At 40.1% G+C, this 72,089-nt stretch overlaps 3 protein-coding genes across 7 annotated transcripts in view; 2 read left to right on the top strand and 1 right to left on the bottom strand.

The window, feature by feature from the left end:
* jade2 (jade family PHD finger 2) overlaps nucleotides 1-10,150 on the top strand; it is a 212,373-nt gene extending 202,223 nt beyond the window's left edge. For both annotated transcript variants that reach the window (XM_075486640.1, XM_075486639.1), the window contains one exon: nucleotides 157-10,150. In XM_075486640.1, coding sequence (XP_075342755.1) covers nucleotides 157-930 — 774 coding nt within the window. In that variant the 3' untranslated portion in view covers nucleotides 931-10,150. The remainder of the gene's footprint in view (nucleotides 1-156) is intronic.
* A 24,769-nt stretch (nucleotides 10,151-34,919) lies between these two features.
* On the bottom strand, nucleotides 34,920-43,655 carry sar1b (secretion associated, Ras related GTPase 1B). Its single transcript, XM_075486638.1, has 7 exons — nucleotides 43,482-43,655; nucleotides 39,659-39,734; nucleotides 38,241-38,360; nucleotides 38,001-38,066; nucleotides 37,760-37,863; nucleotides 37,256-37,387; nucleotides 34,920-36,613 (listed from the first exon to the last, which is right to left on the bottom strand). The coding sequence occupies exons 2-7, from the start codon at nucleotides 39,714-39,716 to the stop codon at nucleotides 36,497-36,499; spliced, it is 597 nt and encodes a 198-aa protein (XP_075342753.1). The 5' UTR covers nucleotides 39,717-39,734; nucleotides 43,482-43,655; the 3' UTR covers nucleotides 34,920-36,496.
* Nucleotides 43,656-45,109: 1,454 nt separating this feature from the next.
* Nucleotides 45,110-71,269, top strand: sec24a (SEC24 homolog A, COPII coat complex component). Of its 4 annotated transcripts, none has more exons than XM_075486635.1 (24): nucleotides 45,110-45,466; nucleotides 48,134-48,733; nucleotides 50,553-50,717; nucleotides 55,348-55,425; nucleotides 55,996-56,058; nucleotides 56,661-56,824; nucleotides 57,138-57,325; nucleotides 57,534-57,636; nucleotides 61,128-61,254; nucleotides 61,579-61,688; nucleotides 62,566-62,678; nucleotides 62,862-62,980; nucleotides 63,150-63,205; nucleotides 63,448-63,654; nucleotides 64,060-64,183; nucleotides 64,711-64,869; nucleotides 65,324-65,497; nucleotides 65,580-65,690; nucleotides 67,561-67,736; nucleotides 67,981-68,118; nucleotides 68,396-68,500; nucleotides 68,858-68,950; nucleotides 69,182-69,285; nucleotides 69,998-71,269. In XM_075486635.1, the coding sequence occupies exons 1-24, from the start codon at nucleotides 45,406-45,408 to the stop codon at nucleotides 70,110-70,112; spliced, it is 3,453 nt and encodes a 1,150-aa protein (XP_075342750.1). In that variant the 5' UTR covers nucleotides 45,110-45,405; the 3' UTR covers nucleotides 70,113-71,269. The 4 variants fall into 4 exon arrangements, with proteins under 4 accessions (XP_075342750.1, XP_075342749.1, XP_075342752.1 ...); XM_075486634.1 differs by having other exon boundaries at nucleotides 57,534-57,648; XM_075486637.1 differs by lacking the exon at nucleotides 55,348-55,425.
* Nucleotides 71,270-72,089: the final 820 nt, after the last annotated feature.

Raw genomic sequence — 72,089 nt, 5'->3', positions numbered from 1 at the left:
ACAATTAAACAAAGAACATTGTGCACTGTTACTAATGCAGCAATAGATTTAATTCAGATGTGGGTCTTGCTGGTTGAGCAGTCCCCAGTTCTGGCCTCATGTCTGTGGTATCTTCACTTTCACTGCAGACCTGTTTTTTTTCCTCTCTTCACTCAGCTCCTGCAGGGCGAGGAGAGTCTGCTAAACCTCATGATGGAGAACTCTATGCAGTCTGCCTGGAAAACACCCCAGCTGGGCCGCAAATCCCGAGGGGGCAACAAGCCCCGCGCCCTAGGACAAGCCGTTGCTCCCGCCCAGCCTCAGACGCTCCTGCCTGGAGCAGCTGCATCTGCCACCAGCAGCCCCTCCACTGCAAAAAGCCTCTGGGCGAGTGTGACAGAGGAAAAGTCCAGTCCTATAGGCCGTAAAGGGGAAAGGTCTAGGGGCTCCTCCAAGAACCACCACGTTCATTACCACCAGACCAGGGGCTCTGACCTTCACAGGGACCCACCACCACAGCCTCCAATCTCCAAAATGGATTCCTGTCACATCTCTGAGGACCGCGGCCCATGGGACAGCATGCACACGGGGAACGGTGTTGCATTAGGGCCTGGACCTGGTTTCACAGCAAGCTCATCTCCATCCCTAGCCTCCAGTCTGGGTATCATGGCACCTGACGCTGGGGTGATTCTCCGTGGTGGGACCCCGCGGACACGTCTTGCTCGCCAGGGTAAGTCGAGAGCGAGAGGGTCCGTAGGGGGGCTAGAGTCCACGGACCTGCCTCTTACAGGGAGGGACACATCCCTGTTGGACGCTGCTGAGACTGATGGGTACTTCACTGATGGTGAGCAGAGTGATTCAGACACACGCTCTGGCGGACGCAAACTCCGACTGCCACAGTTGCATTCTGGGAACGAGGACCTGCTGAGGAGAAGCGTGCTGGCATCCTAAAGAATAGAGACAAATGGACATTACACACAGAAAGGCAGTAATCCAAGCAGAGTACTGCGGGCTAGTTGTCTTTTTTTTCCCCATCTGTGCCCAGTATAAAGTCTACAATCCACGGCTGGATGGCTTTGTTCAACCAAATCCCTGTCAAATCCACAAGTGGAGAATTTCTTCAGCTCTTAAACTGCTTTGTTTTGGGGGGACTTTGAATGTAGCTGTATATTATACAGTAACGCTTCTCCACTGGACCGCAGTTTATTGTTAGCTCATCATATGACCAGATACATTTAACGAATAGGAAACAAACATTACCTATAGTCTATTCTGTTTTTGTATATTTCAAATTCAATTTGTTTCTGGGCATTGAAGTCCCCAGTTCTGGCCTCATGTCTGTGGTATCTGCCAGACTTGGGAACAAACACTTTGGGGCATTATTATTATTATTATTATTACTCAAGCTGGTTTCAGGGTATGCTACATTTGTAGTCTTTATGGCCCAAGTTGCATCCAATGATTCTTTGTTTTCTTGAATATGTTCGATGGAAAGATTTCACACCAGAGTTGGTCTGAATATGTGCAGAGGGTGGCATGGGACAGCATGTATTCAGCCTTCAAAAGCACAACTAGCTAGCCATAAGAGCTGTAATGTAAGCATTCGAGTGTATAATAGATGCTCGATCGGGGTTGGGGTCAATTTCCTTTTGATTTACTCTGTTGAAAAAATGTACACTGAAACCTTCATTCTCAAATCTGTTTTCATGTCCTAAAAAACAGATCTCCAGCTTGTTCGTGTTTTTTAAATTGGCAAACAGATTGACCCCAACCCTGGCGCTCTGTCAGTCACACAGTCATGAACACAGACATACTCACATACAAATTAGCCTAGAAAATCCCTTTGCTTACATCTAAGCTGTTGTAGAAATTTTCGATCTGACCCTAAATACACTCCCTCCCCCCCACACATACACACAAATCTTTGAAGAAAAATCATTGCAAAAACTTTGTGCCTTCTGTCGTTTGCCCTTCCTACCTGGTAACCCCTCCCCAGACTACTAAATCAGCCAAACAATCAATGAGTATATCAATCAGTCGTTTCTCAATCGGATTTGTTACAATCAAAGCAAAAGGAAACCCTGGTGGATCGGTTACAAAGCGTAGCCAGCACTGGGCTCCTTGTCACCTTAACAATTGAATAGTGCCTAAAACATGGATGTAAATGCAGCATTTGCCATTTATCAACAAAGCATCTGCAGCATTTTGCGAAGCAGAGCTACACCATGCTATCAGTGCTAAGAGCTGCCTACTGTTCTGAGTCCCCCGCCCCCCCCAATTGCATCACTGCAGTCCAGAGCCATCAAAACAGAGTTTGGCCAGGTTACACTGTGAGCACTATGTTGTTGCCTCTTTGACGGAGTGACCCCAACAAAAGATTAATTATACAAGTTTCATGTGTAAAATAAAAAACACAACTCCCCACCAAAAACCGAATTTCTGATCAGTGTGTTAATGCACCTTCTTCCTGAAGGTGTGTGAAGCGTTATCCTCTATAGCGTCGAGGAGATTTTAGCCTTTTTTGTTGGTTTTTTTTGTTTGTTTGTTTATGACAACCAAACACATTTGGTTTTCTGAGGGAAATATCCCAAAAATCTGATTGGGAGTTTATGAGTCAAAATTTGATCTACGTGAAAGACTAATGGCAATACCCAGCCCCTAACTGATGCAAGTTCACACAGGTGCCTCTTTACAATTGTTGCACCTTGTTAACATTCTGTGAGCTGTTGAGACAAACGATTTCAACTTCAGAGCTCAGCAGCTCATTTTCTGATCGTTCACACACAGACCTAACCGGCTAGCTCAGACGTCATCGCATGAACTAGAAAGACATCTTTTTATGAGCCTCTTAAAAATGACTCACTTTAAAGGTCCTTAAAACCATAGCCCTAACCCCCCCTAAAAAAGCATTTGTCCCTTTAATATGAAGCAGTCACCGTCTTGTTTCCATTTGCATCCTTTGTGCAGCTGATCCACATCAGTGGATGATTTCTCCAAACATAAGTCTTCAACAGTAAAGTTTTTTCTGATTACAGTACAAGTCGTCGCTTTCAGGCAACAAGTGTCAAGAGAATTGGGTTACCTCAGATCGTCCAGGTGTATCTATGCAGTTTGTAGTGTTGGTGCAATAAGATATGTTGAAGCGGGTTTCATGGCACCAGCATGGCTGCCACTCAAGTCTGACGTGACCAAGCTCCTGTAACCGATGGCTCACTGCATGCAACCTTCACAAACAAACGAAGGAAGACGGTGAATAACCCGTTTCTGAGGCCTGCACTTTTGAGTTGTCTAATTGAAATTTGTTTATTTGTTTGTTTGTTTTTAAAAACAGATTTACAGACTTCTTGTTGCTCTCTCATAGAGTTGTATTTTGTAAGCAGTCGTGGTATTCTCAGGGGTAAAAAAAGAAGAAAAAAAAGAAAAACTTTTAAAAAGAATGAATAAGTTAAAAAGTTTATGGAAAGAGCAACATAAGACATATATATACACATATTTTATAGCATACACAGTATACATGAATATATATATATATATATATATATATATATATATATATATATATATATATAAATATTAAATGAGGTGTGTATGTGTGGAAAATTTCCTATTTGGCGAGCTTCATTGTTTGAACTCCAACATGACTACTACTGAGCATGCTTCTTCTCTCAGTGTGCCCATCAGCCCTGGGTTCAACAGTCCCAACAAAGTGTGTCAGTTACCAGATGAGATGGGACCGTTCATATATTCTTAGCTGGGTGGTCAAACACAAAATCAAGATTCTCTTTACCCTCGCCCCACACATCTGGACTCAAAGTGGGGTGAAATAAAGCATCACAACTTAAAGGGCTGCTTGACCCAGCACTGATGAACAGACAGTTAAAGTAGAGGTACAAGTTCACCCTTCTTTCTCTGTGTTGTCTGTATGGACAGCCTCTAACTGGTCTTTCAGGAGTGACCACCAAAGAACAGATCTTCGTATCAAGGCAGCATATTTACATCTGACCTACACAAACACACATACACGTACTCTGTCTCTTGATTTTTAAGATGAAGAATGTTAGAGAATGTGTCAGACGACTCGATGTTCAGGTCAGCTTGGATGAATCCAATTCAGTCAAATGTGGTAAGCTCAGGCTCGGTGCCGTGGTGTTATGTGCCCCTCTCTGATATAGGGAGTGTTATCTCTACCACAACACCAACAATACCCCCAACCTGGATTCTCACAGATTCCCACACACACACAGGGATTCACACAGGAAATGCCTGCTGTCACAGCAACGAGCTGGTGATGGTTACTAAACACAGATTCACACATATTTACCCCCTTCACAAAAAGCCAAATGCTGCTTAAATGAACTCACAACACAGCTTGTCTCTCTTATACACACACACACACACACACACACACAGATACAGTACACCAGAGCTGGTATAACAGGGTTATAATGTACAAGATGACTAGTTTTTTTTATGTATATGTGGTTCTGACTGCATCAGGAAGCATGAGCTCACTCAGAGTGCAACAGCAGGAAAGTATTATCACAGGTGACAGTGGCTGCATCTGTCTCCGTTGTCCTTCAGGTGTAGCCACCGTAGAAGATTCACATTGTTTTCTTAGACTGTGCAAAGCATTGTCTTAAGCAGTTGCAGAGTTGATTCGACAGCCTGGAAACAGAGCAGGTGGAGGATTTTTTGACTTCTACGTTGGCTATTACAACTGACCATACCGACATACACAACAACAACAAAACTGTTTCAAAGCGAGGATGTGGCGAAATATCAGTACGACCCACAAGATCCTCCTCCGGGTGGTTGTTACTGTTCATGTGTTGCTAAGACAGAAAAATGTTATCTTGGTTTCAATATTCAATGTTCAGAGTAGCCTGACGTAGTAGACAGTGATATTAGAAAAGGCCTCACATGTACGGCCTTAACATGTAGTAGCAAATGCTAAGGCTTCACAGTGGTGACGGAAAAAAGTTTTTTTTTTTTTAAAGGACCTCTTTTGGCCTCATCCTCCCTCTGAAGGAAATTGTAGATGTAGTTTTGTTTTGTTTTTTCCCCAGATTCAGTCAAATGTGAAATCAAGAGCAACATCATAGAGACTTATAAGGCAAACGACCATGCTGGTAATAGCAGTTTGGATCTTTTTTCCTATATGCCGTGCAGCCTTAGCAAACACAAACTTCTTATATTCTATATTTACAGTGTGGCTTCAATGCCCTCTCCTTCCGCTTACTGTAGACTGGAGTCTTTTGCTTTTGCTTTTTTTTTTTAAATCAATATCCTCTAGAACACAACTTCAAAGTCCTCTGTGTGGTATGTTGGTGTGGGTGTTGGCTCGCAGCCCAAATTGTGCTCTGATGGTCTTCGAATTTTGCAAATCTGTCAGGTCCTATTTTTTACATGATGCGAGGTCCAGATTGGAAGATTTTTTTGTGGGTTCTATCTATGATACTAGTCATAGTTTTGACATTTTTAACCGCAGAAAGGACCATAAGTGTCAGCAAAAGATCTGCTGGAATAGTACTCTTTTCAAACGTAACATTTAAAGTGCATAGTTACAGCAATCTGTGCAGTGGATACTGTGCAGTACTGTATTACAGCACACTGAACAGGAGCATGTGTGTGTGGAAAAATTCTCCTCCAGGTGTTGTCATGAAAACCAAACCACAGAAATAAGCTGCCAGGCATGAGGCACATAATGGTAGGTCAGAAACACACCTACACACAACGATGCATTCCACGAGACATTTACAAGATAAAAAAGCTGTAGGTAATTGGAAACTGGTCCGCAATTCAGAAAGCTGCCATTTACTGTGCTGGCTGTTGTAAAACCCAAAGAAAGACATCGCTGCACTAGCGGGGCTGAGTTCCTCAGAGCCCCCTCAGCTGGACAAAGGTCATGATTCTAATTTCTTATTAGCAAGTGAATTTGTGCTCGACCTGAGGAAAAGAAATGGCGAGCTTTATATTTCAGGAACTGCACCAGGACAAGATACGATCATTGTGCTGAGGTGGGAACGAGAGAAGCATTGGGATGCTGTGATACAATGTCTCTCTTCCATTTGCTGTTGCTCCTTTAGTGATTGAGAAAGGGCTTTTAGGCTGACTTGGGATCAGTGAAAACAGGATTAATGATTGATTTGCACTGGAAGAAAAATAAATAACCTGATTGGCTCAACTGAACGCATTGTTGCTGTAACAAAGGTCAGTGTAAATGTAAATGAAAGATTTGTTGCAGATGATGCATCAAGGATTCTTGAGATTTTTTTTCTAGGACTGAAATCTCAACCAAAAAGTGATGCTGGTCTGAAAATGAAACCAAATGACAGGAACTGTTGCCTGTTCCTGTTTACCTGTCCTCTGTCAGCCATACAACCCACCAACCTACCACTGGACTTCATACACATCTACAATAATGTATTATACTGTTCAACAACTACTACTACTAGTCATTTTCAGTGTTTTTAAAAAGCATTTGCAAGCTGTTTTTTTTTTCTTTTGTAAGGCTTAGCTGGCCGCTGTGGCTCGTATCAAACTAGAAGGTTGACTCATTATCTGCTTCCACTGTTTTTACTAGCACTTTGCTTTCTTCTCTGTTACAGCAAAGTTATGACTTGCAAGATTTTAACATCCACAAACCAGGCACACTGCACAGATGGGAGGCTTAGTCGGACAAACAGAGCTGCCATGGTAGAGCAAATTGGGTTATGAAGTAAAACCCAAACCAATGGAGTCAATGGTTTGATTCGACAAAAATTACTCGACTTATCAGAAGTCATATAGTCAGCGACTCGTCATTCTCTCGTATGGGAAAAAAAAACTCCAGATGAATTATTTCACTTTATATCTAAAATGGTAAACAATCCCAAGTTCCAGTTTATCTGCAGGGAGGGTTCATTGCCTTTTTTCTTATGGCACTGAACTGAACACTATCGGTGCGATAGACATATCACCAACACACGTGTAATGAATCAGAGGAGTTGGGATTCACGTCACAAAAAGGCTGCAACTGATTATTTTTGTCATTCATGAATGTGTTGGCAACTTTTGAGATTTTTCTTGCGATCATTTGACATGTGAAATGTCAGAAAATTACAAAAATCGTAAACAAACCTGAATTACAGTACAAGTTCGTCATCTCATTAGTTTGCATGACTAATTGCATCGCTCTGTTTAGCATGCAAGGGTTTCTCAAAGAAGGGGGAGATCCTTCTTTGATTTGTCTCTGACACTTGGGGGACATTTAACTCTATCTCCAGTACAGCATAACTTGAAGGAGAAGCCAAACCAATTCTGCTTCCAGGGTAGCTCAAAGTGTTTATCGGCTAAATCTCCCTTCTGCCAAAAAAAAAAAAAAAAAAGTGGGGGGGGGGGACTATCAAAAAACAGTGCACCTTACTCTGCATCCACCATCCAATCTTCCTCCTCCCACCACATGAAAAATCCACTCTTCTGCTTCTTCCTGACTCCCTATACCCCCCAATCCGCACCCCCAGCTCTCCCCTCTCCCTGTCCGGTTATGAGCCTTCTCAGCAGGCACGTGGCTTTTTCAAATCGCTTTTGAAGCACATGATGATCAAGAAAGGGGGGAAAAAAAAAAAAAAAAAGGACCTCTGTAGCTTCAAGGACAAATAATGACAGATGTGAGGAGGAAAAGACATACCACTCAGCTCTGCTTTACTTACTCTCAAGGAGAGAAAAAGTGAGAGAAGAGATGTTAAACAAAAATGCAGAGGGGAAGAGAGAGATAGATTTGCTGAACTGGAGCCAGAAAGAGTACAACTTGTTCTTTCCTCTGCATTCTGTTTTCAGCCTGTCCACACAGTCAGGTTAACAGGCAGCTAAGATAAACATCACAGGCCCTCCTCTTCCCTATCTCTGTCTATTTCTTTGTACCTTCTCTGCTCTAACATTCTCCTCATACAGCCAGGTCTCTATCCAAGGTTTCTCCTTACAAAGTATAACAATCACATCAGGAAAGCAGAATGGAAACTGGAAAATCACACATTAAATGGCAGAAACAGCCTGGGAAACAATTCGGCTTTATTACAGGACATTTTAGTACTGACCACGATGTCCAAGAAACATTTGGTTTGCTTGGACGGTTGTAGAGTTGTTGGACTTCTATAACCCTGGTATATTATTTATCTATTTAAACTCAGACTTAGTTTTGAGAATTAAAACATATGGCCAACACTGGCCAATAAAAATCTACTTCTTCATACATCTTATCTGATACCGGGATGGAAAGTTCCTTAAGGGTTTCTGAGAATGAACCATTTATTCAACTTCCGTTAACATCTGGCATCTGGTTTTACCATTCTGCTCCTGGGAGGTTCAGCTTCTGCTCAAACATGCATCACTGCAGACAAATGGAGGTGTAAATACAAGCAGCGCTCACTGAATATCCATTTGGCTAAAGTTACAGTCTCCCACGGCGACACCGGGTCGCATTAATTATAGGTTTAGCCTGGAACCTCACACAAAGTGAAAATTTCACAGGAGCGTTAGTGATTTCAGCACTACTTCCAGGTGTAAATGTAATCTGAATAAATCACGTCCAGACACAAACTTGATTTCCAGTGTAGGTTGACATCATTTGTCTGGCCCTCTGGGCTGTTTCTGTCATTGCTTCTCTCACTTGGTCTGCTTTATTTCTTTCCCTGATTTCTTATTTAGTACATTTCCTCACAGTTGTCCATTTTTATTTTATGCTACTTGACTTCTTTAATTCTGTAGCTAACACCAGAGGACAGGTGGACTATTTTTTTTCTGCGTCTCAGCAGCTGGTACCTCTTCCTCTGCGCCCTTTGTCCCTTCTTTCTGCTCTTTAACATTTAAACTGAATTGATCAATACACACAGTTTAACAACATGAGTGTATATTGTGTGTGAATGAATATACCAACATTTAAAACAACAATTGCATAGAATTAATGGCAGGACAAAGCCATCCCTTTAACACCTGACCAGAGTTGTTTTCAAAAGGCTCATTAACAGTAAAACAAACTGACATTCATCCACTTTATCACTGCTGCTGGGAACTTTAGTTTTGCTTTAGTTAGAATGATGTGCAGTCAGTCTCTCATTTTATTGCCGTCTTTAACTTTATTTTCTTCCTCCTCCTCCTGCATCCCTTCATTTATTTCCCCAGCCTCTACCATTCTCTCTTGGTATCTCTTCACAGTAAAGAACGCTTTCTGACTCAGTCACAGAAACACTCTCCTTAACTCTAAATTCAAATACTCTTTTCCTTGGGTAAACACAAAATTATTTTTAAAAAAAAAACGTTTTTGCAAACTTTCGACACCTTTTAAGCACTTCTGAATATCTAATTGTTTTGTGATGATCTGTTAATGTAAGCACTTATTATGTCCTTGTTTGCTGAAGTAAGGTTAATTGTTTATCTGATACTTGTTCAATTAGTTTCACTCCTTTCTTTCTTTCTCTGTTCTCCTGGGATTTTTAGACATGGTCATTCTGCACCTTATCGGTTGTCTTTAGACACTATGAATGCCAGTCATCTATTCAAAGCAGAGCTCGACACGGCCTGTTCCTCCTCCTACTGTCTTATTTGTCCTTATAAAGATGTTAAAAATATCTGCTGTCGCCCAGTTTCTCCTCCATTCTACATCGGTTCTTCAATACAATAATATGAATGTTGCAGGAGTTTATCCTTCTGTATTCTTTGTTTCAAAGAATGTTGTGCCATTTGTTAATAGCAAAGAGAACTATTGAACATATATGAAAAAGAAGAGCTATTTTAAATTATTTTTTGGCTTTTTTTTGCTATATTTATTTTCTTGTATTAGAATCTTCTTTGTAGGAGGGGAAAAAAATCAAAAAATGTATTTTTCATTAGTGCGAAAAACCTATTTTCTTCCTTTTTGTACAATTTCGATGTTTTAAGCGAGACTTTGAAAAGCAATATGATGATCACGATGTTTTCTGTGACTGTATCTGCATGCTGTTTGTGTTGCCTTAATGATGGCTGCATCCCACTTAGCCCCACCCAGCCCCAACCTGTGTGGTAGCTTCCTCCCCCTTTACCCCCAAAGGCCCACTTCATCTAATGGAGTTCCAATCCCGTCTGATCCAGTCCAGAACAATCCAATCCAGTCCAGTCCAGTGCAGTCAATAAAGCAGTGCTTTCTGTGTACACAAAACTCTCTGCCTCTCAGTTCATCACACACACACTCACAAACAGAGGTCTCGTCCTACAACTCATTCAAAGTGTAATACACTCATCACCATTGTCTTTGTAACTATAGGAACAGTGTTTAGCCATGTTGTCACAAAGTACCGGTTTGTGCTAAACACTTTTATCCAAACAAAACTATGAAAACTATTTTCTAAAGATTTCTATTAGAAATACAATTTCTATTTCTAAAGAAAGGCTAGATGCGTCAGGGATGCTTATTAAAATCTCGTTGGGAGTGAAAACAATTTGCATCGGCTTAGCTGCTGCAGTTTTTGCAGTCGTACCGGCGCAGCGTACTGTGTAATGAAACACTGGATTTAACGGACGATATTTTGTGGATGTAACTTCATTTTAACCAAGCTGTTATCAACATTCATCTTCCGTAAATCATGTCGGATTTGGGGCAAGACAGGTTGAAATAATTAATGCACTTAAAGCGATACAATGTAACTTCTCAAAAAGCCCATTATGGAGCTCCCCCTACAGGCTTGGAGGTAATGTACGGTTACACTGTCGTAAATACAACACCCTTTCGCTTTCACGTTTCACGTTTGTTGACGAACCGGCGAGGAGTCAGAAGGGGCAAGCTATGTCGACCGAGAAGGTAAGAGTAATCAAATGTACCTGGGAGCGTGAGAGGGGTCTATTTGTTTTTGCGGTAGGTGTGCCAGAAAGCAAGTCGAAGTACTTCCGCTCAGCTCCCGGGCCGCTCCAGCAAAGTTACATAGCGCAGTTTTTCCAACTCAGACCCCCGAAGGGCATAGGAGACAGGCCAATCGTAATATTAAAACTCATTCTAGCGGCACAATTTTTTTCAAGCTGTTATTTTAAGGTAGAAATGTTACATAGTATTGCTTTAAGTTGAATCAATGTAAAAAAAAAAGATGAGTTTGAAAATGAGGGTGGTGGGGATGAGGGGGTCAGGCTACTATTTTAAGACGACAAATTAGAGATTATTCATTTTATGTCAACGCGTCTTTTTAGATAGATAGATAGATAGATAGATACATTATTCATCACAATTTGGGAAATTATTGTGTTGCAACAGCGTACAGTATAAAAGATATGTAAACAATTAAAGGAAAAACAAGAAAATAAAATAGAATAAAAATAGCTATAAACAAATCTACAGTATGAAGAGTAGGGTAAATAATAATAATAGTAATAATAATAAACATCAGTAAACTTAATAAAAACAGATTTGTACATTTAACAATAAAGGTAAAAATAAATTTAACTGAGCAGACTGAACCAACTACTTTGGTTCAGTAGCTTACTTACACTTGAATTTTTTTTAAAAGTACAGTTTTGTTGATTGGTCCATCTCCCATTAGATCAGACAGTGGAAAAAACATTTCGAACCATTTCAGTAAGAACTGAAAAAGAATAAATAATAATGATGTCAAGACAGCTTTCCAACCATAACAACTCAAATGTCCCTAAAGTTATCTCTGTTTGACTTTTTTGTCTTCTGAAGAAAAACAAATGCATGAGACATCACCTCTGATGATCTCTGCAGCTGCGTTCCCTCTGGAGTTGCAGCGCGGTGGCTAATTTTCAAGTATGAGGAAACCGATTCTTAGCAAAATGGACTGGACAAACATTATTTGGTCATCGTATTGGATGGATCAGTAATATTACACCTTACACTGATATTTCAGTGTAAAAGCAACATGTCACATACCTTAAAAATACAATTTACCTCTTATGACTGATAATGAATGATTATCAGTTTATTTTAGCAGCTGCATGTTGCTGCTCTAAAGTTACAGCTGGGCAACTTTCGTGTCATGGATTACACAAAACTGTACTTATGATCATTACAAAAAGCATCTCCGTGTTTAAAAACAATTGTGCAGGCAGTTGCTACACCACAACAGTGATGTTGGTAGTGTGGATACAAACGTACAGCCATGACACAGCAGTTCAGTAAATTGAAAACAACACTGCAGTTGAGGTAGCAGCTTTACCGTGCCATCAAATGCCCGGTGGCAGAGTTAACATTTGCTTGTTTGCTCTAACATCAATGTACAGCTGGTGAGAATGCCGTCAGTGTTGCAGGTACTTGGTAATAAACCAAAGTCCTGGTCTTGTTGAAATTTGGATCCATGATGGCACCAAAGGGAAGAAAAGTCCTTTTCCATTTTCTTTACATGCTTAACGCTATTCAGGATCGCAGGGGGACAGACAACCATGCACGCTCACTCTGAAAGTCAATTAAAACTCTACACAGAGATACCCCAGCCAAGATTCGAACTGGAAACCTTGCTGGGAACTGACACTGTTAACCACCCTAAAACCATGCAGCCGCAGGCTTTACAAAGATTGTTTTTTAGAACTTTCACACAAAACCACAAATGTGAATGTAAAAATGTGTGACCACTGACTTAGTATTAAACATAGAGATGCAAGAATGTCTCTACACAGTCTAGGACAAATCAAACACTCAGAAACTGATTCCATGGTGTACGCAGAATTGATTTAATTGATGATTATTTGTTATATAAATGATCATTTATTTTATATTTTTCTCTGTTCACTGTTATCCAACATATATAGTAAAAACCTAGTAATAACATAATTTACACATTGCTTATAAGATATATCAGACTGGAAATGAATAGACAAAAAATATACAGCTGATTGCAGTTTACGCTTGCTAAATTAAATTTAAGACATGTTCACAGCAGACAGAGGCACAAGAATATATCAGTCAACTTAACCAAAGGGTGTGAAACAATGTGGGAATATGACCTTTCTGTTAGTTTCATCCAGCTGTCACACCTGTTATACTTACACGTTACAAAAGATGCTTGTAATATTTAAACAGACATGATATCTCATCATTTAGATTATAAAACTGGTCATTGTGACAGGTCTTGTTGCAAATCGATCAGCCACCACATAAACTACAGGCAGATGAATAAAACTAATCATTTCGTTACAATCAAACTTTGGGTCGTGGCAGTCCTGAGGGTGTTATTTAGGCATGTACCACCCAACTACACACCCACTGATAAGTGCAGCTATCCGCGCAGGACAAAACGCACCATACTGCAAAAACTGCTCTGGAACGACTTGAGGAACACAACAGAAACCAAGGTGTCAATGTATCCTCTAAACTCCCCAGGTCCAAATCAATCAAGCACAAGATGCTTTGGTACCCAACTCATTCTAGTCATAAAATGGTTAAAAACATGGGAAAATTCTACTATTTTATTTCCCTGATTCTAAGGTGATATCTCAGGCTTAATTGGTACAGTCAAAAACTCAAAAATATTCCACTCACTTGCATGAAGGACTATGAAAACCCCTGAATATTTCAGTTTAATACTTCCGCTCGAACCTGTGAACTTTTGGCACTTTCACTTAAAATAAAATTTTGCTTGATCATTTTTACAACATTGCATGATGTTTTCGTGCCAAATTTAGGTTTAGAGCAGATCATAAATTTAAAGGATTTGTTAACAGGCAAACAGCAAAAAAAAAAAAGAGACATTAAATCAAAAGCACCAAATTCAATCAGGCTGGAATAAATTGCAAAAGAGAAAAAAATTGAATAAAAAATTAGGGCCTTTAATAAATTCTGAAGCTAACATGGTAGCAGTTGGGAGTTAAAAAGCTTTTGAAAAACTTGTGACATAAAGTTTCTTCAATGATTCAGCATAAAAATGATGTTATGCAGTTAAGTACATAATAAAATACTTTAACTGTAGTACAAAGCTTTAACCCTCAGACCATCAATACCTCCCTGCACAATAGTGCATCGTCAAACATGCCAGAGGACGGGAAGACTTGGCGCGAGGTCCAAAGGAACAATGCATGGATCCAAAAACAGCAAAATCTCAAGAGCAGCATGTGTCTGACTGCCAGGGGCCTCCAGTTAGGGGCAGCAAATTCTCCTCCAACAGGACTGAAACATGCTGCCAATTCACTGAAGTGGCTTTATAAGAAAAATTTGAAAGTGCTACAATGGCCTGAAAGCCAAGACTTGAATCCCACTGAAAATCTGTGGAATGGCTAAGAAAGAGCCAAATAAATCAAAATTTGCCAAGAACTCATGAAGGCATTTCCAAGAGGGAGTGAAGGGGAAATGATGGAACAACAAGTATCATCCCAAGGCTAAACATTAATGCTACGTTATAAGTTCTCTTTATTTTAACGAAAGCTCAAATTATTCCATGCAATATGAGAGGGAGTGCGTTTAGTGAAGAACAAGGATAAAAGTGTTGTGTTTGGTGGTCAAAAATGAAAGGGAATCCACCGCATCTCAGACCCAGATCAAAGTATAACTGTTCAAGTCAAGCAAGCCAAAGAGAGGCTGCACACGAGACTGAAGCCATAAAGGCGAGAAGTTACCTTAAACTGAGGTTAGAGATTGCAGATATTTAAAGCACATATTAGTGAATTGTAAATCCCACTTAGGTATCCTCTTGTGCTGCATTCAAAATATTTTTTTATACTCCAAGATATTCAAATTAGGTAAATGCGTTTTAAATCACTTCTGAACTCGAGCTGCTGCAAATGCAGCTGCCAACGCTTTCTGTTTTCCACTGAGTCTTTCACAAATGATCAGAATATTTGTCTGCAAGCACAAAACACTGTTTAACGGCTGCTTTGACATTTTGAATTTTCATGTTATTTTTCGTGGCCAGACACTTTTCAAGTCGCAGAGAAAACTATGTGCTCCGTTGTATCATTTGGAATAGGGCAACGCAGACCGTGTGTTTTCATAGAGAAGCTAATGAGCTGATTTCCTCAAATACTTTGCATTCCTCACTGATACATGGGAAGACCAGTAGCTAAAAGAATATAGGAAATATAGGTGCTGGGTTTTACTGTTAGCTTTCAATAGTCCAAAGGCAACGTGAGCTACCGTTTGTGGGCAGTCTGAATTTAAACCCTAAACAGAGCTCCAACGATCAGTCAAAATAAATCATTTGTTTTTATTATTCAGCCACATTCACACATTTCTACATCTCTGTTGTGGTCATTAGATGTTTGTTTTAATCTTACATCGCTGTAAACTGACAACATCTGGACTGAATCATTTTCATGATGGCACAAGCTATTATCAAAAGGTAATTGTGTGCTCTGAGAATTTGTGACAAGCCATTTTCTTACATTGGGCACATTGATTATTGCCTTAGTAATAGTATAAATGGCAGATTCATGAATACAAACATTCACTTTTAGCTGAGTCTTAAATCCAAGCATCCATCAATTCAGAGCCTGTTTTTTCATCTGTCTTTTGCTATCAGCCAGTAACCCCGGTGGATTTCTGTTGTGTTTTCAGTCTATCAGGCTTAGATTCTAGCTCTGTGCGAATAAGGAATCAGTCAGCAGACTGTGTGAGAGCTGCCCTTAGCTAGATTAACATTTCTAATATATTACCTTTTGTTGCCATATATTCCCATCTCATAAATCGTATTGATCAAACTACAAACAACTAAAAATCAGCAGAAAACATTCAGTTCAGACTGAAAGTAACTTTGTATCATACAGATTTGGGTTTCATTACAGATGTGTCATATTTTGAATCCACCCAAAAGGAATGAAATTACATTTGTGGTGCTTACAAGACTGGAAAGAAATCCCTCTGACTTTACAGTTACAGCAACCCTAAGATCTACTTTTTTTTAAAATTAAAGTATACTTTGTAATTTTAATCTTCCATAGATAAACTAACAGGATAATTCGCAGACTCACAAGGATAAATATTTCAGTAGTTGTAGTTGTTCTCCCTGAAGATGCTATGTTAAAAACAGATTTTCTTTCATTAAAACTTTTGGGCGTGTTAGGATCTGGGTTTTTAGTTATGTTTTTTGGACTGAGTTATTGGTGTTATATTTATTCAGAACGTAGTGTTTTCTGTATTTAGATCAGTCTTTGTTTCACCTTAGTTAGTATCAGTATTCGGTTATGTTTTATTTTCTCCTTGTGTATTCTTTGTTAGTTTGCCCTCTCGCCCCCTGTGCCATCTCTCTCTCTCTCTTTCCTCAGTCTGTCTCCTGCCCTCTGCTCTCTTCACTCTCGCCTGCAACCCGTTACCAATCAGCCACCAGTTCCTACTCCAGCAATCACCTCTCCAGTATATATGTCTTTCTAGGTCAACCACTCCTTGCCGGATCCTCGTCTTACACTTTGGTCTTGTATTGTCCCCTGATCTGAAATCCTAGTCTGCATTCCTCGCCTTTATGTTCTCACTCCTGTCCCTGGTCCCTGGTTTTTCCTCGTCAGTCCTTCCGCAAGTATTTAAGTCTGTTTTGTTATTTTCTTAGTTTCATATTCAGTTTAGTTTTTTATAACTCCAGCTTTGCTGCGCCTTTTGTTTATATTTTTTGAAAATAAATCCTTTACCTTTAATTTGCCTCCTGTCCCTGTCTGCACCTGTGTCCTCCCTAAACGCACCATGACAGGGTGAACTGAAAATGTAGTTTTGTAAGTGGTGATTGCTCTATGATTGATTATTTCAAATATAGTCATGCAACTGATAGATGAACTGTATTTTTTTTTAGTGCTTTTCTAGTCTAGTTTACCTGAAAGCACTTTTACACCCATTCACACTCACTTTCCCCCCCTCTCTGTTCCTTCTATCAGACACTTGCTAGATGCATTGAAGGAATTCTGGGGTTCAGGGTCCAGGGGACACTGACATGTAGTCTGGGATAGCCGGTCATCGAACCACCAACCTTCTGACGGTCAGATGACGCTCTTTCTCCTGAACTACAGATTCCCCTAATAAAACCAGAGAGGGACATCAGTAGTGGTTTAGAGACTGCTCACATTTCTCCTCAAACCATCAAAGTTATATTAACCCCCATCACTGGGTTTCTCTAGCTGCTGAAAGTGAAAGCTAAAGATACACACTCCACCAAACTGTCCACTTCTTTGAATAGACTTGCTGAGTCAGAGCGGACCAACAAAAGAAAGTCCGTCCCACAGACCTGCCTGGCTCATAACAATGTCATGGTGAGTCACTGTGATCTCCCCCCGTTTTGAGAGTTACTGTAGCTCCTGAATTCAGCCAGATGTACACTTTGGGACTGTTCCAAAAGAAAAATGACCATCATAAAGCAAAATATGGCAGTGATTTTGGTTCTGCCCCCAAAATGGTGGTCCTGCATTGTACTGTGGACAGCCGGGAACAGAATTCGGATACTCATGATGACCCTAGTGCAACATAGCTACAGTCTATGCACTTACTATCTCTGTTAATTGTTAATTTTTTTGGTGAAAATTGATCAGTCAAACTATCAGTCGTCCTTAACTGACCTGTGTGGACTGTCTGTGCCTACAGAGCCTACAGGTGCAGGTAGCATCTGTTCATAAAAGACATGAGAACATATTAAATCGCAAATAAAAGGGATGCCACGATATTCGTTTATGCTGTTCCATTTTGATTTATACCAAACATGTGCTTTTTCATATAAAAACTTGTCTTCCACAGCTTGATTTAGTGAATCTAGTAAAAACGTCAAGCTTTGTGGCAGGTGCATGCCCATGATTGTCCAGCTCTGCCAAACACCACCTGAAGATAATGAACTGGATGGTAGAAACAGGGATACAGTCCCAATTTGAATGCAAAGCCCTCTTTCAAGGTCCCTTAAGTTACTGTGGAATCAAAGGTTAGTTATGTAACTATACAGCCGATTGAGATAGCCCTCACAATAGCTTTGGATAATAACATTTAGATTCCAAAACAAAATTATTTTAAAAAGCTTCCCAGAGGAAAATAATGAAAATGAGAGCTTTGTGATGAAAGCAATGTGCATGACATCTCTCCAAGTCTCTTTGCTTTGAGCACCTAAATTCATTTCCGTTATTATGAATATGTTGGTATGTTTTGCTTGCTTCCAAGTTGTGTTTATGTGAGACAGATGCAAGAGCTGGAGTCCTTTCAATCCCTAAGGATGAGCTCAGATTGGATGGCAGATAGAAGTGAGATGGAAAACAGCTGGAGGAGGTGGTCTGATCGTGACAGAGGAAAAATAGACGAGGCTATGCAAAATAAGACATCACAAATAGAAAGAATGAGTGGTAGATTAGTTAACTCTTGTTTCTTGCTGCAAGCCTCTGAAATAAACCCACGTTTACAATCTTCTGATTTTACTATGTGCGTTCCAGCTTGTGAAAAATAAAACGGCAAAAGTTTCAGTAAATCCAACAAACATTAGATGAAAGAGGAGGGCTTCTGTGTAAAGTTTAAGAAATTCTGTTACAATCTGGGGTCCGTTTCACAAAGCAGGTTCAACATACTCTGAGTCTATTCCTGAACTCTGAGCTGATCTACTCTGAGATAGAAAACTCTGAGTTTTTGGTTCCAGAAACGCTGATTTGAGTGAGTTTAATTAACTCTGAGTAGGTTCACCTTGAGTTTTGCGTGTGCGCCACAACTTTAAAAAGCCAGCATCAATGGAGCCCCGATTCGACGAGTCACCATGGCAACGGGGAAGAGGAGGGGCTACGTTTTTCACCAACCTCGAATTGGAAATCTTAATGCGCTCATACGGCGAGTTTCAATACGTTTTTAGAAATAAGTGCAACACCGCTGCAGCAGCAAAAGTGTAAGTTTAACTGTAGTCCTTTGCAATCACAATAATATTACAGGGAAACTGCTTGAATGGTAGCCCATTCATTTATTTCATTTAGGTGCAATCTCGCGGGGGAGAAACGCACTTGGCAGCAGCTTAAGATGAAATCTAAAAACATTGTTCAAACAGGTGAGACCTCGGCATTGAGGCTCATTTTGATCATGTTTTACACTGTAAAGTAAATATTAAGTGGCTATTTGACTGTGCAGTTATTTTATTCCCAACATAATGCTGTTTTCACACACATAAACTATGTCTTCTCATCTATATCATGTTCTGTTAAATACTTGTGCCCATTTAAACTAACACAGACTTCTACTGAGCCAACAAAAAGAAGGCGGATGCCCGTATAACGGGTGGTGCCCAGCACCGCCACCTCTAACGGAAGGCCAGTGGCTGAGGGAGTCCACCACCAAGACACGAGTGCCTTTATAAAATATAATAGGCCTATACATGTCTTTTTTAAGCCTATTCATACAAATATTTATTTGTCTTTTATGTCTTTTTTTTCTTTTGTCCCAACAAAATTCTGATGGTGCCGCTCAAAAAGATAATTGTCTGTAAATGCTAAAACATCTATGCGCGGTCTGATAACCGTCTCCGACGAATATTTACAGTTTTTCTCGAATGTCAGAACACATTTCAGGAAACTGCCCTCCGTTTTCTCTGAACTCTAAACACAAAACACTTTTCTCAAGCTAGCTCCACAAAAACTCGCAGTCTCTTTGCAAAACGAAACTCTCACTCCAAAACCCAAACTTTCAACCACAAAACTGTTGCTCCTATGGCCAAAACCAAACTTTGACAACAAAATGGTCCTCACAGCTTGCAAAAATGTAAACACTATTGGATATCTATCACACACTTCAATAAAAATTGAAAACACAATGTTCAGGGTGTGATGTTCTAAGTACCCCATCATTTGTATAGTAATCACATCTGTATAGTAATCAATAGTAAGTCACAGATTATTTTTAGGGGAATTGAACAACCTGTACAAACGTACTTTTCCCAAAACAAATTTCAAAAGAGAACAAAAGCATACATGGGGATACATGATACATGCCTGTGGGGGGGGCTGTGCGGGGGACTGTGCACGGGCCTGCGCATCACGTCGTCGGGTGGGGTCAGGCCACAGGACCTCGTCCACATCGCCCTCCTTGGCCTGCTCCTCGCCCTCCTCTGACACGAACTCTGCCTCTGTCCATTCTGTTGGGGGGGGTGACATGAAAGATTGATTGTTTTTGGTTTTGCTCCAAGCTCCATTGCAGCGAGTGACGCAGGGATTCCCATACAAGAGCCTTTCTACATTTTTAGAGAAGAAGTCTGAGAGGTGCTGTCATAAGTTTTGTTTAAGGTAACAATATCAATGTCCTTTTAGGCAAGGCAGGGCAAGTTTATTTGTACAGCACAATTCAACGACAAGGCGATTCAAAGTGCTTTACAGTTACATCAAAACAGTAGAAATAAAAAGCACGATTTAAATTTTAAACAAAAAAAGAAAGAAATAAGAACAATAGATAAAATCCGTAGTTGAAATATGATTAAGTTTTGAAACTCAAGCTTCAGATTTGGAGCTTTGTTCAAAGCTAATATGATACAAACAACTAATATGATACAACCTTGTTTCAAAAAAAGATGGGACACTGTAGAATATACAGAAAATTAGAGTGCAGTGATTTGCAAAATTATACCATGAAAACACAGATGTCAAAATGACAAAAACAAACCCTAACTCGTAAATTCTGTTTTGCTCCACAAAGTAGGCATAAATAAAAGCTTCACCACAGAAAGTTCCTTTAAAATACTTGGATTAATTACATGGTTGAATTAGCAGCTTCTCAGCTGCACGATGGCAGGCTTGGGTGAGGTTTGCTATCCATCCACAGGAGTAAAGTTACAACATGGTTGTGCTTGTGTACTTAGGAATTTCTGGGGATGGAGTCTGCAGAGAAATGCACCATCACATATGTCTAGAGGGTTGGTAAGACGTGACTGACAAGACTTGGATAGTAGTATTGATTCTGCTTGCAGTTGATTAGCTCATCTCAGATTAGCACAAATAGTTCAGAACGATTCTTAATCATTATGTCATTCACTGACGACGACATGCAAATTTTTGACAGTTAATGACTCTTTATTTTTGACTATGTACAGTTATTTGAGGGCGAACTATTAAAAAAATTAACCTTTGACTTAAAAAGCACATCCCTAATCTTCACTTCCATGAAATTTCTGTAATTTCATTTAGAACATTAGATTTGTGACATGTTTCAAGGTCACATTATTTAATAGCCACTTATTGGGCTGTATTATATCTAATTCTGGTCGGAAGATAGTAAATAGGGAGTGCAGAATAGAACCAGTTGATCCTTTGCATTGAAAACCAGGCAAATCCTCTTCAAACACACATACAGTACAAGTAAACCCTCACAGAAAACACGAGCAAACACAGAAATGTGCTTGCTTGAGCTTCATTGTGTTGGTATTTGTGGCATAAAAGCAAAAAAAGCCATGAGTATATTCCTGTCTATGATTGTGGCTGCACAAAGCCAGCCTGAACAAGCCGAGATGTGATAACAGACAAAATGCCTTCGTTTTCTCCCCATGTTGTCACATTTTTAAACAAAGACAATATGATCCCATGCTCATATGATGTGTGTTGTTCCTCACCTTTCTCCAACAGGAATAATGCTGACTGAAGAATCTAAATCCACACTGCTTTCACAAAGCCCATTCCAGCAATCCTGATAAAAGAGAACAAACGCAGCACTATCAAACAATTAGGATCGAATCCGGAAAACTACTTTTTTCTTAAGAGAGTCAAGAGCTCTGTAGTGTGATTATATTACTATGATGTTGCATTAAATCAACAGAAGGACTGACATAACCAAATCAAAAACCCAATAGATTTTCTTGAAGGAGATCCAAGTGACTACAGTACAAGGAGTGTGTGGGCAACAGATTGTCTGGCCAAGGTAACTGATCTGCAAAAAACACAGAAATCATTTTAGTTTGAAACCAATAAGGAAATGACCAAGATAGTAAAGTAGATCTTAATATAAAAAAATCACTTTAGAATATGACAAGAAAAGAAATTCTGACTGTGAAAACTATTCAACAGACTGATCATCAGAAAGGTTCTCATTAAATTGTTCGAGTTAAGAGTTGAATACAGAGAAGAACAATTCTGGCTGGAAATCATCGAATCACAACTTTATCTTTCCACCATAATGTTTCCCAACTAAAGCTTTTACATATTTCCATACTTATGCCTTTAAAGAGCTGAAGACATATTCCATTCCAGATATATCGTTCCAGAATGTGTCACATGAATGAAAACACACATTCAGTTTAGCAGCTCAGCACAGACGATCCTGCCCTGTATAAATGTTAATTAATTAATAATTAGGTTTATATAACTTTGTAACAAGGAGAAGCAGTCGGACGACTGCTTAGTAAAATATCTATTTCTTATTTATATACCACATCATATAAATATCATGACACAAGTAATTACAAGTTGGGAACAAATAGCCAGTCTGTCAAAGTATTTGTGTGACAGAAGCCTACAACGACTCAAACTCAGCCTTAAAGCGGGACTATGCAACTTTCAGTAATACGGGGTTTGTTTACCATGCAATACACACCCCAAAGCTGTAGGGGGAGCTCCGTAGAAAATAAGGCGACAGTCTAGCCATATTATATATTACCACAGCCATTATAACGAACAGCCTTGCCACTCTCTATTAAAGGATAAGACCGGTTTTTTGACATTGGGCCCTTGATCTCACATTATAACATGATGTTCTACTCACCCCTGCTTGTTGTTGAACATTTGGAGCTGTTCCGAAGATATTCGCGAGGCGTCTGGCTGCTCTCTTGAGATATTCGGCCATGAAACGGTTTCCTATGGGCAAGCTTATACAGGCACAAACTATGCTGTTTATAATTTATTAATTACTCTACACTAGCACTGATAACGTGGAGGTGCGTCGCTTACTTAAAAAAATCCGGGTTACTAATTTTGAATTTTAGCCGAATGAATAAATAGGCAGCAGGTCTGTGGGCTGTCTGTGGCAGTAGCACCACAGGACGTCAGTAACACCCACTTTACGACAAAAAAAATCAAAATTACAATAACCCGGATTTTTTTAAGTAAGCGACGCACCTCCACGTTATCAGTGCTAGTGTAGAGTAATTAATAAATTATAAACAGCATAGTTTGTGCCTGTATAAGCTTGCCCATAGGAAACCGTTTCATGGCCGAATATCTCAAGAGAGCAGCCAGACGCCTCGCGAATATCTTCGGAACAGCTCCAAATGTTCAACAACAAGCAGGGGTGAGTAGAACATCATGTTATAATGTGAAATCAAGGGCCCAATGTAAAAAAAACGGTCTTATCCTTTAAGCCCCCTGGAGCTTGAAAGTCCCGCCCCCTTTTTTGCTTCTTCTTCCTACTTCCGTCGTCCCCATGGGACCTCATGCCTGGATCTATTAACATGGGCAGGATGATGTCTTCTGTTCCCAGTCATTATATGCCTTTTTACAGTACACGCATGATGTTCTGGGGTTAAATATGGATGAGTTCATGCAAAAACATTGGCGATTTGTCGTAGGAGTGCCTGGTTAAACGTTGTAAAAAAAAGTTAGGGTAAAAAGACTACATTGCGTCGCATATGCTACGTCACTGATCCCACATTAACTGTATACCGGCGGTCTCGCTGGCTGGCATAGACGAAGCCAGACATATCACCACCAGCATAGCAGAAGCTCTCCACGTGCCCCGACTGGTAGTGGTTCTCTCCTCGGCTCACAAGTTTTCGTTCGCCCTCGAAAAACTGAGTGAAACTGGCCAACGACAGCGCCATTCTTCCACTCCTCCGCGCGCCCAAACGTGATGACGTTTATTTTCCGTGCCAAACGCTACATGCTGTAGTTCGAGAAATGCTCAGAAAAATAACTTAACAATGAAGCACTTATGCCCGCTAAACTGTTACACTACTGGTATGGAAAAATATAAAAAAATGTCCTACACAACATATGTGAAATGCAAGACTCAATTCCATCAAGCGCAAAAAATAGTTTTATTCCGTCTTGGCTCCGTCATTGACTTGAATTGCAAATTATTACACTTCCGTGGTCCCGAGGGGAGGAAGTTGAATGACGTCAAGGAGGCGGGACTTTCAAGCTCTATAGCAGTTCCACCAGAATTCCACTGGGGGCGTCGGTGGAGACCAGAATGAATGGGGCCCAATGGAGCTAGATGCTACAAATGGTCAGTTTCACCTAAGTCTCCTCAAGAGCGCTCAGATTTGAATGTAGTTTCTGAGAGCTCAACATGGGTTTCAAGTCAAAAATCTACTGAACGAGTACATATATCCCTTTGATTTCTTACAGGTTGGCTTCTTGTTGTCCACCACGTGCTAGCATTGTGCTAATGACAGCGCTCGACCAGAATTACGACCAGAGGCACCGCTTGACGGCTGGCTCCATACCAAGCGACAACAGAATTAAGATGGACTTTTTCCGCTTATGTTACCACAGCCTAAGAATCTGTGATGTTACCACACATTCTCTCTTACTACAGCTCTTCCTTGAAAACGCTGCTGCCTTTGAGAACAACAACAAGCAGGATTGTTTCTCCGGTCGTAAGCTATGTATGACGTCATATACACTTCAAATCCTTTTTTTAAGCAAATGAGTGGCTCTAAAAATCTAAAACTCAGCCATGGGTATTTTCTAAACATCCTCTTTCGAAAACAACATTCGAATTACTAGAGAAAAAATTATATCTTGAGATAAGGGCACGAAAGGGCGTATAGCTCCATAGGACTCCATTCATTCTGGTCTCCAAAATTGAGCGCCCCACGTGGAAAAGGGTGGAACTGCAACCAAAATCGCCTCGTTGGAAACCGGAAATGCACCGTGAGTGGCGTATCTGTACTATTATAGAATCTGTGATATTACTACTCTAGAAGCTAACCGCATTCAATTTAGCCGTCGACAGCTAATGGAGAGAGGTGTGTCTTATCAGGCTCCCTGGCTCGGCTGAGAGCCCTTTAGACCTGCCGTGAAGCAGTAGTTCTCGGCTCTCGTGTGTCGCGAGACTTCCAGAGGTAAACAAAGCACGCGGCGCCACAGGCAAAGTTGCAAGCGCTGTTTCGGGCTAGGGCCACCAGATGGAGATGGAAATGTCACCGTTTTCATCAGAACGGGTCAGCCAAGCAATCTGATGATTGCTAAGCAATTTTATGACCATGAAAAAGTTGCATAGTGCCGCTTTAAGTTAGTATCGATCAGCAAGAGGCGTTAAGATTTTATTTTTTTGGGCCGTATGCTTAAACAGTCCATTAAGTTTAAAAATAAAATCCATATTGTTACCAGTGAGGTGGCTCAACAATGCCAAATGAAGACTGTTACATCACCTCATCTCAAAGTAAAGTGATTCATGTGGATTCATTCTGTTTAGCATTCCTCTCCCCATGTGGGATAAAGAAGCACTGCTTAAAAAGTTTTTTTTTTTTTTTAAATTGATAGAAGAACTTCCTGATGGAGATGGTGACAGTGACAACAGCTGTCCGCCTTTGCTGCCCTCTGGTGGCCCAATATATAGTTCTACTTCCACCACCGAGCCATAAGCAAACCCATCCATCCATCCATCCATTTTCTACATCCGCTTAATCCGTTGGTCGGGTCGCGGGGGGCCCGGAGCCCGAGCCCATCCCAGCGGTCATCGGGCGAGAGGCAGGGTACACCCCGGACAGGTCACCAGTCCATCACAGGGCCCCATGAGCAAACACTTCACCCAAATGCAATAACAACAAATCATTTATCTCAATATGGAGTTATTACACACATAATGTCAGGCATACAATTAGCAGCATATTTGCACTCAAGCTTTTATTCTCTTTGTGGTCTAACTACAAAGTACTGTTCACAAAATAGAACTAGACACACACTAGCCGTTCATTTTGGAGTATGGGACTCCTGTATGTCTATCGATAAATCATCATTGTCAAATACTTTTCACATCATGATTACAAGGACATTTTTTTCAGTATTTTGAAACAGATTTAGTTTTTTTAATTTATTTTTATTTATTCTTTTGGTGCATTTTTTGACAGCTACAATTCCCAAAATACTAAACAAAGATTCGGGCTGCTGTGATGGTTAGTGCCGTCGACTAACAGCAAGAGGGTTCCTGGTTCAAATGCCAGCAGGGGCGTTTCTGTGTGGAGTTTGCATGTTCTTCCGGGGGAAATGCTTGGGTTCTCTCCAGGTACTCTGGCTTCCTCCCACTGTCCAAAAACATCTTACATCAATTAATGATTCTAAATTGACTAGAAGTGAGCCCTTTTTACTCTGTTCACACACGACAGTTCTGCTATTCACTCAACAAACATGGCTGTGAAGTTTTCAGACGACACCACCGTAGTGGGTCTCATATCGGACAACAATGAGACTCACCACAGAGAGGAGATCCAGCGCCTGACGGGATGGTGTTCAGACAGCAACCTGGTACTGAACACCAGCAAGACCAAGGAGGTCATTGTGGACTCCAGGAGATCCAGGAAGACAGAACACACCCCTCTCCTCATTCATGGGGCAGAGGTGGAGCGGGTGGACAACGTCGAGTTCCTGGGCATCCACATCGTATCTGGCCTCACTTGGTCCATGCACATATCCAACCTGGTGAAGAAGGCCCAACAAAGGCTCTTCTTCCTGAGGAAGCTGAAAAGGACTGGACTCTCCCTTCACTTTCTTACAACCTTCTTCAGAGCCACAACAGAGAGCATGGGAGCTGCACTGCACAGGACAGGAAGGACTCCATGTGGTCAAGACAGCACAGGGGATTGTGGGGAGTCGTCTCCCAAACCTGGACTCAATATAGGACAGCTGGGTCCAAAGGAGAGCCAGTCGTATAGCCACAGACCCCACACACCCAGGACACCAACTGTTTGTGCCTCTTCCATCCGGAAAGAGGTACAGGAGTATCAAAACCCACACCAACAGACTGAGACACAGCTTCTTTCCCAGAGCTGTAAAATCCATCACCCCACGCCCCCACTCATCCACCCCCCCATAGACTGATTATTAACCCCTGCAGACAGACACTCGCACTGCACTGCACTTTTATGACTACTTATGCTACAATATGTGCAATACAGTTACAGATTGCACTGTAACTTTTAACTTTAACTTTACAATTTTTATTCTATTCTTATATTATTTAGATATCCTTATACTGTGTGCCTTGTGTATTTTTGTGTATTCTAAGCCAAGAACTCCTGAACAAAATTTCACCATGCCTGCATAGTGACAATAAAGATTCTTGATTCTTGTCGATTCTTGAAATGTAACACAGAGGTGGACACTCTGGATCATAAACTATAAGATATGCTTTATATGTTTAAAATTGTGGCTGCATATTGATGTGGTGGTTGGCACTGTCACCTCACCGGTTCCAGTCTTGCTGGGGGCCTTTCTGTGTGCGGTTTGTTGTTCTCCTCTCAGTCCAAAACCATGTATGTTGGGTTAATTAGAGATTCTAAATTGACCACAGGAGTGGAAGTTAGCGTCAGCATGGCTGTTGGTCGTATGTGTTGGCCCTATAATGGACTAGTTAGTAAACTGCCTATAACAGCTGCCATCAGGTGAGATGTTTTACACTGTTCCCTCTAGACTCCTATAATAACATTCTGTTTGTAAAATAGATAAATAAATATAAATAAATAATTTTATGGAATATAAAAAGACTTGAAGTGCTGGCATTGATTTTGTGCTTGCACCTGCTATATGTGTCAACCTGTACACCGGCACATATTTCCATACACATGTTTTTATGTACATGTATGAGCCTGTATTTAACACGTCTTTATTTACAACAGGTTGTACGTCTTTGTACAGTCTGGCACGCAGCATTGTTTACAGCAGCGGTGAAGGACACATCTCAGTGGCCCAAGTAGACCTCCAGCTCGCTGGCTTCTACTCTAAAAAGTTTGCAATGCTTTTGCAGCGTGCATGCATGCATTATCCTTACTTTCAGAGGTATTTACTTGACACTTTGTTAGGGGAAACGAGGAGAAAAGAACCAGAAGGATACCAGAGGGAAAAGTATTCTTAACAATTCATTGATGTCTAGTGATGTCAATAACATTTCGTAAAAAAAAAGGCAACAAAAAGCCTTGGTTAGCACTCAGTGAATAAAATGTATATTTGAGTGACTTGTTAAAAAGTCTCTTGATCATCACGCTTTGCATCACTGATGCGAGTCATACGAACTAGTTCCTGCAGGAGCTAAATGAACACCTCAGACGGGTGGATCGAGCTGTAAAACTGTGAGGTAATTTCATCACTCTATGAAACCAACTGCCATAAATCTGTAGGTCTATGAAATACACACATTACTGCACTACTTAATCAATTCTATTACTTATTAGGTTAACACCTAATTTAAAAAATGTTCTGGGTTTTTTAGAGTTTAATAATGTGTGTGTAGATGAATATTGTGTTAATCTTGTGAATAAACGTAATGTAATATATTTAGCGTGATAAGGCAGATGCAAGTGTGCCTTAGCAGTCTGGGTAGCCGAAAAAGAAAGCTTGCACAGAATGCAGTGACACACTACCAGTTGTCACAACTGTATCCTTTTATGGTAAATGAGCTGCTTCTGTCCGAGTACTTAATTGCTTCCTTTTTTTCTTTGCTTTGGCCATTTTATGATACACTGCACAGCAGTGGTGTCAAAAGTACGCACCTTTGTTACTTAAGTAGAAGTATTGATACTGCAGTTTAAAAACACTCTGGTAAAAGTTGAAGTATCAACTTGACCTCTTTACTCAAGTAAAAGTGAAAAGTATGTACTCCAAAACCTACTTAAAGTATAAAAGTATAAAGTAACCTTAAAATAAAAAATAAAAAATTTTAAATTAAAAAAAAATCCACACACAAAAAGGTAGATGCCACTATATGAATTGCAAGCTTAATTTGAAAACTGGTTAGTTCTACATGTGGTCCAAGACAACAATCATAAAACCATTACTGTCAAAGACAAAGTCACTCAAGGAGCATGTTCTTTCTCAAACTTGGAATTGGAATTTAATTACACGTGAAGTAGTATTCAAGTGGTAGGTTGTGAGGTATTAATGTTCGTCCCATCAAAAAAACAAAAAAAAGTCATACTGCCTGAAAAATTCAAAGAAAAAAGATATACACACACACGTTCCCCCCTTTGTCATAGCAGACAGTCAAGACAAAAACTGAAACGAAAATGAGCTCTTTATCACTACATACAGAGCACCTAAAACGGTCTGAAAATGGCACGGAGTAGGAGAGTGCAACAATTTTGCATACACACTAAGATTATGTTAGACGCTTCGCGTTTGCAGTTTGTAGAACACCTGCTTGCTTCTGACGAATGACGATTTCCTTTTACGAATAGCCTAACCGATGAGTGTTTGGGTTATATGATTCATCCAATTACACTCGTTCTCACTAGGTGTGGATGGCGCCACTGATCTGTATTGGATGGCGCACATGACGTGAAATACATAAACATTAAACTGAAGCCAAGAGTTAAAAAAAAAAAAAAACTGAAGCCAAGAGGAACGAGGCTGTTTGTTTTGAAAATGTAAGGAATAGAAAGTACAGATACTTGTGTGAAAATGTAATGAGTAGAAGTCAGAAGTAGGCAGAAAAATAAGTAATGGAGTAAAGTACAGATACCTAAAAAGTGTACTTAAGTACAGTAACGAAGCATTTGTACTTTGTTACTTGACACCTCTGCTGCACAGTGACTTTAAAGTGTTTAAGTTAAGCAGTGTAGCTGCATTTATTTCAAATAAGCTTGTTAAATAAACATTTGTGACATTCTAATTCTGGATTATGTTTCATTTATGGGTTGGGGTGCAAGAGAATAAAAAAACACTTGACTTAGCATCTGTGTGTTTCAGATGGATGACCCGCTGTGTGTTATGACTTTAGTTGATCCAGCAGTGAGTCCAGTGTTGGAACCCATCATTAGAAAACAAAAGCAAAAACCAAACATGCTCTAAACACCAGTGAAACATGGCCAATATAAGCAAAGGTTCTTAAAACATACTTAAAACATAGAGGAATGGACTGCCAGCAAAGTCAAATGATGAGTCATCACAGCACAGTTTCATGTGTAAACTCTTACATACAGGCGGCCTTCACAGATATCTTATGATGGCATTTTTACAGAACCAAAGTATATTGTGTCGTTACAAAATTGCCCAGCAGAATGGATCCAATGTCATACTTCACAACAGCCTGTTTGCAGTACATTTAACAGAGTGCACGTCACAGCTGAGCAGCTCCATAAAGCCATAATTTCTTCTAATAAAACTCTACCACATTTTATGCATGTATGTGTACACATATAAAGAATATATCTGCATCCACATCCACCACGGAAAAAAAGAAGAAAATAACTTAACATGATCAAAACTATTAAATGACCTTATCAGTTGGTTAATGTCACATAAAAGGAGTGAAATTAGAGCTGCAACAATCGGTTGATTAACTGAGAAAAGAAATGTAATCAAGTAATCACTTTCACTGGATGGTACTTGGATTGTTTGCTGCTATTGTTTTCAGGTTCAAACCTGGCAACATGACTGTCACCTTGTGTTTAAAGATATTCTGACAGGGTTGATTCTGAGTGTTTGATGATGCTTCAAAGAGAAAGTAATTGTTGTATTACTGGAGAAAGATAAGGGGCAGAATAATCAGCACTGAAATTTATTGTTAGGTACAGCCCTGTGGTATTCACACAATTCCCATCAAAGGGTATGCACGGATGTATCAAACACATGACTTACATATCTTTGATACTTTGATGATTTTAGCTGCTTTTATATCTGAAAGATCAAACACACGCCACAGACATTTATTTGACTTCTAAGTATCGCACATGTACAAACGACATCGCAGAACAAGACAACTGCACAGCTTCAGAGAAATGGTGGGAATTTCAGCAAGAGCTGAACCACGAAATCACAAAAAAGAAACATTTAACCTACCCTGCCCGAAAGTGAAAACTTTTGTCATTTCTTTAACAGCGGGGAAATTGGAGTTTCCCCACATATTTGCATAAATGTTAGGCTTTTAAATTTGCGTATGGCTCAGCTACACTGGAAACCAAGCTATCTACTGAAAAACAAGCCTGTTTTATTTTTCAAATTCCAATTTTAAGTGTTTTGAGTGGAGGGAAAGAAAAAAAAAAACTCTTCCAATCCTGCACACGCTTGGATGGCAACAAAATCCATTTACTCATGTATTCTGGTGGTTCTGATATGAAAAAAAAAAAGACTTTTAAGAAGTTCTTTTGAAAAAAATAGATAAAATAAATTAGATATCACCTTTACAGTTTCAAAAAAGCTCTTTAGAGTACACAGTTGGAATGCTTGATCGTTTACACACAGACGAGAGACTGTTATTACCTCAAAAAGAAAGGTGATGGGAGAAAAGGGGATGACCACCTTCCCAAGAATTAAAAGGGTTTTTGTGAAAAAAAAAAAAAGCAGGCTCCTATATGTCTTTTTTTTTGTTATTGTCAAGGATTTGATCCTCACAAGTACTGCTTTATCTGCTTCCACTTCAACTGATTTTACTTATGAAGCCTCCATCCATCCATTCGTCCATCTATCAATTTTCTACCATCTATCAGGATCCAGGTCTCTGGGGCAGTTTCCTCAAGATGAGTGACAGACACGATCTCCTCAGTGTGTCCTGTTTCTGTACTGGTGGAGGCTTACCTTGGAGGCTGTGGGAGTTTGGGGCTTGCATCGGCTGTTTCTTGTGTTATTTTTAGCTGTTCTGTTCTTGTTTACCCATATTACCGTACTCTTCCTACCTGCCTTTGCATAGCTTTCCACCAGCTTTCAGGTACAACTATGTTCAATCCCCTCATTGGTCATATTTGTATATATGCTTTACTCATGTTCAGTTGCCAGCTCATCTTAGCAGTCTTGAGTCACCACTTTGTTTTTTTCTGTGGCATTTTGAAATAAAATCATAGAATCAAAGTTCTCATGACAACCTGATAAAAATTTCCCCATCTTATCTCAGAGATCTCATCTTGCTTTTTTTTTTTCCTAGCAAAGCAAATTGATGACACTAAGTACTTCTTGTTACTGTGGGCAAGGCAAGACAAGTTTATTTGTATAACACAATTCAACAACAAGGTGATTAGTGCTTTACAGATACATTAAAACAGCACAAAAAGCATAAAAAAAAGAAAAAGAAATAAAAGCATGATTTAAATTTTAAACAAAAAAGAAAGAAATAAGAACAATATAAAATCAGTAGTTAAAATGTGATTAAGGTTTGAAACTCAACCTTCAATTTTGGAGCTTTATTCAAACGCAGCTGAAAATAGGTGTGTCTTCAACCTGGACTTAAACACACTGAGTGTTTCAGCTGATCTGAGGCTTTCTGGGAGTTTGTTCCAGACATGTGGAGCATAGAAGCTGAATGCAGCTTCTCCATGTCTGGTTCTGACTCTGGGAACTGATAAAAGACCGGATCCAGATGACCTGAGGGGTCTGGAAGGTTCATACTGGGTCAGGAGGTCACTGATGTATTCTGGTCCAAGACCATTCAGAGCTTTATTAACCGGCATCAGAACTTTAAAGTCTATCCTCTGATGGACAGGCAGCCGGTGTAAAGACCTCAGAGCTGGACTGATGTGGTCCACTTTTTTGGTCTTATTTGGGTATGAGAGTACATATCTACATGTATTCAGAGAAGTGTTGTGATCTTACTGTGTTTTGGTCTGGAAAGGATATAACTCAATGAATGTGACGCAGCAAACATGCAGGAATGTTAAAACAAAACACAAAGCCCTCTATTTCACCATGTGGTAAATCATGTTTGAGTCCAAAGTTTGACACCCTTATCAGGAACCCAAGGCATTTAAATCAAATGTAAGTCACAAATGTGCTCTTGATAATCTTTTTTTTTTCATTTGGATGATTTACAAACTGGTGAAAATAGAGCCAGTCGTTAAAGGTGTATGTTAGTTAACATTTCTTGACCTAAAGATGTCTGATTGAATGCATGAGCGAATGCCAGAAATATCCAGCCCCTTCTTGGGAACCCCTAGTGTACTCGGTTGCAACTTGGCTGAAGTTTTTTCTTGAGAGGTGAGAGGGACAGAGGGGGCTCTGGAACTGGGAGGTCACCTTCTCCAGCATTTCATGTATTGTTGAGAGGGATATTAAAACATCAGTCTACTGTACAAAGCAACAGGAAACATCTCAGACATGCACATCAAGGCAGGACAATTAACCAACATCTACAATGCATTCACTGTCTTTTAATTCAAAAGGCAAATCATTCTAAGAATATTACATCAGTTCATTTATTTTGTCAACCTCGTCTTTCTTCTTCTGAAAATTGGCCTTGTTTCCGGGAACATTTGTCCCTAAATAAGATGTATCACAACAATCCAAGCAGTTCGTGGTCTTCATCTCACAGTTCTGCGTCATGCCAAGTCTGTCTCCACTTCTGAACTCAACTACGGTCTCTTGCACAAACACACCCCTGGCGTGTCATTGAGGCCAGGAAGCCCCATGTTTGAGTGCTCAAGTTTCCACCTCAAAACCATTAACTCCACCCAGCAACCAAGTTTTCCTGTCTTAGCTGTTACTCAACCAACTTGTTCTCACACCCAAAACCAGCCAGTCCCCACAGTTTCCCTGGAGGAAAGCGGGAACAGGGGGGAATGGTACTGGAGCTGTGACTGGGACTGACTGTTCTTTCCGCGTGCATCAAGGTGGATCAATGAAGCCTGCGTATAAAACCTCATTAATTTATTTCTATGGCAAACATAGCTTTATGTTTGTTGTTCTCTTCTGTACAAAAATACAATCTTCAAGAGACTCTGATGCTCTCCATTAAAGAGGAAATATTACTGTCATCTGGGACTGCAGTCCTGTGGTGCATTCAAGGAGCCTCCAACATGGTTGTTCACAGTGAACTGCACTCGCATGTTTTTTGAGTGGAAACACAAACCTGGAAGAAACAACATACATACTTACAATATGTAAAAATGTGATTCATTTGCACTGTTCCGCAAGTCATTCTCAGTTAAATTGAATTGCAGTAGAGTGATTTTTATAGCTTAAGTCCTTATGTTACCCTTTGGCTCAATGGTTCAACACGCATGAGATGCAGTGGAAAACATGACATCATTAATGATTTCCTCAGATAAGACCAATTACAATGTTACATCTTAATCTGTTTGTGAATTTTCTTCCATCTGCATCGGCATGACAAAAAAAATACACTCTTTGTCGAGTGCACCACCTAGTGGCTTACGGAGTAGGGCTTAGGTTGAAGCTAAATTACATAACTCCACAGTTAAACATACTACTGTTATGTAATCCTCCCTGACTGGTTGGTTTCAGCCGTCAAATAAAAAGAACAGCAGATGGTCCTCTCATCCAAAGGTGGAAAGCACTTTCCGTTTCGACTGCATCACAATCACGAGGACGAACGAGCAGATTTACTCCATTTCATTCTTCACCCACTACTGCTAAAAAAGTCATGCATGTAAAAACACTGCAGATTACAGTGACAGCTACCAGCCAGTTATCCGTGTCAAGTCTGACTAAACAGATGCTTTAAGTTAAGGTGCAAGTCAACACAGCAGAATCTGTGTGAAAGTTTTTTTTTTCTCTACATCCACATCATCTCCTGCTTAACTCTTATCAGTATTAACTTCAAATAGAGCATCTCCTAACTTTTCTCGTTTGTCTGTCTGAGCTTAAGGTTTTAGAGAGGAAACGCAAAGCAAAGCAAAGCAAAGCAAAGCATGGCAGCCTGTGTGTAACATCATCCCCAAGCTGTCCCTTCTTTTTTAGCATTTTCGTTCAGGACACGGTGCGCTTTACAGTTAGATATGTGCTACTTTGTCCAATTAACAGCCTCCATCTCAGCGATAGCACCTCCTACTTTCTCAAACTGCTTCTGTTTAAGAGTAAAATGTTGAGCTTTCCAATATTTCTCAACAAAGATTCCATGAGCAGCTTCAAGCACTGACATAATTATTTTCAAAAAATGCGATGAAGGAAAAAAAAAGAATAAAACAATCAGTCTGCACTGGGGATCATTGTTAAAGCCCGTTATTCATTGCAAACATTTATTACATTTTCTTATGATGCAAACAACAGCAAGTCCCATCCATGTTGGAACAGCTCATCACTTAGTAATGAGAGAATGAAAGAGACACAGAGGGACAGGGACAGAAAAAGTGTATTATGCGCAACTCCATTGTTTCTTTTAAAAAGACATGACAATCATCTCTCATTGTACATTTTGGCATCTTCTTCCCTCCCATTGAGTGATGGTCATTAAAAAACAAAAAGAAATCAAAAGATCAAGGCATGCATAATAGTTTCTGGTAATGCACATAGATCAACGGATACCACTTATAAATACAAAATCCATGTACGATGTTCATGTACACTTCATACATATGGTCCCTTAGAGCTGTCTTAGGCCTATATATCTGTTCCCACTGTGGGACTGTGTTCTTTGTTTTCAATTGGTCACAAGATTCTCCCTGGGAAAAGATCTGAGCTTGAAAACACACCTGCAGTATGGACTTTTCATATTGACAAGTACTAGATGTTACAACTGTCTGTTTATTCCTCCCATCATCTCTCACGACATGTAATGATCAGGCTATTAAACGGCAAAGTTTTATTTAATTTAAATATTTGTCTTTGCATCAACTGACCATTGTGCTATCTACAGGATGTCATCAAACCTTGCCAGAGTTATAGCCTATTAAGGAAAAAAAAAGAAAAAAGAAACCATTAGTAACACTACCACCCCATGCTTCTGTTTAAAAAGGGAGCCCACTGAATATTCGGATCCACTCAGAGCTACTCTTCCTAAAAGACAGAAGTCTGGAGCAAAAGTATTTTATCTTTCATGAAAAATTGGGTCTAGTTTATGATATAATAAGATAAATGCACTGGTCCATTCATAGAAATGGATGAAACAGCCACATGTCTACATTGAGGGCTGTGTACGTGGCCGCATCCATAATTTACTGAAACGATATTTAAAAAAACAAAATAAGAAAAGAAAAGGAAAAAAAAACAAACAAAAAAAACAGGTCAAACCAAAACACTGATTAAATACAATGTTGAATTAATTGCTTTCCTGTTAAAAAAGTGTACTGCAATGTATACAATTATGTTGCTCACTCTCATTTGCTCAAGATGTGTTGAAGAGGGGGAAGAGGCTTTAAGGATTGCTGATATACCAATGGAATCATATACAGATTTACAGTTATATGCATCTATCATCACACTCAACAGATGGAGGGAAGGAGGGACAGACACAAAATAGAAAAGATTAATCCGTTTGAATGTGAATACCCTTTGCTGTGGAGCTAATGCTATGTTACTCTCTTAAAAAATGAGAGAGATGACTATGGTTATGAGTGCGCACAGGTATGAATTCTGTAAGTGCAGAACCAAATGTTCGACCAATAAAAGTCTATTGGGATTGAGTTGTACTGGTTTCTCTGAAGGTGGAGGCAGACTCGATTAACCAAACATGAGGCTGATTATGATGGTACTGGTGGCAATGGTGGGCGCTTTGAGTGGTTGGATTTAGCGCCTTCTTTATGATGATGGTGGGGATTTCGGTGCATTATGGGTCTTGGCTCCTTTAGTCGATGTACTGGGAGAGCCAGCGGAAGCCCTCGCCGTAGCCTTGCCTCTTCAACACGCTGCACATGAACACCTCCAGTGGTCTCGTGTTCAGCTCCTTCATGGGAATGTTGCCCTGAGAGAAGAGCGGGAGAAAGGTCACACCGAATCAGACAAAATATATATGTGTAGGTGTCTGTGTGTAAGGTTACATTATTGTCTTTTCAAAGGATAAGACAAATGTATCCGCTAAACAGAACTTAAAAAAACAAAACAAAAAAAAACCTAAGATCTGTGAAAGGCAAAATGAAAAACAAAACTCAAGTGGCCAACTTGTCTTCCAGTTTCATAATGAATAAAACAGAAATGATAGATGGTCAGTTGAAGGACACATGGACTAATTAACTTTAGCAGCAGAACATCTGGTTCCAATCCCAGTTCAACCTAAACTTCATTGAGTGGTATTACATTTCCTTTACTACTGTCCCATTTAGATTGAGGCGAAAACGCCCCCATAAAGAATTTGGCCAAAAAGAAAAAGCTGTTCACTAGAACTGCAGGGATAGCAGTAGGTTTGGTAACGTTACTGAACTTTTCTTCATCATTGTGCATGAGGCAAGACTCTTAAATCTTCATGAAGTCTTTGCTCTGGTCCAATTTCAGCTCGGTGTTCAGAAATGCTTTACTTCTTTTGTTTTATCTACTCATCCAACCATTAGAACAACATACCAGAAGAAAAACAAAGGTAGAAAACAGAGACGGAGCTGTGCGTACTCACCTTGCCTGTCGTCTGTCCATACAATCCAAATATTTCCCTCAGCTTCTCCTCACTAATGGCTTCTTGTCTGTCGATCTTGTTGCCCAGGATTAGGATAGGCACGTTTCCAATGGTCTCGTCTGTCATTAATGCCTGGGGAAGTTGATGAAGTGTTACTATGTGGATACAATTATCATGCTCTGATACTACAATCATACTCTTGACTATGTGATGTTTGAGTAATATTTAGCTCCTCCTGTGAATGACTTTGGGAAACCTGTAATTTACCTCTTACAACAACAGACATTTCAAAAACTGTCCCCAAAAAATATGTAGCAAAAACTTATTTAAAGTGGATCTTTCTTTGCACAATTACTGAATATTTGGCCCAAAAGGAGACTTCTCCGTTTCAAAATATGTGGGGGGAAAAAAAACAAGGATTTTGAAAGTTTTGGGTTCTTCTCAGTGCAGATCAAGAAAATGCTGAGCAGTGCAAGTTTGAACAAGAAGGTAGAAGTTACTTACATCAAGTTCCGCTTTTGATTCACCCAGTCTCGCGTGGTCTGCACAATCCACAAGGAAGACGATGCCATTGATGGCAGGGAGGTAGTTTTTCCACACTCTGCGGGCTGGGTGAACCAAAATAAATACAAAGTGAGTTTTGTTAACAAAGTTTAATTGTTGGACAGAATTTCTTATGCGCTACACAAACGAATGATATCTTAATCATAGATCACTTGAAACACAAAAAAACATTTGAACACACCTTGTGTGTGGCCTCCAAGGTCAAAGGTGGTGAAAGTCATGCCAGCAATTGTCAGCTCTTCTGAGGCTGGAGGAGAGGATTCACACATTAAGCACAAGTGGAAGCGTGATCAAATATTACACACTTATAATTCATACCAACAATAATATGCCTGAATTTTATTGCAATCATAGTCTTCGAACACACAACTGAGTGAGCATGAGTGGACATGCATGTGTGACAGAGTAGCAGCAGACTTACTTGGGTGTAAGGTTGGCACATGTTGTCCCAATCTGTCATCTTTGAGCATGTGCAATAGCGTTGTTTTGCCAGCATTGTCCAGGCCAAGAAATACTAACTTGCCGGATTTCTTGTACAGTCCTGAAATCAAAAACAGAAGCATTTCACACCATTATATTTGTCTTCATCAAACAACTTGGGAGAATACAAATAAACATCTTTAAACTATAAAATTGACGAGAACTGGGAAGCACAGACTTGTTTATTCTCAGGAATACAGAGTTAAATTCATAAAGATTAAAACATTATCATATGAATGAGAAGAACGTGCACAAATTGCAAAGCTCAAAGTGTGTCATTGTTCATTATCTATGTCGCAATGTGAATATTAATTGAAAGCCCAAAAAAACAAGGGAGCCCCTTTGACCCAAATTTGTTTTATTCCATAACAAAAACTAACTCACAGTTAAAAAAAAATAAAAGATCACACGAATGTCTGAATCAGTTGGAACAAACATGCTAAAGAATGCCAGTTGCCTTGCACAAAATGTGGGTAACTTCTGAATGAATAAATTTGTGGTAACAAACCAGAGTAACAAACAGTGTGAGAATTCACAGCGAGCGTGCGCATACAGATGAGGTTTGCTGCTTTGTACCCGTCTCTGCTTGCCTGTACATTACTTCCTATTCCTTCATTAGGATGTGGAATCATGACCCGAGTCTCATGTCTTTGCGGAGCTCATGCGAAAAAAAGAGCTTAAATTACAGACGCAGTGAATATCCACACATGGGATGAAAGGTGCAAACTATGGCCGCGCCTTGCTCAACGTTCCTGATGAACTCTATGTTTGCCATTCTGAGTCAGCACAATGATACAAAGTAGATTTGTAAAATTTCTGACTGAGTCAGCTCTGCTGCACGTCATCATTACTCACAGGAGCGCCACGCAACCAGCCGAGCAGGGAGAACAGGAACGGCTGCTACGTACAACTTTAAGACAGAAACTAGAACAGTGCACACTGGGGAACAGAGCTTCTGGCACACATTTAATTTACTATCAGCTTTCAAACAGACACACCCTTTACAGACTAATTTAACAAGCTCAGGTGAAAACACATGTCATGTTTCTTAGAAACATCAGCTTTGTGTAGCTTCAGTGTTTACACGTCATATAAAAATAGGCAGATGTTGTTAGCTGAGCCACTTTAGACAAAAACAGGCTGCTTGTGTGGCCCCACAAGGGAGGAACTTCTTCCATAGATAAGATTTCTAGGCACAAAACTTAGTGTTGTGCACAAGTCATAGTCCACTTAACACATGAACACTGTGAGAAAAATCAGTCAGCCATTTTGATTCGTTCCAAAATAAGCAGTTTTCAAATCTCCCGCACTTATTCTTATAGTTGTTACAAGATAATGCGCTGAATCATCAGTACTCACCTAAAAACTGTAGTACGCTATTGAAACCGCTATAAATCCAATCAAATAGGAATGACATATCCGGAGCTGTTGAATCCTGAAAAACCAAGAATATGGGACAAAACAGAAGTAAGAAAATATGCATGTGAAAGGAATGTGAAACCAAAAGAACTACAATTCATAAAGCAGTTGAATATCATACGAAGTGAGCAGTCTGTTGTTGTGCATCTTTGCATTCATTTTATCATATATTAACAACATACAGTGACTGGGCTTCATGGGTGGTTACTCGATTCACACAGATGAATTAGTGCTTAATTAACAAGAAAAACAGCAGCAAAACAAAACCAAAAAACACTGATTAAATGTGGCACTTTAATGTCCGTTACGGTCGCAGCATATTGCTCAGAGAGTGGGAGGGTCAAATTTACAACTAGGAGTACCCACCGGCCAAAAGCTTCAAGGCTGTAAATATTTTCAGTTAGAGTGCTCTGCTCTTGGTCAAGTCACAGACCCTTTATCCCAGGTTTTGAAGCACAACGTCCCCGTAAAGAATGAACGGTGCACTCCCATGTTATGCTGACTGACAGTTTTTTGGATCATGTTGCTCAAAGTTTTTTTAGGGTTCCCTTAGCTTTAATGTTGGGCTAGTTTATTCTGAGCATTGAAATGGCAGCATTTAAAAACAACAGATTTAAGCAACATCCTTGCTTTCAGTTAAAGTAAATGTGAATGACAGAGTATCATTGTGGGTCCACCCCTCGTGTTTACACCAGAGTTCATAGTCATTGCTGAGAGTCTATGAACTCCTTCTATGAGGCCCCGATGAAGGCAGAGCTCATCAGTCGCATAAAGTGAAAGTTCAGTCAGTCAGATCAGTTGAAAAAAAATCATTTTTTTCACTGTTGTAAATGATGGAGGAAGAACACAACACGTTAGCCTGAAACTTCATCATCAAATCAGTCACTGTTATTCTAAGGTGATTAATTCAGGATATTGAAAAATAATCTCTGAGCCCAGAGACCCCATCACAGTGGTTGCTTTACCCAAACCTGTGAGAAAAATGGCTGCCAATTCATAAATTGCATCCCCAAAATCCACTAGGAATCTTAATTAAAGGGCTTTTTATGAAAATTAAACCATGGCCCCATGGCACCTCTGTTATCAGGGTTCACATTTTTATCTTTTATATTCTGCTTCAAGTACCAGCAGCTGATGTTCCTCTTCTGAACAAAAAGAGGAAAGCGTCAGCAGAAAACTATTGTTGCGAAGATCTGGAAACATTCTTTAACCAAAAAAAAAAAAAAAAAAAAAAAAAGAAGAAAAGTTCCGGGATCAACTTCAAATAGCTTTCCTTAAACACCTAAAATGCTTGCATGGCACTCCTGGATAGTCATTTTTACCAAACAGACTCAACATGCAACAGAAGAGGACCAAGGGAAAATTCTAATGGTGACAACAATTCACCGTAAAACATTCAGACTTCATTTTTTTTCTCCCCACGGGTGCCTCATTAGTGGACTAAAACATGGTTTAATATTTTGGTTTCATTAGAGGCTAACAGCTTACAGGTACAAACTAAACAGCAGAGACACAGAAAGAAAAATAGAAACCAATCCTCACCAACCTCGTAAAAGTGATGCCATTCATCTCCAAGACAGTGGAGTCTGTCTAAACGTATCAGAGAGATACCAGCAACTGGCGATAAGAGCAATGAATGGCTTTCTACAACCAGTGATTAGCTTGTTGTAGCAGGAGTCTTCGTACAGCACAAAAGGAGACTCCGAACCTTGATCATAGAACACCTGACAGTTCATGACAGGCAATGTGCGTGTTTTACATTTCATTTGCAAGGCCCTCAGAAATGAAGCCCAGACGTAGTCTTTCAAGATAAGCTGGTCAGATGTATTTTAAATAAAAGAGAGGAGACAAGCCTCCCTTTTCTATACAGCAAGCAGCAGCTTTTGCCCCACAAAGACATGTATTTTGCTTTCGGTTTCATCTAATTTTCCTTACCATTACCTTTCTTTACTACTCCTACTCTTTCATTTATGATACACAGAAGCATCAGAACAAGGTAAGCTGGCGTCGACCTCTGGCCCCACTTACGTAACGTGCAAACAACTCAAGGCTAAAGTGTAAGGCGGATAAAGGTCAAGATCAGGCAAATACAGAAAAATACAGTCAAACCCCATATCAGCTGATGTCACTCTCTGGACCCACATGTTCCAATCCCTGCCTCAACACAGTGGGCTGGAGTTACAGGCAGGTGGCCACATTTGTGGCGTGATGTAGCAGCAAATGTGAAACAAATGTGAGATGGTTTGAGAAGCACACCAGGAATTCCCCCAGAAGAGCCCCTTAGAGCTTAAATCCCCATCACTGAGGCATCTGTTATTAAATAAATTCATCAGACAAGTTAGTTGTGGTTTTGTAATCTGAATACGGGTGCATATGGTCAGAAGTACATTCTAACAATTTGCCTATATTAGTAACAGTATCTACCTTCTGAACTACTTTTTAGTACAAGTAACAATTGTTCTTGTCTCTTACTGCTGTGGTCAGAAAGAATTGTAAGTAGTAATATAAAAATTACAAACCTGATGTATTAAAAATGTAACTTTAATATGAATGGTAACTTGGTGCTTCAGAGACAAGATTCCAGTGAATTCCCACTTAATCTAAAATTTTGGACAGTTTTGAATTTGGACAATTAAAAAAATGCCATCAAGAAAACGTGCATTCATAATACTGTTAATACATTGGATGTGGCTTGAACCAACAAACTCATCCAGTAAATAAATCAATAAAAACACCATCTATGGAAGATGTTAACAACCCTGTACTATACGTTAATGGTCATGTCAGATAGATGATTGAGTTCCATTAGATTCTCTCTTGGTCAATATTTTCAAAAAGAGCCCTAATAACAGAGTAATATCAAATCAAGGTTAGACAATCTCGTCAAGTGGGATTTAAACTAAGGAGAGACGCTGTAATTCCAATTTAGGTGACATGTTTGGGATGCTCAACTAATGGAATGATTTAAATATTACATATTCATACAATCTGACAGCTGCTTCCAAACGAGGTGGAACATAGTGTTTATATAGACTCACAAATGTTTATATCGGTGATCTGTTGGCCTTCCAATTCAGTTAGATTGAAAATTGTGTGGTAAAGCAGCTATTTAGTTGTCAGCTGATAAACTCATACGTTACAGTCTCCGTGCTTCACGTCACCAGATATTTCGCGGACATAATTCTTACCAGCCATCGCAAATAGGGACCACCTTTAAACTTGATGAGGCGGTATTTTTTGCAAACATTCGACGTGGTTAAAAAATGAGGAATTAAAAAAAAAAAGAACAGATACGCAACAGCAATACAACTTAGATTATTAAAAATCTTAGAGCACATTTACAGAAACTAACGAGTGACAGGTTTCAGACTTACACCGGCTAACGGAACGGCTAGCAGGAAGCCACTAGCTACGTGTCATATTCTGTAGGCGACGTTGCATCAAGGGTTACTAGCTGCGGGAGCTAATCAGTAGTTAGCTGGACAAATAGTTTGCCGCTGCACTAGACACCAATATGTGTGCCGATGTGAGGTTTTTTTTTCATCCTATAATTAACACCGCTACTAAAGTACACAAAACAGTTGGTAAAGTGAGGTTTACATCCAGCACGAGGCAAGCTGAAAATAAGAGTTAGCCAACTTAGAGTTAGCAGTGCTAATGTAGCATCGTTAGCAGCCGGGGTAACTTGCTAGCTGAGAAGCCGAACGCTCACGTAATACTCCCTTTTTGGATGATTACTTAGAAAGTGTATCAAAAAACTTACCCGTTATTTAGGTGTAGACTGGTTTACCGATTGTGTTTGCTCTAAAAGTCATGTAAATTAGTCTCTCGATTAGAAAAGAGAGCCTGTGAGATGCCAGGTCTTCCTCACCTCTTTCGTGTTTTGTTACTGAGCCACGACACTGCAATGGCTGTCCAACAACTCCCCAAAACTCTGCCCAGCCGCTTCCTGTTTATGTTTCACAATCATCTTTCCGACAGGATAACTGAATTAGTCGACGAGTCTTATTCAACATATTTCTTACACGTCAAGTTGATAACAACATTTTTCATTACAACTTCAAATTTGTATTTATCAAGAATACTTTATTTGATCAGTAGGTTTCTTGTGGCTGGGACACTCCTCTTCTACAACAATTTTTCACCTCTTTGAGTATTTCAGGCTTCCATGCCATCAATCTAGTCTTCACAAATTCCCTTGACATAGTCTGCACGAGATGAGATTCAAGTCTATTCAGAGTGTTGGTAATGTTTTTCCTTGAACAAGTCTCGACAGTTTTTTAAGTATGTTTCAGATCACTGTCTCCCAACACAGTAACTTTTTTCTTTTCTTTTTTGTTGATGTAGTCTTCTTTGTGAAGGATGCCTTCACTTCTCTCAGACAAACGCATGAAAACTTATGCATTTTTGATAATCTAGTGTGTTGTTGGATGAGATTAAATTTCCAAGAACCCTTGGAGTGATGTAATGCATTTTTCTTGTTAGTTGTTTTTCTTTGTTTGATTGTTTACAGCCAGTGATCCTTGTCAAAGTTCCAACAAGAGAACAGTCAAATAAATAAATGAATAATCAAACAAAAGTGGCCAAGAGGTGAGTCCACTCTTAAGTTCCATATGGAATCGTTGAAGGGAACTAAAGATCAGTGCGATGGTATCATCACTCGTCAGATCATCACAAACGAGGAATAATCTAAACTCACAGTGGTTTCATATGGTTTTGAGCAATTATAAGGGCCATTGGAACGCTGACAAGGAAAATAAAGACTTTGATAGTAATTACTGAGAAAGATTGTGACTATTAGAGAACTTACTTTTTTAAAGAATGTTAAACAAAAAAAAATTAAAAACATGGAAGTGGTCGACAGTTGTCATTATCGCATTTACCGTGGTGTTTTAATTGTTTTTGTCGCTTATACTCAAAGAAATCCCCATAAATCAAGACTCGAATGAAAACATCGTTGGTCTTCATTCGGCATGAATAGATTATTTGGCAAGTGGAAATATAATTATACAACTTAATGGTTTACATATCGTGAAAAACAATCACAAAAAAACCCTTAGCTTGAATATTCAGTTAGTAAAAGCATGTCAAGCCCTTTAGTGTCAGTTCTTCTAGAGATTGCAATTACTTTGACGACATTTTTAAATCTGGGTTGAGTTTAGTTGATAAGTTACAGGTTTCTTTACCCTCGTGATAACGAGTAGATGGTAAAAAATGACAGAAACTAACAAAAAAAAAAAGAAAAGGAAAAGAAAAGAAATCTCGGCAATAACTTGCATTGCTCATTTTGTTTCTAGTACACTTGAAAATCCCGTGCACAGGAGGAAATGCCACGTGTACACACTGCGCATGCGTTTTTTTTTTACGTTGATCCTGTTGGGTGATCCCAACTTCCGGTGAAACGGGAGAAGCGTCTCACACGATTACTCTGACCAGGCCCATCGTTACACACCCGTACGTAGTTGAACGGGGTTTTTGGTTATAGTCATGGCTTTGTGATTTAAAAGAAGTCACCTCATTATTCTATTAAAAGAAATTAGGAGACTTTGCTATAGACGCCGTTTTGACTCAACGCCACATCGTCAGAGCGACAGTTAAGCGTTATCGAGCTAGTTGGCTAGTTAAAGACGCAGCTAGCTACTCGCCAACCAAGCACCTCTAAATTAGATCCTGGTGTCCATTTCAAGATGTCAACAGCGGGTTTCAACTCTCAGAATGGGACTGGGACGGGACAGGCTTACGCAAATGGTGAGTAGCATTTAAGTATAAGTAAAGCGGGATCAATGTTAAGTAGCTGACATTAGCTAACGTTCAGGTACCAAGCGAACACTAGGGACAGTTATTTGTCTCTTTGGCTATCTACTAGATAACTGGTTTTCTTAGTAACGTTAAAGTGAAGTAACCAAGTAAGGGTGAGCTGTCAATTATGGTTACGCTACAGCTAATCTTGACCCTTGTAACCTCACTGATTTAAGATGACAAATAATAGTTGCTATTGTTGTGGTGCCCTAACTGCACTCGTTGGCTAACTAATTAAATGTAGACGGTGTTTGCTTCTGTTTGTTTGTCGAGTTAGCAAACCAACAGGTTGATCGAATATTCAATAGGTATCATACATAATATGATTAAGATAAGTAATGATATGTTCAGACTTATCAGAAAACATAACGGATACGGAGCGATCTCCCTGTGAAATCGCCCTTTAATCTTTACTCTCGAGCTTCTCGAATAGCTTGAACTTTATTTTCACATTGAAACAGCTAGCAGACTTTTGCTTGTCTTTTTCTCCCGTGTCTACTGTTTTTTTTTTCTGTGCAGTTTATAAGCCACCTAAATATTCTATCTGTATGATTACTCTGTTCGCTGTTGAACAATACGGATTTGATCAGGTTTGATAGCTCTGACATGTTTGCGCTCTGTGTTTCACTGTATATGTGGCACATTGGGTATGATCCAGATTCCTTAGAACACAGATTACTCTTGCCTGAGCCACTATTCACACATCTATATTCACGTAAACAACTACAGAAAACAATCACATCAAACTCGAGCATTTCTTTGCTTTTCTTATTGGTGCATGTGAAATACTTCACACTTCTTGTGCTGTGCAGACTGACTACATTATTGGTTTATGATGCTCCGGCTGATTAGGTCAATCTGTGTAGAGTCATGTTTGTTGAATTGTACCTTACAATTTCTTTAAATTTTAATGCTTGTCACTCTTAAAGGTTATTGATCTGGAATTTGTTCCCCGAGCTTCCATCAGTCAGAAAGCAACACATTCTATTTATTCATTTATATATATATATATAATTTTTGTTTACTCACTTCGTATCAGATGTAATCATTTTACAAATGAGATGAGGTTGCAGTAATAACACGGCTGTAAAAGTCATGTTTAAAGAAAACGAAATGTACTTAAAGAGAACACACCAACTTTGAACTTCTTATCAACTTGCAGTTGATTCAACAGTGCAGGACTGGATAGTATCAATGTCATTCTGCATCATCATTCTGTATTCTCAAGTTATTTGAACAAGTGTTTAACAGTAGAACAAATCGTACAGCTTTAACAATAGTGTGCAATTAAAATTATTAAAAACTTTTGGGAATAACTGAATTACACTATTTGAATTTGAATTGTCTGTTTTATAGAGTTGGAGTTAAATCCCTCCATTGACACCATTTCAAATCTTCCTTTCAGTGACGGTTCATAAACGACTTCAGTGATAATTTAGTCTTTAAAAGTCCTTTGTTTATATATGTCAGAGGTTGAGTTGATTTGAACTCCAAAATCTGGATTTTTTACGTTATTTTATAAACTGTCCTCCTTTGCATTGGCTTGTGTTGTGATCGACTGAGTTATCCGTTTATACGTCTTTCTGATTGGATAAGAACTGTGGCCATCTTGGAGCTTTAGGTCTTAAAATATCCAGTAAGAATATAGAACGATATGAGGTGGATTATGCTCCTCCATATGTTTCTGCTCATTGAGAAGAGTTGTTTTCTAATTCCTTTTCACTTTGCTGACTAAGCTCAGCCGCTGGTGGTTTAGTGCAGCTTTAAAATGGATTGTAGTGAAACTGTTTATATTGTGGAAACAGTTCAGCTTCAAACAGCAACCTGTTGATGCTGCATTTTAAGTACAGTTTACAGACAGATAGTTCGGTCGGTTACATTTATTGATTTTGAATTTACAAACTGATTGTACTCTGTGATTGAGCCCATTTTCTCCCACTACTACATGTTTTAGCTGATTCTTGCTCTTGACAAGATCTTGCATCACCTGCTGTTAAAATACTTCATATTCTGGAAATTAGGAAATGAGTAGCTGTTAATAAAAACTTGCTGTGTTCAATACACACTTGGGCAGACTTGACTCAAAGCCTGCTCTCAGGGCAGATCATGGTTAATTAAATCTAAATAAAAAACTAGACCCTTTGCTGTCATTTTATTGGTCATTTGATGAATTGCTTTATATAAATGACTCTTTTAAATAGAAGATAGTACATGACTTTATTTATCTTCAGGGGAAATGTATGTGATGCAGTAGCATCTAGAGTCAGTCCTTAAATGTTTTTTTTTTTTTTTTAATGGGATTGTAAGATTGAATCTGTTGCATCTCTGGTTTTATTTGTCTGGGAAGGTACTGGCTGGCATGTTGAGTTTTTGCCTATGCCCATATATTTCATGATAACTTTGGTAAAGTTTGACAAGACAGCAACCTAGAGAACTGGAATTTTTGTGAGGATCTTGGCACTATCATTTAAAAGAAAGAGGATTGTTCAACACAATGTTGATATTTAAAACAAAAAAACATTTTGTCTGTCATACATTTAGAATGTGTTAAGAGAAATGTTTAATGTTTTGGCCTTGCTTGGTAACATGCCTGCATTTTCTCCTTCTGTTTACGAGGTCCATCACAGAATCCAGTTGCCCTGCAGCAGCTGCCAGGAGTCAGCTATGGCATGACTCACCAACCAGCCTACAATCCAATGCAACCCAAAGCTACCACATCCCCTGCTCCAGGACTCTACCCCTCTGGGCCATACCAGCCTGTCCCCCCAGTTAGCTCCCATCAGCCAGGCCCACAGCTCTCTTCTTACCCTTCCTCTCCAGGCCAGCCTCTGTTGTCTAGGCCTCTGATGGGAGGTCCTCCACCCCACACACCCCCTCAGTCTTCCAGCCCCAGCCCAGGTCCCAGGCTGCCCCCAGCACAAGCTACACCACCACCACCTCCTGGTGTGTCTACTACTAGCTACTACCCAAACCCTCAACAGCCCATGGCTCCAGCATGGCAGTACAACACAGCTACCCCACCAATGGGGCCAGCCACTTCTATGAGCACGCATCCCAGAGGCCCTGTGGCAAATCACATGAATCAAGCAGCAAGCTTGGCTGCACCGTCACCATCGTCATCTGCAGCTTACAGCTCTGCACCAACGCCACACAGCACCACCCAACTCTCAGGCCCCGGAATCACACCCACCTCTATGCATGGATACCATCAGCCAGGTAGGAAAACAAAGGCTCTATTGAAAGTTGTAAGAGTCACTTGAACATCCAAGTGCACGACACAGTTTCACTTTTAGATTGAGAAATAATTACGTGGAAGTGAGGCAAAAATTTCCAATTACAGCAGGTGACGCAGTAATGATACAGGCAGTCCGTGGGTCAAATCACTAAAAAGATTAAGCATCCGGTTCGGTTTCAGAGTGAACTTTAGCCAATTCATCATCATTAGTATTATTATTATTATTATCTGAAAGCATACCATTTTCAGCAAAACTCTTCAGTCTTGATTGCATTTGTTTTCTAATGTACTGGGGGTTGAATAATTTTGCTGGCAACTGCACATTGTTTTACTAAATATCCACCACCGTCCCTTTCCAATGGGTTGATAACATGATTGCTGTGATGTCGTCTTCCTTGTTCTTGTCTTCATTCTTTGACACGTTGACTGATACGTTGGAGCTGGACATTGCCCTCTGCTCCTACGCTGAACATGTTGGGTGGCTGCTGCTGCCTCTGGCTCCCTCCCAAGCACAGACTCATTTACTCTGGATTTGTACAAAGTTCAGATTAGACTTTTATTGTTACTGTGCCACACTTATGCATTGGTATGACAAAACTTTCACAAGAAACCACATATTTTGATTTCAGTGTCTGGTGCATGTTGTATTGCTGAAATGAGTATTTACAAGATGTTGGTGACATTAACCGAAGGCACACAGCTTTATCCTTAAGGTGTTTGTAACATTTTGATTTATTGTGGTTAATTTCTTCACCTGAGAGTTAACAAAAAAAACATAAATAGAGCTTCTCGGTAACATTTTCAACCAACGGGAAGTGGCTGTATAACATGAAATGTGCATCATGAAGTGGGTTGCGTAATTTGTTCAAACCACAGTGTCTGAAGGCTTTGCTAATAAATGCTGCGATTTCACCTTTTAGTGCCTCGGTCTGTTTCTAGAATATCACTATGTCTTATAAAAACTGCATCATCGAGGCATACAGTGAATTTAAGGGCTCACTGGAGAAATGATAAGGTCTTTGTTGAGATTTTTAGCTTGTTGCGTGATTTCTTGATTAAAACCACAATAGTATATTGGTGTTCTATTCAGTGACGTGTGGAAAGTGTCACTGTGGTATTGGTTCATGTGGTGAGTGAAGTCTGTCTCAGTATAAAAGTAAAATGACAGTGCTGATATGTAATGTAAATCAGCTCTGATGACAATGTGTAGTGAAATGATAGTAAATCATTTGTGAGCAGTCTCAGGTCAGTTTTATTCTAACAAACTATATATTGCCTCGATTTTCTAGATTACTCCTTCAGAGATATTTCCTTCCTCACTCATTCAGTTGCTCCCATAACAATAATTAATCTGACAAACTGCATCATGATATCGTGAGTGTTTAGTTAATTGTGTTCTATATCGAAGTGAACCTAACTGCTACCCTCACTGATCAGTTAGTTAATCGAGGAGTTTGTCATGCAGGCTCAAGCCAGTTGGTCTGTCAGTGGGGATGGGATGGTGCTTTGACATTAGCTTGCTCTGGATTAGAAGGGGCACCACCTGGTGTCACCTCCACTCGGAGCTTATGTTACAGCCCCTCTGTGATGTCCCATATCGGTCTTGTACAGGGTATCAGCCGACAGAGCAGAGCTGTTTTACATGGCACGGTGACGTTTACATAATTCTGATAGAGAGAACTCTAAAGTGTGTCTCCTGTAGGGAGGTTTGAAATAAATGATTCAACTCCAACTTTGATCTCTTATTGTACAAGACTGTCATTTATCCAAAAGATTCATAATACTATGGTCTCTCATCAGGTACTGCACCACCACCAATGAATCTCATGGCTCCCCAAACATACCAACCGAGCAGACCTGCCTATGGGCCTCCACCTACAGGACCACCACCAACCATGAAACCCACACCACCTCCCACTGGACCCCCAATGGCAAATGCCACACCTCCACCACCGAAGACAGATGGTGAGTACTTAATAGTTGATTTATCTTAGATATGCCAACTGCCCTGTTTTTATGTGGGCATACTGCGATTACAAACTTTGTAAAGCTTTGGCACTGGAGTAAACCTTAGAGAAAGGCATTGAAATGGAACCAGTTTTTCCTTGAAGACCAAGAAATCAGTCCCTTTAACCCATTGGCGCCTAAAGCACCTGCAAAAAGGCTGCTCAATGCCTAAGCAAGTTTTTAGAAAAGGTCCCCAATGCCTGAGGGTTTTTGGAACTAAAAACAATTCATTGAAAACACCTAAGAAAAATTAAAACAAATTTCGCTGGCTGGATTGTATTACTTTTTTTTTTTTTTATCAATGTTGGACATTTGGTTCATGTAGTTTTGCTTTATGATTCAGGATAATACCCAACGCTGCTATTTATTATACTACTATTACTATACTGTTACTATACTATAACTAAATCATAATCATAATATCAGCAATAATAATGAATGATAAAAAACCCTGCAATATATCTTGCATTGTGCAGTTATACTGTATACTTCAGTGACACGACTTCTAAAACATCATAGTTGTCATACTGCAGTAATTCGCACCGGGCTCTCTTTTTTTTTTTGACACAAGGGCAACGCCACTCAAATAAGAATGAGAAGTCGTCAGAATGCAGCGCAAGAATAAATAATTACATCATGTCGAAACGATCTCGTGCCATCACTCGGGCGACATTTGTCTGATACAGCCACTTGCTCTGCCTCCAGTAACCCCGGCGAGTTGGTAGTTTGATTATTCCAAAAGTTAGGCAGAGACCGATGAAAGATTTCATCTCCTGCTTTGACACGGGGCTCCACTTCAAGTTGGATGGTGTGTGGCCGCGCCAACTCCACATCACTTCCATCGCTGTCACAGTATGTCTCGTTAACCGCAGCCATTGTAGCCGAGCTGTCAAATTAGCTACAAACGCACTATTGCAGAACAGGCTAATCGAAAACACCCACCTCATGTGTATTTGAACCAATTATTGTGCATTACATGCTATATGCGTCTTGAAAATAATGATAAATGAACAATGTTGCGCTACGCAACAACCGGCGCGAGGGGCAATGTTGCGCTAAGCAACATCCGTCGTCAATGGGTTAAAAGAGTTTATGTATTATTTTGATAGCGCTCCACCTTTTTTGTGCACCCGCTTTAGGCACAAATCTGTGAACTTTTCAGAGAGGTGCCGATGTTATCATGGTGACCCTTTTTTCAGACAACCAGTCATATGGGCAGAAATCGTAACCCGGGAACCAGGAAACTAAATATAAGCTTGTTCTCGCCATGTCTGTTGATCCCGAGCTGTAGGCTATTACATGGCAAACAGGAATGATCAGAACAAAGAAGGAAAAGTCAGTTTGTGGGAACTGACCAGCTGGACACTAAATGTTCATTGTGATTAAACTAATAATGTGATGGTGGTGAAGCTCTAACAGTCTGAAAAAAACCAAGCTGCCCTGTGGATGATAGCAGATCAACCAGAAGCTCTTCTGAATATTTTGACCAGCAGTGCCTGTCATTGCTTTCCGTGCACACTATATTGTGGTTTGATGATGATGTAAAAAAGAATGGCCAGCAGTAAATATATCGATTCAGTATCACATGGTGCTTCCTTTGGTTGTGGTTTTAATGGGCAAAAAGGGACGACTTTCCTAGATTACAGAAAGAACAAAGACGGCTTCATAGACACCTGCAGCCATGTTCTCACCCTGTCTTCCCAGATTCATTTGACAACTTTGTGAACTAGTGCTAACGGGAGAGTGATCACGGGTGTTGTTTGTTTTTAATAAGAGACAATAAATAAACATTGTGATATAATATTGTTCCTTTTTCTTTCTGAGTGCCCTTGATAAGACAAATGAGCTCCTCTTCTCTGAAGGTTCAACTCAAATAGAGGCTTTTTTGTCTTGTACTTCAACAATGCTATTACTGTGACTTCACTATTTGTGGTATACAGTAATTCCAACATGGGCTGACCACACTCCTTTCCCCAAATGCTGACTGAGTTTAACTGTTTCTCACAGAGCCCTCAGATATGGTTGGTCATTGTTAAACACTATCCTCAGCCATTCAAACCTAGAAAACTATAGCATTTAAAGTTCAAGCACAAGAAAATTTAAAGGATAAGACCGTTTTTTTTACATTGGGCCCTTGATTTCACATTATAACATGATGTTCTACTCACCCCTGCTTGTTGTTGGTCATTTGGAGCTGTTCCGAAGATTTTCGTGAGGCGTCTGGCTGCTCTCTTGAGATATTCGGCCATGAAACGGTTTCCTATGGGCAAGCTTATACAGGCACAAACTATGCTGTTTATAATTTATTAATTACTGTACACTAGCACTGATAACGTGGAGGTGCGTCGCTTACTTAAAAAAATCCGGGTTACTAATTTTGAATTTTAGCCGAATGAATAAATAGGCAGCAGGTCTGTGGGCTGTCTGTGGCAGTAGCACGACGAGGACGTCAGTAACACCCACTTTACGACAAAAAAAATCAAAATTACAGTAACCCGGATTTTTTTAAGTAAGCGACGCACCTCCACGTTATCAGTGCTAGTGTAGAGTAATTAATAAATTATAAACAGCATAGTTTGTGCCTGTATAAGCTTGCCCATAGGAAACCGTTTCATGGCCGAATATCTTAAGAGAGCAGCCAGACGCCTCGCGAATATCTTCGGAACAGCTCCAAATGTTCAACAACAAGCAGGGGTGAGTAGAACATCATGTTATAATGTGAAATCAAGGGCCCAATGTCAAAAAAACGGTCTTATCCTTTAACCACAGTTGCGTGACAAATAAAGAATTTGGCCTTGTGTTAACAGTGCCACGAGTTAGTGCTGGGCGGTATACCGGTTCACACCGAATACCGGTTTATAATTTCGTTATGATATGAATTTTTAATATACCGCCATACCGGTGTATTTGATTACACAACGGGGGGAACGCTGCGTCGCGCGACATTGTTTGAGACGGGACCCTTTTCAGTGTTGCTTCTAAACACGCATGTTTACTGTCTATTTTTAACGCTATTTAAAAAATACTGGTATTCGTTAAGCTGCATTTCCTTTCCGTGCTCCCTCCGTCTCTCTGTCAGCCTACACACACACACACACACACACACACACACACAGCCCCTCCCCTCCGTGCACACCGCGTGTGTCTCCATCAGCGAGATCATGCCTGGGAAGCCTGGAAGCTTGCTAGCTTCAGCGCCGCGTTAGATTAGCTCCCATTAAAAAGTCCTATAAAAGTATTTTATATTTTTAATACAATGTTGTCCCGACCCGACCCATAGCAAACAAGCAATTACGCCTTCTTTATAAAGTTAACTAGTCGCAAGTTTGCCGTTTAAAAAAAAAAAAAAAATGTAGTTGGGTTGTCGAGGTCTAAACACTAGCAGCTGTGAATCAAATAAAGTAGTTTTTTTAAACTCTTACACGGAATGTTTGCTGCTTCAATCCAGAAAAATATTTTCCACGATTGAAAAAGAGACGTGTTGAGGATGAGGACCAGCCTGAACCGGAGATATCAGTCTGAAACAGCTGAACAGTCCGACCAGTGTAATTAGCTATGTTATTAATTTGTTTACAATGAAGATGTGAATATTAATACAATAAAGTTCTGTGTGACCAGTTATTAACGAAGATTTTAATTTTTAATTCTGTTCTCAATCTGTAGAAAATGCTGTGAACACCTAATTATGCATGAAAAAAAAATACCGTGATATACCGTGAAACCGTGATACCGTGAAAAAATACCGTGATATGTATTTTTGGTCATACCGCCCAGCACTACCACGAGTCCCTGAACTAACCAGCATGCACCTATCCTCAGGCAAATTGACCACCTCGCTTTAGCTAGCTTCAATATCTTAACAATATTTTAATTATGGATGCCAATGCCAAAGGCATTAGACACACATCTTACTGTTGTGATATCTTTAATATTTTAACATAGAAGAACTGATGCCAGAAATCTGACCTCCTTTACTCGCATTGAAAGGCAGCTGTTGCACAGACGTCACAGAGTTTGATCCACTCTTGCCTTATCACTTGTTTGATCTTCTTTATCTTGATGTACATTTCTACTGAGGCCTCCAGCTTTCTTTTCGCTTTTTTGCCCTGGTCAGGTTCACATTCAAAAGGCCGAATGGTAGCCATATTTATCCAGGGACCAACACTGTTCCAGTTCCCAGACATTTTATATCACTACTGCCCATAATGGATTACAACCTAAAGAAAAATGGTGGCCTATGAGTGAAAGGATTGTCTCTTGTACCATAAAAACAAGTACACATTGAGTCTTTGAATTATCACATTTATATCACTAAAGGCAATGTTAATCTATTGGAGTCCTACGAGTCAGGGTTCCATTTAGGAGAACTGGTATTCCAGATGCAGATGGTCAGACAGCGATATGTTTAAAAGAAAGGTTGTCCAACAGAATAGGTATTCATTATGTGATGTATGTACAACTCTTCCTGTGCTGGCTTAGGGTTGTGATTATGTCTTTTTGCACATGTATGTCAATCTGTAAACCAAGCATTTTTGTTCTGACCCCCCACCGGTGTTTCCCTCCCTTCCCTTCTTCTTATACATGCTAGCTCAGTGTGGGGGGGTTGTCAACAACACGCTTTCTCCCACTGAGCCCGACTGCGAGGAGGATGATATTGAATGTCCAGGTGTGACAAAATGATTCGCTGTCTGGTACCTGTTAGATGTTGTGTCAGTGCTGTGGTGCCGATTCTTTGGTTGTTTTTCATCGTTTCCTTGAATGCACTCATCATTTTTAAATCCCACACATATGGATAGCAGTCTTAAAATTCTACAGAATCAGCACTTACTGCGTTCTGATTTGTTACTTTTATAATAAAAAAAAAATGCATACATACAATTACAATATTAGTAAAGTTTAAAGATGATGTACTTTAAACTGTACTTTTGACTGTGATATTTGGTGTTTTTTTTTTTTTTTGTTTGTTTGACTTTTTTTTTTTTTTTTATAGCACTGCATTTTCTTTTGGGAGTTTTTACCACTCTTTGCCTTCTAGCTCCATCACATTTCATGTAACTTATCTAAGTACAAAAGTTTCCTTAAAATTCCATAAATTTCCATAATTTCTGTAATTGGCATCATCATTTCCATCGCCATATTTCAGTACTCCTGTTGTGTCCATCTAGCCTATCCTTTGTGTTGTGTGCTTTGTCACAAATAGCAAAGTGTCTCTAAAATGATCTTTGTTTCCATACAGGAGCTGTAGCTGGCAATGGCCCGCAAGCATCAAACAGCTATAATCACGTTGACAACAAAATGGGTGAGGGTTTTTTCTGCCACGTATAGTCTGTTTTTCATGCCAACCACGTGGGCTGTGTGTTTTCAAAGCAGCCGACAGGTGGTCTGCCTCATAGGTTTTTTTGTGTGTGTTTTGTTTTTATTTACAATCTTCATCTATAAATCCAGTCATCATTACCGTTGTAATACTTAAAAATGAACACCTGCTGCAGAGATTGTTCTGGAGACATTCAAGAAACCTTGAAAGTGACGACCAGTTCTGCCGGCTGTAACCAGCTACAGGCTTTACGTTTAAAAGATGAGCCTTGATTACATAATTAGCTTTTTTAACAGTTATTTTCTGTGCCACAGACCTGCTGTAAATATTCATCAACATTTTCTAAACAAAATACACCATTCACAACTCAGATTTTAGTAATTTTAGAACCAGAGTGCCTTCGGCCCAGGGCAGTGCCTTTGGCACAGTTCTGCTGGGAAAAGTAAGGAATTGCAGTCTTGGTTTCGGTCTTTTCGAATTGCCTCACAGTTTCATTCCTCACTTTTCCATTGTGTGCTTGATTTCTCATATGCATTGACCCTTTTCACCTATTATCCTATTAACCTATTATCCCTTTTCACTTGCAGCTGGCCTGACTCAGCCCGGACCACCTGGTCGCCACTTGGGCCATTACCCTTCCCTACCACCTGGATACCAGAACACCTCAGCTCCCCACACAACACCCCCCATGCACCCTGCCATGCAAGCTGCCACGCAGCCTTACACACAAGCACCTCAGCCATACCAGCAGGTGAGAGGAAAGTCAGGGCGTTGCACTGGCTTTGTAGTGTTAGAACAGTTTGTATACACTATTAGCTCTTTTATTATGTGCAAGTTCACACATGCAACACCCCCCTGGGTGTACCGGCTGCATAGAAACCTGACGTATGGTTTGTTTGTTTTATTTTTATAGTTAATGTTCACTTTTTTTTCTTTTTTTTTCCCCCGCTTCACTGTTTAGACTAGTCAGTCGTGCAGGAGTAGTCATCCATTCTTTATTAAGTAATAGTTATCAGTTTTAGTAAATTTCGAACCATTATAGCTTTCTGTTCTGACTCATCTAGCTGCCCGGTGGCCCAGGGCCAGCCCAGCTGAGCCCATCGTTGGCAGCCATGAGTCTCCAGTCCAGCACCCCGGAGTCTCTGAGGGCAGTCAACCTGTTGCAGGAGAGGAATCTGCTGCCACCAACCCCAGTTCCTGCCCCCACACCCTGCCTCCCACAGGACCTGCAGAAAATCAACTGCAACCCAGAGTAAGCTGTGATAAACCAGTACAGCATGTGTTTATTTGGACTATGCAGTTATTATTTAAAACTGATGTCGGTGTGATTGATGTTTTTAGATTATAAAGGAATTATTTATACAATTTCTACACAGAAATTGACAACGTTAGCTGTAGTTAGGTTTCCATCTGTGCACAGATAGTTTACACTGAATCTTTAACCGTTTTTGTTTCTTCAGGGTTTTCCGTTGTACACTGACCAGCATCCCTCAGACCCAGTCTCTGCTGAATAAAGCGAAGATGCCGTTGGGCCTGCTGCTACACCCTTTCAAAGACCTCTCGGTAGCTATTGAGGTTCATATTTATAATATTTTTTGAAATATGGATTTGGGTTTACTTTGTTTTCTGGCACTGTACATTCTTAATCTTCCTCCCCACTAGTTTTGGCACATAAATTAAGAAGATAAACTATCCCTGTTACAGCCGCTTTAGGGGATCAGAGGAAATGTGCTGTTATTCCTCAAAACTGATTAAGCAGCACGTTTAAGGCCTCGGTATGCTTCTCCGTAGCTATCCGTCAATACGACTCTGTGGTCACTAAACCTTTCGAAGTTCTCCGTCGGGATGTCGGATACATAAGGCAATTCACCTCCCGATCAGTAGGCGTCGCTACGTTAAACGACCCAATCTCGCGACGTCTATCGTGAAAGTCGTTGATTGATTGTTCACCTTCCGGCTCCGTTCCACTCCTCACAGTGAATGATGGCGACCGAGAGAGTAAGACTTTTGTTGGAGTTGGAGCTTGTTGAAATTGAAATGCAAATAATTTTGACCAAATGTTGACTGGCACACAGTAAACTCTGTCAAAAATGGCGGTGTCATTGTTCTGAGAGGAAGGAGCTAAACCGGAAAAGTGAGTCCGGAAATGATGTTGTTAGCCGACCAATCACAACCCTTGTGGTCACTGCGAGTCTCCGTCGCCTCGGCAGATAGATAGATAGGAATTTTGGCCGACGCACGCATTAGAGGGCTCTCCGTAGAGGGCTCTCCGTAGAGGGCTCTCCGTAGAGGGCTCTCCGTAGAGGGCTCTCCGTAGAGGGCTCTCCGTAGAGGGCTCTCCGTAGAGAACCATAAATCAGGCTTAAGTCACGACCCATTTTGTTAACCTTGAAGTCGGGGAAAGCTATGTTTAGCTGCTATGAAGACGGATCATTTCAGCGCACTTTAATTGAGTTAGTTAATGCAGTAAGCGACTCTGTTAGCCTCACCGGTTCATTGACAGGTTCTCTCGCCTTGTGTCTGTCTTTCTGTGCTCTCCACTGTTGCCATTTACACAATCAGTTCTCGGATGCACAGCAGAGCTCATTAAGTAAATGTCAGACAACAAGCCAATGACCAACTGGGATTTTGATGTTTTGATGAGGCATTTTGCTATTTTTGTTATTCAAATATTCAACATGATGCATCATATACAGTTGAGTTGATGTAACATTGTTACTAAAGTTTTATTATATTGGTGATACTGTGAATATTACAATATGAGAATAATTTTGCTGCTGAAAACACTTGACTAAACATAGTTTAAGAGTTTGAAGTGTTTTAGTATTTAGCATTTATTCTGAGTGGATGACAGAATAAAATGCAACCGGCCTTTTATTTTTTTTTATTCAGTTGTGCTGTTGTCTGTTGTGTGCATTGTTGCACAGTGAGAGTTGTCCCTTCTATTAAATGGAGGCTGTGTTCTTTATCATGGCTACGGTCGCTATGGTGAATTGTAGTATTCTTGTTTAAATGATTGTGTGATTATTTCAAAGTGAAAAGGGTTTTTGAAACTAAACGTCTTACTACTTCTCGGCTAGTTGACCTCAGTTAACAGTTTTTTTCCCATTGCTTTTCACCAGTAGGACAAAATTCTTCTGTTTCTTTTTGTGTCAAAAGTATTCGCATTCAGTACCCAAGTAAGAGCAGATACTAGAGTTTAAAAAGACTTCTGTAGAAGTTGAAGTAGCAACTCAAGCTTTTTACTCAAGTAGAAGTATAAAAGTGCTGGCTTCAAAACTGCTTAAAGTATAAAAGTAAAAGTAATATAAAGGAGAAAAAAAAAGCCATCAAATGTTATAGGCCCCGCACCAAAGGGGCCTATAGGGCACAACACGAAAAAACAAACATAGTTTTTTCGAAAGGAAAGCCATTAGCTCGTGGTACTTGGGTATGCAGAGCTTGCAGCACATTCGAAAGGAGTTGTTTTTATTTGGATCCAGCCATTTCAAAGGGATGTACAGGGATGTACAAGAGTTGGCTTGTCTTCCGAGCTACCAGCTTCCTGTCTGGTGCTTGGTTGGGACATATCCGAAATAGAGCAGGTTAGCCTGGCGGGGACGAAGCAGTAGTGATGCCAGCGGAGTGCAACACCGAAGCTTCGATACGTGCTTCGGACCCTGAACTACAATTCCATAGAACCACTGCTTCAAAGCTTGCTTGCGTGTGACGGGATTTGTAACGTGCAGGGGTGATGGATCGCGTATAGACCAGAATAGTGTGTCAGAATGGAATATGCTTATACTTCTCATCCAATCGCAATCAAATTCACTCGATTCACACCGAAATTAAATATGAGTACCAAGGCTGTTTTGAAAATGTAAGGCGTAGAAGTAAAAAGTCGGCTGAAAAATAATTACTCCAGTCAAGTATAGATGCCCAAAAATTTGACTTAAGTAAAGTAACAAAGTATTTGTACTTCGTTACTTGACACCTCTGGTTTGCACTAAGAGTAAGTCATTAGTGGGAGCTTAGTGAATCAAATCTTTATATAAAATAATTAGAAAACATAAAAATGCATTGAATACCTTTACTATTGACAGCAAATAATGCTTTTAGAATGAGTCACTCCAGACTCATTTACCTGGTACCTGAAAAAATCTGTCACAGTCATTTGGTTTACATTCCTACATTAATTGAGGACACAAACAGCAAAGACTTTACACAACTGGACAACAATGAGAACTTCTTTATTCAAATGCCAGCTACAATAGCCGCTTTCGGACAGAGCCGTTCTAAGAACGCAGTTATCAGAACGGTCCTACTCGAATTTCGTTCCGATAACTGTCCTTCCCCAGCGGAACTGTTTCAGTCTGCAATCACACATGAGTCGGGACCAGGTCGGGACTGATGCGGCGCGCGCAGCCGTGTGCGTCAGTGACGTGTTACGTTAGCCGTTTAGCACCACATTCAACAACAAAACAAAACCCGGTAAAAGTAAGGAGAGAAGAAAAAACACCACAAAGAAGCTAATATGGAGAGCAGGGAGGCCACCGTGTTCATGGTCTGCATGATGGTGATATTAATCATGGACGATCACATCAGGCGTCTAACATGGAGGCTGGAAGAGCTCACAGAGAGAGTCAGGAGACGATACTTTTTCATTTCATGAAGGAAGAAAGGAGAGCAGAGCGCTGCAGACAAAGGAGACAACGTGTAAGTTTAACTTATTAAACACCCGCAGGTTCTGTCTGTGTGGTATGAGGAAACATTTCAGCCGTGATAGCATGACATGGGGCGTAGCTACCGACCACCACACACCTCCGTCAGATGTGTTCTATAGAACCATGAAAAGACCCGACCTCGGAGAAGGAGCTAAAATGGTTATAGGAACTGAGGGAGAAAGCCCCGAGTTCCTGTATGTCCGAACACGGGAGAAAACGGCCCCGCGGATTAAAAGGTTATTAGAACTGCCAAAGGTTCCTACAGTCCGAAAGCGGCTAATGAGATGCAAACTAGGACAGCTTTTTTTTTCTGACAGAGGTTGTTTCTGTTCTCTTCTTTCATCATTGCAGCAACTTCCTGTGGTGACATCTAGTACCATTGTCAGGTGTCGGTCCTGCAGAACTTACATCAACCCCTTTGTCTCTTTCCTGGACCAGAGGAGGTGGAAGTGCAACCTATGTTATCGAGTCAATGATGGTAAGAGGCAAGAGGGATAAGTGAGAAAGGAGGACCTGGAAGAGCTAATGTCTGTTAGAATGTTAGAGGCACTTAACTGTGTTTTAGACTAATGCAGCTTAGCCACAAAGTGTTGTTTATAGAGTGTGAATATTTACCTATCCTGTAGATGTCTTCATTGATTTTTTTTTTTTTTTTTTTTTTTTTTTTTTTTTTTTTTTTTTTTTTTTGTAATGCCTGGCTTATATGAAGAAAAAAGACAAATCTACTAAATTTTGTATTATGACAAGAAAAGAAAAAAAGCGTAATAAGAAACCTCTCTGGATCTTGTGTCTGTCTGTGTAGTTCCAGAAGAGTTCATGTACAATCCAGTCAGCAGATCATATGGAGAACCACACAAAAGACCAGAGGTCCAGAATGCCACTATTGAGTTCATTGCTCCTTCAGAGTACATGGTGAGTTTTAGCAGCTTTATTAATCTTGTACCTTTTAAAGCATCACAGAAGAATCTGGCATTTTTTTAGCTCTATGGTTCCCCCTACAGTTGTGGGATGTAATACTTATGTTGCAAAAACAAATCTCAGTTTGAGCCCTGCACATGCGTAGCCATACATATGAATTTGTAATCATGTTATAGAGGTTGACAAAGACATCAGAGGCCCCCAAAAATGACAAAAACTGTGTAATGTAATGCTACAGGACTAGTAAGGATGTATAATATGATATGTGATTAAAGAAACAAAAAGACAAAACAAACAAAGTAAATTTCTTGATTATCTTTCTTTTCTGCCTCACTTCCTCCAACAGCGTTGTCTTTGTTCTCTTTGCTGCTTCTGCCAAGGTTCAGATATATATATATATATATATATATATCTTTTCCTTTATTTTAAACAAGTGTTTTTCTTTTATACATGTTTTTTATTTGTTATGGAAGCAGTGTGTTGTTAACTTGTTGTCGTTGTTGTATGACATGGTACTGTATTGCAAAACGGTGTGGCGCTATGCAGGAAAGCAAAGCCCTGAAGTGCTGTATCTCAGCCCCTGGCTCGCTCCAGGGCAGTTTCAGGTCCGGGCACATGCATAATAAAGTTTGCTCAGAACCAGTCGGAGGCAGGTAGTTTAAAGGTTCACACACGTCTCTTGTGTTGCATATAAAAGGACTTTGCACGTGCCTAGATACTATTGTGAAAGTGATGCTACATGTTGTTAATGAACGAGGATAGGCGTGTAATAAATTCCATGTATGTATGTCTTTGTATGTGATAGTAATTTTGTCGTTTTATTTATTTTGCTTGAAATAACTTCTCACGTATTTGCTCGGATTTTGTGCAGTTGAGGCCACCGCAGCCGGCTGTTTATCTCTTTGTTTTGGACGTATCTCACAACGCAGTAGAGACTGGGTACCTGAATGTGTTCTGTCAGTCACTGCTGGACAACATCAATGCGTATGTACATCATTCTCTTTTGAGTTAGTTCAGATTATGTGATGGTATTAAGTGGTTTTCCATTCTATATTGGAATAAAAATATATTTATACATGGAAACAGGATAAAACTATCAACCTAAGAAGGTCATCCCTGTCAGATAAATCTAACGCTTTCATCTACGTACGTGTGTGTGTTCCCAAGGCTTCCTGGAGACTCGCGGACAAAGATAGGCTTCATAACTTTTGACAGCACCATCCACTTCTACAACCTCCAGGAGGGACTCTCCCAGCCGCAGATGCTTATCGTATCTGACATTGAAGGTGAGACACAGCTGACAGCAAAGGCTACGCTCATCATTACATCTGTCTGCAAACTCACTGCAGAAATATTATCCTTCTCAAACATTTCTGATTGTTGTTCTTAAAATGGATCTAAATATCAGAGCTGGGTGTTTTTTGTTTTTAAGTTGGGATATTTTGTCTTCCACAGATATTTTTTTACCAACACCAGACAGCCTTCTAGTTAACCTCAACGAATGCAAAGAGGTAAGAATTGTAACTCGATTAATGCAATATGAGCATTTAACAAGCCTAAACCGTTCCCCTTTTTTCATTTAGTAGGACGTAACATTGGTTATAACAGTTATTTTAAGATTTCATGTCTTTTATAAACACACCAGCTTGGGTTCTCACTGGTAGATTGAAGAAGTAAGACAGGGCTTCATAAGATTTAAACTCATGCCGGATATTTGTTTATTTATCCTTTTTTCTTTTTTTTTCCTTTCCAGCTAGTGCAGGATCTGCTGAAGAGCCTGCCAAATTTATTTCAGAAGACAATGGAGACCCAATCTGCTCTGGGTTCAGCTCTGCAGGCAGCCTTCAAGTTGTTGTCACCCACCGGGGGGCGCATGTCCGTCTTTCAGACCCAGTTACCCAACCTTGGTGTGGGGGCTCTCCAGTCCAGAGAGGACCCCAACCAGCGGGCATCTGCCAAGGTACAAATTTCTAATGACGACTTTTCCAAAGGATCTCGATGAGGAGCCTGTTGAAAATCATCCAGTAGGATCAGAACATGTTTTAAAATCTTGGTGTGGATCATTTAAAAGAATGTATAATCAGATTCAAGATCCACACTCTATTCCAGCTGATGGTGATTATGCTGCAAATCAAGAATAAGAAATGTTTATCAAGTCAGTAAGTTTAGTTTCCACCTCAGTAAATTTAGCCAACGAGATCACATACCAGCAAGCGTAAAGCTAACACCATAAATGCTGGTGATGAGGAACAGACTACGCTCCCTTATAATGTACTGTTAAGTGTCCAGAATCTGCGGGAGTCTTTACTGACGCCTGCCCGGTAGCGGCTAGCTTGGGTTTCACCCTGATGCGTTTTCCTTTCAGGACATCCAGCACTTATCCCCGGCGACAGACTTCTACAAAAAGCTGGCCCTGGACTGCTCTGGCCAGCAGGTGGCTGTTGATCTGTTCCTGCTCAGCTCTCAGTACTGTGACCTGGCCTCGCTCGGTGAGTAGCAGGCTGATTGATTAGAGGGGGAAAGTCGAGAACGGTTTTAGGAAAATAGGACATGTGAGGGAGTTTGGTGGTGCGGATGCTGCTCAAGGCTACAAGTTCAGTATCTGGGTTGCAGAATTTGCTCCGTCATGATAATGTAACAATTGGTGGCACCATCCATCAGTAAATGTGTCAATCAATTTTCCTCTCCTTGCATCTTCTGGATTTATTTATGTTTTCCTGTATTCTCTGAAAGATTTTGATGACAGTGAAGGGATCCAGTGCAAATCTTCTAGCCATGTGTCTTGTAAAACCAAACAGTGCAGTGATGGAGGTCCATTAGATTCCCACACGAGATTAAATTCCATGACAATATAGAGATCAGATGCATTTCTTTCTTTGTGAGTGTCTGTGAAACAATAAATGTATTAATTGTGCTTTCACGGGGAGTTTTAATTGTGCTCAGCACTATAGGCTCTATCTGACCTTCTGTTTCCAAAATGTGTCATTTCCCTTGTTCTGTTCATTCTCTGTCCCAGGCTGCATATCCAGGTTCTCAGCAGGAAGCGTTTACTACTATCCCTCCTACCACCACCAGCACAACCCCGCTCAGGTGGAGCGCTTCCAGAAGGATTTGAAGAGATATATAACAAGAAAGATTGGCTTTGAGGCTGTTATGAGGATACGTTGCACCAAAGGTCTGTTGGCACTAAAGTTCAGGGCATGTTTGAGTGTTGAAAATACATTAAGTGTATGTTACCACATCTGAGTTTTGAATCTCTCGTTTATCTTAGATTTTTAAATCTTATTTAAGTGTAGCGATAAGACTTAAACTCATCAAGTAAAATGTTTGTTGTGGTTTGCAGTAAGTTTATGTGACCCATAGTGCCACAGCAGCTCAATGGGTTACGCTGTACTGTATATCCTGTGAACATAGACAATTTATGCTTATGTTCACAGTGTATATAGCAGGTTGAAATACTCCAGAATTTTTATTTAGTAAACCTCAATGCAAAAGGGTTTTATTAAACCTTGAAATGTGTTTGATGCACTCATGAACAGTTCAGCCATCACAGCTCCTGAGTGCATAAAAGTCTTCTTTTGTTCAGTCCAGTGTAATTGATCTTGTTTTCTCTCTCCACCCCCCTGCAGGTATGTCCATCCACACGTTCCACGGGAACTTCTTTGTGCGCTCCACAGATCTGTTGTCTCTCCCAAACGTCAACCCGGATGCTGGCTTCGCAGTTCAGATGTCCATCGAGGAAAACCTGGACGACATGCAGGTCGTTTCTTTCCAGGCCGCACTGCTCTACACCTCAAGCAAAGGTACACACAAACAGACGGAGAAGGCGAAATTCAGACCCTACATCTTCGACTCTGTTTTCTGACAACGAGTTTTCTCTCACAGGGGAGAGGAGGATCCGCGTGCACACTTTGTGTCTTCCTGTCGTCAATTCTCTGTCGGATATCTTTGCGGGCGCTGATGTTCAAGCAATCACTGGACTTTTGGCTTGTATGGGTAAGTGTCGTTCATGGGTCATTTGTTCCCACGGTTCAATGCGCAGATGCTTAAATTAAAAAAGAGAATTTCTTTTCTCCTTGGAGGATCATTTCCTCTGTGTGCAGAGTAACTCCAGATCAAATCATAGAATCCTTTCTTAGAAGCATGCAATAAATGTGAAGTATTGAATTCTCCCTCATGTCTGTTAACATCATTTGAAAATACAAGGATTTGCCTTGAAAAGGCTTAAAAGGTAGAAGCATGAATATGTTGCCTCAGGTCATTATTGGAAAAGATTTGTGCTACGTGTGATCGTTTCAGACGTGATTTATTTAATGTTTTTAAAGCTGGTGGATGATTTAGATTTCTGTGTATATAAAGTAACTTATTCTTTATTTTATTCAGTGAATTCAGAAGCTGAGTGGAGGCTTGTAGTCTCAGACTAAAAAGCTCTGGTGGATATGGTCAACTTGTCAATAAAATTGTTTTTACAATTAATCCCAGAATTATTCTTAGCCTGATCCTTAACTTTGTTTAAAGCCAGTAGGTTTCTTCTGACTGGGGAAAAAAAGTGTAGCGAGCCTTTGGGTTTGAGAAGTTAATGATGAATATCAGCTCACATCTATACAGATTATTCTAAAAGTGTGATGTCCTACCCACACCCTTCCTCAGTAGAAATATAAATCAAACATAGAAATTGTTCACATTTATATCAAATCAAAATCAAATCAAATTTATTTGTATAGTACATTTCATGTACAAAACAATTCAAAGTGCTTTACATAAAATAAAAGCATTGCAGCAGGAAGTGGAAGAAGCATTAAAAATACATAAAAGAATATAAGGAGAAACAAATAAAATTATTTAAATGAATTTAAAAACAAACAACAGTCCAGATAGATTAAAAGATATCGTGTAGATTTCATGCATAGACACATGAGAACAGAAATGTCTTTAACCTGGATTTAAAAATGTCTACATTTGGTGAAAGTTTAATCTCCACTGGCAGTTTGTTCCACTTGTTTGCAGCATAACAGCTAAATGCTGCTTCTCCATGTTTAGTCTGGACTCTGGACTGGACCAGCTGACCTGAGTCCTTGGATCTAAGAGCTCTGCTAAGTTTATATTGTCTGAACATATCACAGATGTATTTTGGGCCTAAACCGTTCTGGGATTTGTAAACCATCAGCAGGCTTTTAAAATCTATAGATAATACCTTTAAAACAAAGACTTACTGTCTTTCAGGACTTGTCTTATTTAGACACATTTGTTTAAATGATGATATGGATGGACATTTACCATGTGTATGAATAATAGTGGGCTTAACTGTAAAGACTTGAATCAGGAGTATGAAGGTTGGATAATAATGCGTATACGTGTTTGATAGATGTGGTTGAACATGGATTTGTATAAAGCATCACAACACTTAACTGCCACAGTAAAAATTCTTTATTTACTACAATAAATTAAATTACTATAATATGAATATGATATACTATAATGTACTACAATACAGTAATATAAACAGTATTGGTACTGTTAAAGGTGTATTAAGGTTTTAGTTGTTGGTAATGTATGGCTTTTAAGAGTCAACAAAATCATATTTTACTGAGTGACTTATTCAGGTTTTTAGAAGTGCTACCTCATGAATTTAAATGATTTATGTTGTGGTCAAATCTGTACTGTTACAGATTATTTTGCTGACTCATCGCCACGTTTCTACTCTAAACTTCATGGCAGCCAAGTTTTTGGACTCCCCTTGACAACGACCCCCCCCACGGACACCAAATCCTTGTTTCTTCCAAATTCTAAATCCGTCCCACAGCTGCTTGACAGAAAGCCTTCTCAGTCCTTCTTGTGATAACATGGACTATGTCCCTCTCTCCAGCTGTGGACCGCTCGGTGACGGCCAGTTTGGGTGACGCCAGAGATGCGATGACCAACGCTGCCATCGACTCGCTGACGTCTTACCGGCAGTCTGTGTTGACCATCCAGCAGCCAGGCCTGCTTGCTCCGGCCTGCCTCAGACTCTTCCCTCTCTACGTCCTCGCCCTGCTCAAACAGGTGATCTTTTTTTTAAACCCGATACAATAATTGTAGAGAAACCACACTGTCAGATAATTATTATTTTTTTCTTTTACTTTTGCCTTGACTTAAACCTCGATCAGTTACATGAGGATAACTTACTATGTCAACTTTGCTCGATTAAGACAGACTAAAACCAGAATATATCCTGTTGAAAAACTGCTTCTGCTTCCATTGAGTCGTGACTGATCCTGTTTGGTGTGTTTGTGTGTGAACACTGTAGCGAGCCTTCAGGACAGGCACCAGCACCCGGTTGGATGACCGAGTATCTGCCATGTACCAGCTGAAGTACCAGCCGCTGATCTACTCTATGCTGATGATCCACCCCGCTCTGTACCGTGTCGATGATCTGTCAGATGAGGTGAGGATGAAGTTTGTAACTACTGGAAGCAAGCAGGGCCACCTAACTTTTTCTCCGAAGTCCATGCGTATTTGAATAGGCAGCGATATGATTGGAAAAGAAAGCAAAAAGTGTTTTTATGTTGTGTATAAATAAGTGGAAGAATGTTTTGGGTTTTTTTCTGTTAAGACCATATTATTAAGTGTTGAAGGCAAATAGTAAATCCACTATTTTCCAGGTGTTTTGAAGTATCACTGCTTGACTTAGTAATCTTCCTACGTCTTCTCCATTTTCTCAGGGGGCTCTGAACGTTAATGAGCGGACCATCCCCCAGCCTAAAGTGCTGCAGCTGTCTGTGGAGAAGCTCAGCAGGGAGGGAGCTTTCCTCATGGATGCTGGAATCGTAAGTTTTCAAATAAGAACTCGTAACAAGCTGACAAAGTCAGAGCTGATGTCTCAAGCTTGGCAGGGGCCAACTTGGGACTTCCCTCACTGTGTGATGTAATGATTCGCTGCCTACATTTTTCTTGAATTACTCTAAAGCTGCCTTGGATGCAGCATCTCTATAATTGTGGATAAAAAGGGAGCCAACTTAGAGAGAAATGTCTTCAGAAGAAAAAGTCATATAAATGTAATGTCAATGCATTTTGTGCCAATAAAGGGGTCTGCCAATCTCTTTTACCCACATACATCTTTGTAGTAAAACCTTGAGCGGATGAGTTGAAACATCTATGCTTTTTTTTCTTCTTCTTAATGAAAGGTGATGTATCTGTGGATCGGACGTAACTGCCATCCTAACTTCCTCATGCAAGTCCTGGGAGTTCCAAATTACGCTGCCGTGCCTGAAAACTTGGTAGGAAACGTCATGGTGCAGTTCTCACCCTCTACTCAAATGTACTTAAGGACACGTATATGTCACATGCGATAAAGTTCCACTGTGTTACGTTTTGTTCTGTTAATACACATTTGTGCTCGTCGGGCCTCACTACACTACCGTTACTGCCATACAGCAGAACCACAGTCTAACTCATCACATTTATCACGTTAATGATGACGAGAAACTTGATTGTTGTTTTCTTCTCAGTATCTCCTCCCAGAACTGGACACTGCAGAGTCCCAGAGAACCATAGCTTTCATTGGGTGGCTCAGGGATCAGAGGCCGTTCTTCCCCTCCCTGCACGTCATCAGGTGGGCCACAGACCTCGTTGGGCATTAGAAGGGCACAAAATATCACCTGATATCAGAAATGTGGACTTGTTACACTCAGTTTTCAGCTTCAGTCTGACATTGCCTCCACAGTTATTGATTTCCTTGGATGAGGGCATTTTTCTCCTTGTGTGATTAATAATCTGCTGTCATTTTTAAAGTTTTTTTTGCGTTCATGGGACAAATCTGTCAGCTAAGCGGTTGAAAGTTGTGGTTTTTTTTGGTCATGGTCTTTTATTCAGCTGGGAAAAATAAGAACTGAAAAAAACAACTTATCACCTTTTGAAGTGAATCACGAGGAACAGAAAAAATAAGGGGTTTTAGATTTAAAGCTTCTCGTAGGAGTTGTGAGATTTAACAGTGCATTTAATGGTGCGTATGCACAATTTTACACTATTACTCTTCGTAAAGGTGGACATAAAGCACCGTATTGTGCCAGTAAAGGCAGGGGAAGAGGAAGATTGCTAGATGGCAAACAAATGTGTGTTGGATGAATATGTTGCAACAGTTAGCTTTAAATGTGTTGTCTCGATACCTCTGACAGGGAAAGCTAATGGGAAAATAAAAGGCTCTGAATCCAAAGAAACTCAAAGCTTTAAACAAAGTGATTAAATTCATTGTTTTCTCTGCAAAAAAAACCAAACTTCCACTGACATTTTGACATGTTTCTCCCTGTATTTGATGATCTTCTCAGGGACGAGAGCCAGCTGAAACCACATTTTATGCAGAACATGATCGAGGACCGAACAGAGTCGGCCCTGTCGTACTACGAGTTCCTCCTCCACCTCCAACAGCAAATCTCCAAATAATCCTCTGTGAGATTGTTGAGACGAGGAGACTTCCGATCAAGGACATGCATCGTGTGTGTGTGTGTGTGCGTGTGTGCGTGTGTGTGTGTGTGTGCGTGCGTGCGTGCGTGGGTATGTTAAAGCAGTGAGATGCACACTCAAGGATGCCTCCTGCTCCACCTCCAGCTGTGGTCCACCATTATCTCGGAGAAGAACCCGAGTTTGATGTGAGGCGATCATCCGAATTAAATTGTGCAACGGAGAGACGCGCGGACGCGACTGTGACTTGATTCTGATGTAATCTGGCACTTTTCTTACCAGCTGAAGCAATGTGTCGGAGGAGACTAAAGCAATGATGATTATTATAATGTCAGTGATTGAATGAATCAGTGTTTATTCTCATAGAACAATGCTGTCAAACAGAGGTATCGTTCAGATACAGTACAGGCAAACGGATGTGTTCAAGTGTTTTTGTTCTAAAAGCACACTCGTCTTTACTAACACAAATCAAACACGTATGAATGCTTTAGTTTAGCTTTATGAGGAAGGTCAGTGCTCAAAGACTGTTCTTGGATATAACCTCGAGTATTTGTGTACACAACACCTGAGCGCTAACGACTTTAACATTGTACCTGAAGGACGGAGTGTGTGCTTGGAAGTGTTTTTTTTTTTCTTTCTTCTTTTTTATTTGACAGTCATTATAATCGTGTGTTGAACAAATGCGTAGACTCTGATGTTGAAGGCAGATGGACATTCGCTGCCTGGAACGTGTCGGCCGGCAGTGGGACGTTGTCTCGTGTGTCTGAGCTGTTCATCTTTTCTGTCTCTGACAACATCCCTCTTCTGTTGATTCCTTTTTTTTTTTTTTCTTCTGCTTGTTTAATTTATGAGACTCCTAATCTGATTAAATTCTATAATTGCCTTGTACGGGAACTCACTTTTTATTTTTAAACCTCCGTTTAAATACAGACTATATACAAAATATTTTAATATAATAGGATATGGGAAATTCCTTTAACACAGACATAACAAAGCCATTGTGATCTTTTAATCGTGCTTATTGATACTTGTATATTGAAAATACTGCATTATGTGTAGGTGGAGAAATGCTGATGATTTTAGTATAAACATGGAGCTGAAATGACGCGAAGAAAATAAAATACTTGGGACTTTTTAAATGCAGTTTGTGTTTTGGTGGGTGAACGCTGTTAACTGTGTGAAGACCGACTCATTATGAACCATTTAGTCCAAATTTCTCTAGTGTGAGTTTGAATCAAGACCTCTGATTCGGGCCGACTGCACTCTGTTTGTGGTCCGTTTGTCAAAGAAGATAAATGTATTCAGGAGCATTTTTTTTAGCCCACGTGCAGAAAGATGGGACTTTCATAAAAGACTGAAAATTGGAAGTGGTCCCATTTTGTGTTGAACAAGTTGCGACTCAAGTCGAATGACGTGTGCGGTCGTCATACTCACGAGTCTGAAGACTTCACTGAGGAAGAAGAAGGGCTTGAGGAGGTGTCGGCGCCAACGTCAGTGACTTGTGACCACGTCTGAAATCAAGAGAGCGAATGGATGACATGAAAATCAGAAAAAAATCTTACCTGAACTCTTGAGATTAAAAAGAAAAAAGAGCTAAATCTGTCTTAGAATTGCTGCTGCGTTTTCATTGGTCGGTGAATGACATCTGACCACTTCAGGAAAGAAATTTGATGGTAATGAATAAGCTGTTTAAACATGGTCTGCTAGTTAACTTTCCATTATGAGAATGGCCTTAAAGGACTGTGGACTGAAGGCCTGTGTTAAATATGCACTGAAACCATCTCCACTCTCGCTCACTGTGAAAGCTGAGCAGAACCGTTTCAGTTTTTTTTTTTTTTTTTTACATTCCAAAGAGTTTTCCAAACTTTTCAAATCTGTATATTTCACCACCCGACGTTAGAAAAACAAAAGCGTTTCATTTAACAGCTGAACATTCTGTTTGTAAAACAAAAAATATGC

Source organism: Odontesthes bonariensis, chromosome 16 (genome assembly GCF_027942865.1).
Source record: "Odontesthes bonariensis isolate fOdoBon6 chromosome 16, fOdoBon6.hap1, whole genome shotgun sequence".
In the NCBI taxonomy this organism is placed as follows: Eukaryota; Metazoa; Chordata; class Actinopteri; order Atheriniformes; family Atherinopsidae; genus Odontesthes; species Odontesthes bonariensis.
This window is presented reverse-complemented; position numbering and strand designations above follow the sequence as displayed.

Excerpts from the sequence above, each read along its gene's own strand:
- sar1b (XM_075486638.1), bottom strand. The coding sequence starts at position 39,716 with ATGTCATTCCTATTTGATTGGATTTATAGCGGTTTCAATAGCGTACTA. Across the intron at positions 38,067-38,240 it reads TGTGCCAACCTTACACCCAA|CCTCAGAAGAGCTGACAATT; the intron begins GTAAGTCTGCTG and ends CCTCTCCTCCAG. Across the intron at positions 37,388-37,759 it reads AATCAAAAGCGGAACTTGAT|GCATTAATGACAGACGAGAC; the intron begins GTAAGTAACTTC and ends CAACTTCCCCAG.
- sec24a (XM_075486634.1), top strand. The coding sequence starts at position 45,406 with ATGTCAACAGCGGGTTTCAACTCTCAGAATGGGACTGGGACGGGACAG. Across the intron at positions 45,467-48,133 it reads GGGACAGGCTTACGCAAATG|GTCCATCACAGAATCCAGTT; the intron begins GTGAGTAGCATT and ends TCTGTTTACGAG. Across the intron at positions 61,255-61,578 it reads ATGTTATCGAGTCAATGATG|TTCCAGAAGAGTTCATGTAC; the intron begins GTAAGAGGCAAG and ends CTGTCTGTGTAG.